The sequence below is a fragment of the Tasmannia lanceolata genome, unplaced genomic scaffold (assembly GCF_043159265.1).
Source record: "Tasmannia lanceolata isolate RefF3 unplaced genomic scaffold, GAP_Taslan_0.1 ptg000003l, whole genome shotgun sequence".
Lineage (NCBI taxonomy): Eukaryota > Viridiplantae > Streptophyta > Magnoliopsida > Canellales > Winteraceae > Tasmannia > Tasmannia lanceolata.
This window is the reverse complement of record NW_027518680.1, coordinates 15,185,381-15,240,853: the sequence shown is the minus strand read 5'-3', so window position 1 is coordinate 15,240,853 and position 55,473 is coordinate 15,185,381. Positions and strand designations below refer to the sequence as shown.

General features: G+C 40.8%; 2 protein-coding genes across 2 annotated transcripts; both read right to left on the bottom strand.

Moving 5' to 3' along the window:
- Nucleotides 1-9,686: 9,686 nt before the first annotated feature.
- On the bottom strand, nucleotides 9,687-31,152 carry LOC143861486 (uncharacterized). The gene is made up of 2 exons (XM_077372410.1): nucleotides 30,257-31,152; nucleotides 9,687-9,881 (listed from the first exon to the last, which is right to left on the bottom strand). The coding sequence occupies exons 1-2, from the start codon at nucleotides 31,043-31,045 to the stop codon at nucleotides 9,846-9,848; spliced, it is 825 nt and encodes a 274-aa protein (XP_077228525.1). The 5' UTR covers nucleotides 31,046-31,152; the 3' UTR covers nucleotides 9,687-9,845.
- A 9,588-nt stretch (nucleotides 31,153-40,740) lies between these two features.
- LOC143861477 (carotenoid 9,10(9',10')-cleavage dioxygenase 1-like) lies at nucleotides 40,741-42,272 on the bottom strand. The gene is made up of 5 exons (XM_077372406.1): nucleotides 42,144-42,272; nucleotides 41,688-42,009; nucleotides 41,538-41,602; nucleotides 40,992-41,153; nucleotides 40,741-40,906 (listed from the first exon to the last, which is right to left on the bottom strand). Exons 1-5 carry the CDS (start codon nucleotides 42,237-42,239, stop codon nucleotides 40,790-40,792), a joined length of 762 nt encoding a protein of 253 aa, XP_077228521.1. The 5' UTR covers nucleotides 42,240-42,272; the 3' UTR covers nucleotides 40,741-40,789.
- Nucleotides 42,273-55,473: the final 13,201 nt, after the last annotated feature.

Here is a 55,473-nt window from a genome sequence, read left to right as displayed (position 1 = left end):
TCCAAGGCTGAACGTAAATCCTACCCTCAAGCCCGTCCGACAAAAGAAGAGAAACTTCGCTGCAGAACGACAAACTCATATCAAAGCGGAAGTGAAAAAATTGCTACAAGCCGGATTTGTCAGGAAAATCCGGTACCCCGAGTGGCTGTCCAATGTGGTCATGGTCAAAAAGGCCAACGGAGGTTGGCGGGCCTGCATAGACTTTACAGATCTAAACCGAGCCTGCCCAAAAGACCCCTACCAACTCCCACACATAGACTAGCTCATCGATGCCACTTCCGGACATGAACTTCTCACCTTCCTTGACGCATTCTCCGGTTACAACAAGATAAAGATGCACGAGCCCAATATTCCAAAAACTGCGTTCATCACTGACCAAGGCGTCTACTGCTATACTGTCATGCCCTTCGGGTTGAAAAACGCAGGGGCCACGTACCAGCGGCTCGTGAACAAGCTATTCCAGAAGCATATAGGCAGAAACGTGGAAGTAAACATGGATGACATGCTAGTAAAAAGCCTGGAAGCCCACAAACACATCTCCGACCTCCAAGAAACCTTCGACACTCTACGGCAAGCCCGGATGAAGCTCAACCAGCAAAGTGCGCCTTTGGGGTGACCTCCGGGAAATTCTTAGGATTCATGGTTAGCCAAAGAGGCATTGAGGCTAACCCAGAAAAGATCCAAGCCATCCTAAATATGGAGCCTCTGACTACGGCAGTAGAGGTGCAGCGGCTTGCGGGACGGGTCGCCGCCCTCGGCCGTTTTATGTCCAGATCGGCGGAAAAATGCCAGCCATTCTTTAAGCAGCTAAAGAACATACGGGAGTTTGAGTGGACCCCGGCCTGTAAAGAAGCTTTCGACGCCTTAAAACAGTACCTCCAAACACTGCCAGTGCTGACCAAGCCCGTGCCCGGAGAAGAGCTGTTCTTGTATTTGGCTGTCAGTCCTACGGCGGTAAGCGCGGTACTGGTTAGGCAAAGAGACAAGCGGGAACATCCGGTGTACTACGTGAGCAGGATCCTTCATGGTGAGGAGGTTCGGTACCTGGATATAGAGAAGTTCGCCCTCACCGTAGTCACCGCCGCCCGGAAGCTCCGCCCTACTTCTAGGCTCGCCCCATAATACTCTTAACTGACCAACCCCTCAAAAAAATTCTACAAAAGCCAGAGACCTCGGGAAGAATGGTAAGCTGGGCCGTCGAGTTGGAAGAATTTGACATACAGGTCTAACCAAGGCCGGCCATCAAATCCCAGGTCCTCGCCGATTTTATAGTGGAATTCACCGCCCCTGCCCTGGAACCGACGATGATGGACGAAACTAGGGCCCCGCCGAGCAAACGATTCACGAAAGCAAACACGATGGGCCTAGATTACCCGAAGAGGACAACGAGGTCCATTGGACCCTGCACGTGGACGGTTCACCAAGTAAAGGAGGGTGCGAGGCAGGAGTGGTCCTCCAGGGCCCGGATGGATACATAACAGAGTACGCCCTCCGACTAGGCTTCAAAGCCTCCAATAACAAGGCTGAATATGAGGCCTTGTTAGCAGAGCTGAGACTAGCAACGGAACTAGGCACAAGGAAATTAAAAATCTATAGTGATTCACAACTGGTGGTCGAACAAGTAAGCGAGATGTACGAGGCCAAAGAGCTCAGGATGAAAAGATACCTCCAGAAGGTGAGGGAGAAGCTAAAAGGAATGGGAGAAGTCGAAATTCTCCACGTACCGCGAGGCATGAACGATCGCGTAGACGCCCTCTCCAAAATGGCCTCTAAAGAGACCCATGACTTTGGTTCCGTGTACACAGAGATACTGCTTCACCCCATCGATGAATGCAAGTCTTGGAAATCCCGACGGGGCCAAACTGGAAGGATCCCATAGTACGGTACCTGAAAGACGAGATACTACCCGAGGACAAACTGGAAGCTCGGCGACTAATCGCGAAGGCCGCCCACTACGTACTCCACGGATCCAAGTTGTACAAACGGTCGTACACATGGTCGTACCTCCAATGCCTAGTACTCTTCGAGTCAGAATACGCACTACGGGAGGTACACGAGGGGATTTACAGAGATCACGGAGGCGGAAGGACTCTAGCCCAGAAAATTATAAGACACAGCTATTTTTGGCCTACAATCCTCAGAGATGCCCAGGAATTCGTCAAAAGGTGTGGCCCATGCCAGAGATTCGCCACCATCCCCCGTCAGCCGGCCACCCCCTACACCTCAGTAGCGGGGCCGCTGCCCTTCGCCATGTGGGGCATGGACCTGGTCGGCCCATTCCCAAAAGCCCCAGGAGGGCATACAATGCTATATGTCGCCATCGATTATTTCACCAAATTGGTCGAGGTTAAAGTTGTGGCAAGACCAAACTCTAAGGCAACAGAAAAGTTTTTCTATCATGACGTGGTCTGCAGCTTCGGCATCCCAAAAGTGCTTGTAACGGACAACGGACCCCAGTTTGCGAGTGCTGAATTTTGCAAGTTCTATGATAATATGAGCATTGAACACTGGTTCGCCTCCGTAGCGCATCCTCAAGCCAACGGACAAGTGGAGGTAACCAACAGGATCCTACTCTAGAGTCTCAAAAAGCGGTTGGGAGAAACAGGGAAGTGCTAGGTAGAGGTGCTCCCCAACGTCCTTTGGGCCTACCAGACAACACCGCGGGCCGTGACAGGGGAATCTCCCTTCGGTTTAACCTTTGGGGTCGAAGCGGTCATCCCAGTAGAAATCGGCCTATCCACTTTCAGCACAGAAAACTACGACGAGCATGAAAATTCTGAGCTCCTCCGGAACACTCTCGACCTTGTCTTGGAAAAGAGAGAGCAGGCCCTTCTCCGGATCGCCTCCTACCAGTAAAAGGTGGCGCGATACTACAACTCCCGCGTGAAAAAATGTACGATAAAACCCGGGGATCTGGTATTACGGTGAGCAGAGGTATCCGACCTTCGAAACTCCGGAAAGCTCGCACCAAAATGTGAGGGACCCTACAAGGTCGCTCGAGCGCTCCGCCCCGGAGCCTACCAACTTGAACACCTCGACGGGACCCTAGTCCCTCAAAGTTGGAACATGGACAACCTCCGAAAGTTTTATCAATAAGAAGAAAGGATAAGAGCTGTGTTGTCTTTTAAGTTGTTATGAATGTTTTGTTTGTTTGTCTCTTTTTGTTATTTTCAGCACAAAGCTATGTATTTCCTTTCCTATCAATGAAATAGTCTTCCCTCCAAAAATCTACTCATCTCCACTTTCTGGCCCGTGACATATACGGGGCCGAAAGAACACAGGGAGTGAAACAGAGGTAACATCTGGGTTGATCCCCCCGAAAACACCCTAAAACGCTCCCCATGAGAAAAAGACATGTCCTTTGTAAGGAGCAGGCAGGGCCCATAAACTCCGAGCTGATTACTAGAGAAGAAGATAGCCCTTCCACAAACAAGATACCCAGGACCAACGCCCCGCGAGGGCTCACTAGAGGTATTCTTGCCGACGAAATTGAAAATCAACAACATCCCATCACAAAGAAAAACCTGCAAGAGGGCTCAGCCACCATATACAGTGTCACATAAAATACAGGAAGCAAGCGAGCCTTCCTATTGGGGGGGGGGAAGATGAAAAAGAAAGAGAGTTCAAAGAGTTATTACAAACCAAACACATCGACCTCAAACGAGGTCCTAAAGCAAAGTTCGGGAAAAGTCTAAAAGCATATGTATCTTACTGGCCTCCTGCGGGAGCCTCAGCGTCGGTAAAGGCATTTGGAGAGGCCACCAGATCCTCGACCGGCCCCCCAGCATCCACTACCCCCTGAGAGAGGTCCTCCAGAACGGCGTCCCTAGCATCATGCACCAACTTCTCCAAAGGACAAGAAGGGTCGACATCATGAACGCGCTGCCGTCATTCGATAAAAGCCTCTATCTCGACATCGACACTAAATGCGGTCGCACCTTAAAAAACTCCTCAGAACCTCATTATTCCTCTCGCACTTTCACCAGCTCCTCAGCATGCGCCAGTCGGGCCACCGACATGTTATTCTCCGCCCGGTCCCTCCCCTGCTCAGACATCTAGAGCTGCCCCTGAAGGTTCTTGACAGTGTCATCAAGCGCCGCCTTCTCGGCTTGGGCCTTCTCGAGATCCTCGCTCAGCTTATGGATGCATTCTTCGAAAGCACCCATCTCGGACTCATCCTCGACCATGTACTGCAGCATCTTCATAGCATAACTCTGGGCCTGCAGAGCCCCACCACAAGCGAACCATTAGCAGTTCGCCACATGCAATCTCAAGACAACAAAAGAAACGAAAGTCAACCACACAATACTTACACAAGATATAGAATGAAGGTAATGGGCCCCCAATGCCCTACGGGGGAGGTTTTCCAACTCGGCCTCATCACCAGGAAGGGGAGTCATCAACCCCAGCTCTACCCCAACCCGTGGGTTCGAAAGGATGCCATCCTCAACACTAATCTTCCACTCCGGCTTGAACACTTCTCCTTGCGCCTGGTAACAATGCACCGAGAACTCCATTCTATCCAAGAGCAGCTTGGTCATGACTGACCCCTCCAGTCGGCTGGGCATGTCCTCTACAAATGCGGTCGGAGCACGGGCTGTCTGACCGGTTTTCCCCTGAGTGGCGCGGGGAGGAATATCCCTCTTGGCAGGAGGCTCCAACTCCTTAAAAGAAGATCTTGTCGTATCTTTTACCCCAACCGATCGACCGGAGGAGCTAGATGGCGCGGGCTCGGGAAGCCTGGCCGCCGACCGGTCTTTCCTGGCCGCAGCCATGAAACCGGAAGGAATCTTCGGCCGACCAGATGGACCCCTCGTTGCCTCCACCATGACCCCCTTCCCTTTAGCGATGTCATCGGAAGAAGACATAGCTATCGCCAAACCAAAAAAAAACAGCTCAGGAAAGAACAACGAAGAAGGAAAAACCCAGAAAAATTATTCGCGAGTAAAGGGGCTCACCACGATGACTGTCGGAATTCTCCCCCACTTCCTCACCCACCCAACTGGCCCTCCTCTCCATAGCACCAAGCAGACCATACCTTCTCAAATTCCCCTCCCATATAAAGTAGGAAACATCAATAGCCTCCTTAGAGGCAAGCTTCTCCAGATCAAACTTGCTATAATGAGACTCGTTGGGGATGGATTTCCTTCGCCACTCAACAGAGTGCCTCCAAGACCTAGGAAAGCCCCAACCGGCATCCGACGGAGGGATTATGAACACACACTCTTTCCATTTCTTAATGGAAGAGGGCAAGTTCGTCATAATCTTCACCTGAGGACGCTGGGTCAAGTACAACCAGCTGTCCTCACCCTTCACCAAAGGGCTAAGGGCGACTCAACTCCTAAGCAGAGAGAGGGTAGGCTGAATCTTGTGAAGGCCAGCCTTGGCCACAGAGGCTAAGAGAGTGCGCCAACTGTTGGGCACCAGTTGGGAGGGGGCCACCCGGTAAAATTCGAGGGCCTGGACTATGATGCCCAAAAGCGGGAACCTAACCCCTGCCCTAAAAGCCTCCACGTAAAAAGCCACCACCTCCTGCGTGACACCCTCACACACCCCATCCCTAGAGGAAGGGACCCTAATCCCGTAATCATCAGGAATGTGATACTCCTTTCTGATCATCTCCGCCGCCCCTTTCTCCAAGAAGCTCTTGCACGACGCCACTTGACTAGGGCGGATGATAGCACCAGACCTGATATCCCTAATCTCTGCCTCGTGAGTAGAAGAAACTCGAGCGAGGGGTTCAGAGGGAGCGGCCCCCGATGACGAGCCAGAAGCCTCCGGACTATCTTCCAACTCCCTGGGCATCTGTTCATCTCGAGAACCTCCACCCCCGCCTTTTACCAACCACATCCTTTTTCTTGGCGGGGCCCTCTCCACTACTTCTACTGACTCGTTAGATGGACTTTGAGAACCGGTTGCATCAGACATTGTAAAATAATCAGAAATCAGTTAAAACAAAAGGCACGGAACTCACCGGAGCGAATAATGAAGAAGGAAAAGAACCAGAGAAGAGTTGACAAAGATCGGCCACCGGACAAAATCGCCGCAGAGAAAAGCCTACTTCACCTAAAGAAGACAAAAAAAATAAGGCAAAACAGTCCCTAAAAAGCCTCAAAAGCTAGGGTTTTGACACGTGTCGATCAACCTCCCTCCCTTTCCAATTAGATGGGACGTACACACGTGGCGCCGAATGGGGAATTCGAGGAAACCGCTGAAAATCGAAGCGCCATTTCTTGCGACTAAAAGACATTTCTACCCCCACCACTAACTTCCCTAGCAAGTTATCCCAACAACGTTCCCACCTAAAACAAGGTGAAACATCACTTGAAGCATCCCCCCCCGAACTTGGCCCCACCTGATGAAAAAGAGGGCTCGGATTTTAAATCGCCCGACCACACGCTCAGCAGAAAGGGTTCGGAACCCAGCACAAGGGTTCGTCATACAATTCCACCAGATGGAGAAAACCAAGTACAGTGGGAAAAGGCTCGGGAGAAAACACAAAGGTCCGGTAGGGCCACTACAACTCCACCAAATACGAAGTACGTAGGGTAAAGGGCTCGGACCCCAGCTCAAGGGTCTGGCATTCAACTCAACTTAGATGAAAAAATGGCTAGAGCAAACAAAAAAGGGTTTGGACCCCAGCACAAGGATTTGTCACTCAACTCCACTCAGATGGAAAAATGTCTAGAGCAAACAGAAAATGGCTCGGACCCCAGCACAAGGGTCCGGCATTCAACTCCACTCTGATGGAAAAGTGGGTAGAGTAGACAGAAAAAGCTCGGACCTCAGTGCAAGGGTGTGGCATTCAACTCCACAAGATGGGAAATACCAAGTATGGTGGGAGAAGGCTCGGAACCCCGCAAAAGGGTCCAGCCTTATCCCTATGATTCCATCAGATGGAAAATACCCAGTACAATAGAAAGGGCCCGGAACCCAGCAAAAAAGCCCGGCCTCAGTTCCACCAGAAGGAAAATACCAAGCACATTGGGAAGGGCTCGGGTCCAATAACAAGGGCCCAGCCTTACTACTGCCACTCCGCTCAAATAAACTTAACCACCACACAGATGGGAAAGGAAGCATAAGAAACACTCAGAAGCACAAAAAGAAACTATTCATGATTATTTTCTTCGGGCCCGCAGGCCTACAACAAAAGGGGGGGGGACACAGGGCACAGAGGCCCGGGCCCCTAGGACCCCCAATACAAAAAAGGAGGGGATGAAGAAAAGAACCCCTCCTAAGTTTCCCTCATCCCATTCCCTCCAGCCTCAAGAGACTGGCCGCTGAAAGAGTTTTTCGCATCAAAGAGCTTCTTATTGCTATGCTCCTCCTCCGAAGAGCTCTCCCAATCTGGATCCTTCCAGCCCGTCACTCTCTGGTCATTAAGCCACCTCACCCGGTTCCTCAACAAGTCGTTCTCCGCACGCAAGGCTGCAATCTCTCGATCCATGTCGATCATCCGGCTGCAAACCTCCATTGCCCTCCGAGAAACATAAGAGAAGAGCGAGCGGTTGCGATGAACAAAGGCTTCATGGGACTCCCTCTCGAAAAGAGGAGGATGAGAGCGTGGGGGAAACCCCTGAGGCAGGCTCCTCTCTGGAGTTGGTTGTTGAGACCCCACCTAGTCAGGGGTTATTTTAGGGCTGCTGGGAGGACTCTCCTCGGCAGCACCCTTCCCCTCATCACTTATGGAGAGACCCTCGAGAGACAATGGCATCTCTGGCAAGCCCGAAGAGAGGCAGAAAGAAAGCAAAGAAAGAGAAAGGAGCGGAAAAGCGATCTGTGTAAAAGGTGAAAGAAGATCCTCCTTTATAAACCCAAAGAAAAACCCTTGGGTCAGGAAACGAAGCGACTTACCCTACGCGTGTCCCCCTCTTATTGGAGGACCATCTAATACTACATAATGGCACTACGATTCCTCGGGAAGGAACCGCCAAACGGAACATCACGTCTCCTCGAATTCCAAGGCTCCCATAAATGCCCTCATCACGACATTCTTTGACCAAATATTACTCCCTTGGTCCATTCAATGGACCATTATGATGGGATATAAATATGGCGGGACCCTTGAATCTCACCACGTGTCGCCCATGTGGCGGAGGAATCTAATCATGATTAGGAAAGACATTAATACATGATAAGACCATGTGATTGTGCCACGTGTCACCTACTCGCCTCTAAAAGCTTCGTCATCACGATTATGGGCAAGATTACACAACAAAACCACGCGCGCCGTCGAACCAGAGGAGTAGCCCAATCCAACGAAAAAGGTTTTCTCTCTGAAATGATAAGAAAGTCCACGTGGCGCCCCTTAAAGAAGATTTGCATGTGAGATCAAAGTATAAATACACCATTAAGTCCCTAAGAATAGAGGCTGAAAAAAAAGGACACCGGAGGAAAAGAAAAGGGGACTAGATCCCATCCTATCCCTCCTCAAGGCCGGCCAAAGGAAGGAAGCTACCCTAAAAAAATGAGGCAACATCAAAGGAAGTTCGAGGTTTGTTACTAAGGTTTGTTGAGCCTAAGTAAGAGAGGGGAGAGAGGCACGGGACACCTAAATCCCCCCCTTCTCTTCCTGCTCGTTGCCTCCAACCCGCCCACTTCCAACCCCCCACCCTGTTACCAAAGAAAGAACCCGCATATTGGTCTCGGTAAACCTGTCATCACACTTGTACATGGTTGATCTACTTGCTTGTACACCTAAAGTCCCTGTGTTTGTACCTACGCACCGACTTGAGTTCCATGTGTTTGCAATAAACCCAAGCACTCTGTGAGAGCGAGTAATGCACACCTACTTGAGTTGGACTGGAGTATTTTTCTCTAAGGTTCACCAACAATATGGGAAGGAACATTTGAGAAGGGACTTTACTATTACTGTTGAAATCCTTTGCATCTACAGTTGATCCCTTCCCTTGCAAGAGATACTACATCACAATGTTGTCGAAATTGATAAAAAAATTTATGAAACATTGGTCTCCATAGCAAGCAAGTTATATTTGGTCTCCATAGAAAGCAAGTTATATCTACTCTCAGTTGTATTTAGAAAATTCAAATGCAGCCATAGAAGGTACACGGCACCAACTTGATTTGTGTGTTGTTCCTTGACACTAGTTCACTGATGATGAAGCCCAAATGATAGAATGCTCAAAGCTATCACGTGCTTTTCATCATAGAACAAACATGCATGAGCATTCTTAATTTGGTTAGAATCATCTCTGAGCAAGGATTAAGGGATCTTATGCCAATAAACAGAGATGTTTATCAATACAAATTCAAATGTGAGCTGAAGGGAATTTGTAAAGGCAGATTTAATTTTGAAGCCCTGCACTTAACCACATTCCATTGAAGTTCACCACCAACCTCAGTGGGTTCGTCTTGTGTCAGGTGTTACCAAAATCTGAGAATTTATTTCCTTCTTGGAACGCAAAGTAGAAAATTCAAAATTAAACCATAACACAATCATGGAACCTCCTTGAAAATATATCATAGGAAGAAGGGACTCCACTCATCGCGTGAAATAACATTTAGTATAGAAATGACTCTGTCATGCCCCAAACCACCACCACCAACAGTGGCTCGAAACATGACAGCACCACATACCTGTAAAGAGTAACTCTACAAGCATGCAAGGCTAGTAATAAACAGAAACTTGCTCAAAAGAGATTCAATAACTAAAATCCAATCCATCCATTAATAATAAACTTTAAATGGCTACACAAAGAGTGTCAATCTCTCACTCTCCCCCAACAGTAATAATAAATAAATAACGAAAAAAATCAGTCCATCACTTTCTCACCTAACAACTAGATAGAATAAAAAAAAATTGCTCTACTTGTGGAATCTCCTCGCTACTCCAACTTTAGACTGGAGTCAATCCGCTTGATCTGAAAATATAAACCACGGGTGAGCTAAAGCTCAATGTGAATAATATAGGCTACGCTATCAGATAATAAAGCAAGTGACGGAAGCAATGATCAAAGATGTGGGTCAATACAAACAATTAAGGGTTCCACAGAACAAACACATTCAATCAATAATTCTTAAGACTCGATAATCAAACTGGATATCAAAATTTAAATGTGATTTCAACAAAAAGCTCGATACATCTTGGGTAACAAGAAGCTTAGTTTATTGGTTCAATAGTTCAGATGTCGACAATTTCAGTGTATTATGCATTCCCCACTGAGGGTCCAGAATTTGGCCAAATAGTATCAAGCTGCTAACGTATTATGCATTCCCCAAAGGCAATAAGGGTCCAGAAATAAACTAAAGCATCCCAAGAGGTCAAAAATCAATAGTTCGATAATCACTGACTTAATAGTTCAATGATTCTATAATTCAGGGATTCAAAAGAATCAAGATTTCAAGATCGAATAAGATTCGATGGTTCAACACTAGTGTCGGCAAGACTTACTTTGATACCTTCCTAAACTACGGGCATTAAAACTGAGCAATCTGAAGGGGGTATTAACCATGACAGAAATACCGATGGAGGAAATTAGAGCCTCTTAACATGGTCTTCGAGATTACTCTAAGAGATGCTAGCCTTACCATAAAAATAATAACACATCAGATCTAAGGGTGAATCAAAAGTGAGTCCAGTCCCTTGAATAGACTGAATCTTGTTTGATCGAGTCCTTGAAAGTTTGTTCCTCATTCTTATCCGTTTTTCTTTCAAGGTCCAAAGTTGTCTCGCATTGGAAAGAATGGGAGTACACCTTCCAAAATGGGAAGAAAATTCAAAGTAAATTTTGGTTTAGGAATCAAAGAAGAGTAAGATACATATTGTTCAGACATGCCGGAGACATCACAACTTCAAGCCATCAACGATGATTAGCAAAGAGGGAAAGAATTCTCATTTTAAGCCATCAGGGTGATTGTCCTATTCATGCCAAGGAAAAGAACTTGCATAACCTTAAGCCTTCACAGAAAGAAACACCTTTTCTCTAAACACCATTGTTCTTTTTCCTTGAGACTCTTGTCATGGAAGCACAATACACTAGGGGCATCTTTTATAACTTGCGTCATAAAAGATGTCAAGCACACAAAGGCAATTAGGGCTAATGTCTCCAGCAAGTTGAGATAGGAGAGATACGAGCACATCTCGAGCCAAATCTCTAAAATCCTTAAATGAGTTAACTCTCCAGAAGAGTCAACCTCCAAAGAAATCAACTTCCCAGTGGAGTCTAGAATTTGCTCCCACAACCTTCAAACCTTACCAGAATTTTGTTCTCTTGACAAAGAGGGCCAATATCCAAATCCCAGCAAGTCACCTAAGTCTGGTCCTCAGCAAGGAACTCATACTCCTAATTTTCTCAGTGAGAGACAATCAATCCTAAAAGAATCATTCAAAATCAATTAATCTTCAACATCATTCAAAATCAATCAATCTTCAGGAAAACCTGATGGCTTCTAAGAAAAAGCAAACAAAAAAATTGATTCTCAAATCAGCAAATAAGTGCCATGTGTAAGTCTTGTTCATTCTAGGCTCTTCGTGGTTTGCCAATTAGGCACACCATGGACCCTTGCTTTCTATGTGGCTATTCATGATTTGTCCTTTGGGCTATATCATGGACCCACTATCCTTGTTCATTCTTGGCTCTTCGTGGTATGCCAGTCGGGCGCACTACGAACCCTTGTCTCTTATGTGGCTCTTCATGACATGTCCTTTAGGCTGTATCATGGACCCACTATTCTTGTGTATTGTTGGCTCTTCATGGTCTGCCATTCAGGTACACCATAGACCCTTGCATTTTGTATGGCTCTTCGTGATCTGTCCTTTAGGCTATATCGTGAACCCACTATTCATTCATTTTCTTTACTTGTCATTATTCCTTCTAGGCTCTTCGTGGCTTATTGCTACGGACCCTTGATTCATTGCATGGATCTTCATGGTTTATCATTGTGGACCCTTGATTTCTACTGGGCTCTTCGTAGCTTATTGCTACGGACCCTAGATTCCTTCTTACGTGGCTCTTCACGGTTTGTCGCCGTGTGTAGACACCCCATTTTGACCGGGCCCTGAATCTCTTCGTGTAAATGATAAACCCCATTAAATCTATGAATTGAAACCCCAAATTCTAACCTAAGCTTGGTTAGGGTCACACCAAGATCCCCATAAAATTTCGTCAAAATCCGAGCTCATTTACCTAGTGAACGAATCAAGCAATGTCGTAGTGCAAATACGTATAAGGGGGGTGATTTATCCTGGAAGGCACAGACCCAGTTTTGAATAGGACACGATTTTTTTTGCGCCTTATCAAAAGTTTGCGCATCCGCGCGCCCATCAGGTAGTGCAAATATCAGTGTCCCCAATTTTCTATAAATACCAACCTAATCTTTCATTTTCAAAAAAAAAAGGAGAATTTTCTAAACCTAATTAGAGAGAACGAGAGAGAGGGAAAGGGAAAATTGATCGGAACCCTAACCTGCGATCTCCATTTTCTGATCAAGAAATCATCTTCTCCGGCAGATTCTGCCAGATCCGGCAAGTTTTCCTGCCAAGTTCTTCTATTACTACATTCCTTTGACTGATTTTTGCCTCTTTTGGTTAACATCCTTTCACTTCTACTCTAGCAGATCTTGATTTTCTTGAAACCTTAGTCCAAACCGTAGCCTCTAGTCATTTTCCAATTGAAACCCTAGCTCCTTTTCCTTCTTCTTCTCCAGTCAAATCGCTAGATTCCTATCAAATTCCGATGGCTTATTCTCTTTCAAGTGAAATTGGCGAGATCAGAAGGTTTTAAGCTCGAGTTATACCTTGTTCAATTAAAGCAGCAGTTCAGATCATCGGATTTCAGCCCATCTTCAGCTACCTCAAGCAAATCTCATCATTCAATAGCTTGAATTCAATCATCTTTAAGCAATTTCGAGTTGAAGCTTGAAGATTCTTCTTTTGCTCTGAAATTTTGACAAAGGCTTAAGGAGGACATAAGGAGGGATATAGAAGGTAATTCATCGAGAGGTAAGCATTTTCGTTTTTTTACAAGATCTGTTTTTATGAACCTTCATCATATGATTTTGTTTATCCTTTAAAAATTAGAAGATATGCTCTTTTAAAAAGCTGATTATGTGCCTTATATTGTCAATATCCTAAAAAAATGATAATGAAGAATGCTTGTGAAAGTTTATGAACTGGTTGTATGCTCTATAAATTTTGCATGATCTTGTGCTTTAATATTTTGTGGCATATTTAATTTTTAAGTTGTAATAAGAAACTTATCTGTTCGGATGATTATGATTTTTTTAAGGCATTCAATATCTAATTTTCTATGTTTTGGACAACTCATTGTCTTCGCTTATCCGACAAATGTCTGATTAGGCAATATTTCACAAGCTCGGGAATGGAACATACATACAATGAGTGTTGTATTTTTCTGATCTCATGTAGTTCAATCTCCTGTACATGTAATGAGTATTTTATTTTCTGTAGTTCAGTTCTATGCACGATTAGATTAGATTTTGCCATGCTATGTATTTAGAGGCTATTGGGTCTCACATTCTTGGAGTTTTGCTTATACAGGTATGCTTGTGGTCATTATATGTCACTCGCATGTTGATCGTTTGATATATATATATATATATATATATATATATATATATATATGCTAAGTTCTGCTAATGATATGGGTCCATGGTCGGCTGTAAGCCTGTAACAAACTTGAACTAGCAAGTTTATGGTAAGAAGGTATGGTAGGGGGTTAAGTTGATTTTAAGGTGTGTCAATACTCAGGATGTTTAACATATCAAGTGTTGTAAGGCTAGCTATTAGGGACATTGAGTAATGAAAATCTATTATGATTGGATTATCTAATAAAGTGAGTCCATTAGTTTGATCAGGGGAGCTTACCCTATTGGATAATATGTTTCTATCGTGTGCTGGGCTTTATGTTTATGGTCATTTTTTTTGGGAAACATGGATAACATAATCGATTTGTTTGAAGTCATTTGGTTCTTAGATGATCATAATGCTTGTCATGCTTATCAGGGCTAAAATTTGTAATCGAAGAAAAAATGAGCTGAAATAAAATGGAAGAATTTGTATGTAATGGTGTTGAGAACATATGAGAATAATAATAAAAAACTATTGTTATGCAAGGATGAGATTTATATTTGTCTTGTAGTGTTCTATGACATGAACAATGATTATTATGCTAAGATACTACAGATAATTTGAGCTACGTGCTATGTATTGTAATGATTGAATTTACTAAAAAATAAAATGAACAATTGGGTGGTTGGAGAATTAAATGTATGCAGACACATGGTAAATTGTGAAAATCATAGTCTGTTTTCCATGTCTGTTGAGTTAAAAGGAGTCTAGGGATATAAGAGAAATTAATGTTTTATATCATTTTGTTTCACACTAGTCGATTGAACTGTGAGTGAACCCCCCCCCTCCAAAATCTGTTGGGTTACTTCCCCTTGATAATGATCTTGGCAGCCCCACACATCCTTTGATGATAGCAGCCCTCATGCCTTTGATGATTCAGCCCCCATGTCTTTGATGATGGTCCAGCTCCCCCCTGCATTTCCCTTGAGTTCTTACAAGTCTTGGTTTAGATATTGAGAAGAAAACATAAGCTTTTTACTTCTTTTGAGGACCAATAATAAAAAAATGGGTAAGCATGCTTGATCATCCAATTTAGAGTTGTAAGATTTCACAGTTGATGTTATGTTCAGTCATGTATACTTTCTTTGTGTCTTTATCAGCCCATCCTAGTTGCTATTCAGTCCTGTGGTACCCAGATCCCGCGAGAGGGGTGTGGGGCGCGAGCCGCCGCGCTCTCTCTCTCTTGGTCTCTCGTTCCCACGCGATTGGCGTGTGCATTTTAATTATTGATTTGAATTCGTCTTTCCTGTGAACTTAGGATCACTAAGGCAATCCGAATTCCACACGAAAGAGATTGACAGAGTCGCCACCTAGATGTGGGATCTAGGACCCGTAATTAACCAGAAATCTAGACTCGCTACCTGGTTACGAGAATGGAAGGTATGGGGAGTTATCCACCACATGCACCATTCTTGCCCGATAATCGGTCTTCGATTCCAAAAGCTAACTCTTTTAAATTTATTTTAAATGGCTCATTCAACTCTATGTTATTGTGCGAACTAAGTGACATGCATCCTATGATCTAATTTCAATGTGAATCCTAAATGTGTATCTTGATTTCTTAATTTGTCTGGATTCAATCTAGGTGAAAGTTCTCCTAAAATTCTAATTTCATGAAAAAAACCTAAGTGATTTGATTAAGCATTTACAAGAAAATTAATATACAAAACACCACAATTTGTTGTGGTGCCGACTCGCGGGTGGTATGCCATCAGACATCCAAGCTGCCTACGTACCCAAGCCTCACTGGGATCAGAGTCGACGTAGTTCGGTGCACCTAAGCTAAGCTACATATGCCTAACTCAACTAGGACACCGATCTAGACGGGATTGACTGTTTCAACAGTTTTAAGAGAAGTTATTTAATTCAAGTTGAGGATTTTATTATCTTAGGATTTCATCGAAGATGCTATATGATCATATCTAAATGCAAGTTGTCCCTTAGACTAATGCAGGTTAGCCTACATCCTAGTTTACTAGGCTTGTCCTAGGGAAAAACTGGATGACTAGTGTAACTTGACCTATGGCACGGTTGGTATACATAGCAAGCGTCCGTGATGAGGCTGGACTCCTAACTCTAGGACTCCCTAAAACTTAGGACACAACACGACACGACACCATTGTTCCTAAATTGGGCTCTAAGGGTTCTTACGACGGAAACCATAATCCAATGGTTCCGAGAGACACGAGATGAATCGAGATGATGAATAGTGTGAGGGAATGGGAAAGATAGAGAAAGGTGCGACTGAACTTGGGAGTGCCAAATTGCCTACGTACCCCGTGATGGGGATCAAGCCACACGTAGTTCCACTGGCGAGGTTGCTTGGATTTTGGAAAACAGGTTTGGTATTTGGATCAGGAATCGGGTTTGTATTTGAGCATTGGACTTGAGATTCAAAAACATTGATATAGCAATGGGATTTTGGAATTGGGAATTTGCATCAAAGAATTGAGCATATTGGAATCATCAAGGGTTTGAATTTTCGGAATTCAAAGTGGGCGGGCTTATGAGATTCGGCCAAATGGATTCAGACATGCGACTCGGATTGTGTTGGGATATGACTTGGTTGGATTGGGTTAATGGTTAGGGTCAAGTGAGTCGGGTCTAAGTTAGGAGCAAACCCGAGACTAGCCATGGTCTAACTAGGAGGAAGCAGGGTACAAACCAGGGTGCGGACCAGGGTGCACCAGGGTGCGAACCAGCAGGGAACCAGGGTGCGAACCAGCAGGGGAACCAGGGTGCAACCAGCAGGGAACCTGGGTGCAACTAGCAGCGAACCTGGGTGCAACCAGGGTCTAACCAGAGTGCGAACCAGCAGGGAACCAGGGTGCGAACCAATATCGAACCAGGGTGCGAACCAGTAGGGAACCAGGGTGCAACCAGCAGGGAAGCAGGGTGCGAACCAGTAGGGAACCAGGGTGCGAACCAGTAGGGAACCAGGGTGCAACCAGCAGGGAACCAGGGTGCGAATCAGTAGGGAACCAGGGTGCAACCAGCATCGAACCTGGGTGCAACCAGCAGCGAACCTGGGTGCAACCAGGGTCTAACCAGAGGCTAACCAGGGGGAAAACAGACCCTACATGCTTCCTAACATGGTTTTTCTTTTAAAGTAAAAGATATGCATGAAAACAGACCCTACATAGAATTGAAATAAATGCCTACCTCTTTGGAAACCCACTTTGTGTTTGATTTTTCTTTGATGGTAATTCCTTGAAGATGATTCCTTGCTTGATAATGACTGCTTTTGATATATATCACCCAACGTATAAAATCACCCGATCCGGCAAGGATGGCCGAACCCTTGAAGAGATGAGGGAGAGGGATGAATTTTCTAAGAGAGGGGTTCTTTTTCTTCTTTTTCTTGGATGGTGGGATGAGAGGGTATTTATAGGAGAATGGGATAGGAGGTTAGGTGAGGTTAGGTGAGGTTAGGTAAGGTTAGGTGAGGTTAGGTGGTTAGGTGAGGTTAGGTGAGGTTAGGTGAGGTTTGGATGGTTAGGATGAGAGGAGAGGTTAGGTGAGGTTAGGTGAGGTTTGGATGGTTAGGATGAGAGGAGAGGTTAGGTGGTTTTGGATGGTTAGACCCAGGTCAAGATCTGCCATTGATCTAACGATTTACGGAAATCGGGTCTCGGAATGGAATCAGGGTTCGGGCTATGAAGTGACCCTATCTTATTTTGTCCCGATTGATGATCCGTAAAGTCAGATCAAGATATTAATGACCTAAAACATATATTAGGTTATTGTTGGTTAAAGTAAAGCAAAATGTGGGTGTCTACAGATGCCCCTCTTTGGTAGAGACGACGTAGTCATCGAATACCAAAGTTAAAATGACAGAACCATTTTGCGTAACTTTAATCGACAAAGGAACCCCCTAAACACAATGCAACCTAATATAATGCAAGACCTTAGATGAAATCCTAGAATTGGAATGCAATAAAACAAACCCGCTGCGGTGCCGCTGGCAACGAGAGAAATGGGATACCATTTTCAAATGGATTTTCGGAGGGAAAGGAATATCGCTTTTGAACAGCTTCAGAGGAAATGAGACGTCATTTTCAAATGGTCTCAGAGAGAATAATGGATGACTTTTGAAAGATTCTTAATGAAAATGCAGCATCATTTTTGAATGGGCTTAGGCAAGATAAAATACCGTATTTATACGGATTCCAAGGAAATGAGACATCATAGTTGTATGATGTTCAAAGGGTATAAGAGATCATTGTTGTATGGACTTGAAGAGAATGAAATACCGTATTTGTACGGATTCCAAGGAAATGAGACATCATAGTTGTATGATGTTCAAAGGGGATAAGAGACCATAGTTGTATGGACTCGAAGAGAATGAAATACCGTATTTGTACGGATTCCAAGGAAATGAGACATCATAGTTGTATGATGTTCAAAGGGTATAAGAGACCATAGTTGTATGGACTCGAAGAGAATGAAATACCGTATTTGTACGGATTCCAAGGAAATGAGACATCATAGTTGTATGATGTTCAAAGGGTATAAGAGACCATAGTTGTATGGACTCGAAGAGAATGAAATACCGTATTTGTAAGGATTCCAAGGAAATGAGACATCATAGTTGTATGATGTTCAAAGGGGATAAGAGATCAAAGTTGTATGGACTCGAAGAGAATGAAATACCGTATTTGTACGGATTCCAAGGAAATGAGACATCATAGTTGTATGATGTTCAAAGAGGATAAGAGACCATAGTTGTATGGACTTGAAGAGAATGAAATACCGTATTTGTACGGATTCCAAGGAAATGAGACATCATAGTTGTATGATGTTCAAAGGGGATAAGAGACCATAGTTGTATGGACTCGAAGAGAATGAAATACCGTATTTGTACGGATTCCAAGGAAATGAGACATCATAGTTGTATGATGTTCAAAGGGTATAAGAGACCATAGTTGTATGGACTCGAAGAGAATGAAATACCGTATTTGTAAGGATTCCAAGGAAATGAGACATCATAGTTGTATGATGTTCAAAGGGGATAAGAGACCATAGTTGTATGGACTCGAAGAGAATGAAATACCGTATTTGTACGGATTCCAAGGAAATGAGACATCATAGATGTATGATGTTCAAAGAGGATAAGAGACCATAGTTGTATGGACTCGAAGAAAAGAGGCACCGTTCACAAACGGGCTCAAGGAGAAGACAAGACCATTCACAAATGGACTCGAGAAATGAGGCACCATTCACAAACGGGCTCAAGGAGGACGATACCATTCACAAATGGATTCGAGAAAAGAGGCGCCATTCACAAATGGGCTCAAGGATAAGACAAGACCATTCACAAATGGACTCGAGAAATGAGGCACCATTCACAAACGGGCTCAAGGAGAAGACGAGACCATTCACAAATGGATTCGAGAAATGAGGCACCGTTCACAAACGGGCTCAAGGAGAAGACAAGACCATTCACAAATGGACTCGAGAAATGAGGCACCGTTCACAAACGGGCTCAAAGAGGACACGAGACCATTCACAAATGGACTCAGAAAATGAGGCACCGTTCACAAACGGGCTCAAGGAGAAGATGAGACCATTCACAAATGGACTCAGAGAATGAGACACCGTTCACAAACGGGTTCAAGGAGAAGACGAGACCATTCACAAATGGACTTGAGAAATGAGGCCCCGTTCACAAACGGGCTCGAAGAATTTAGAGATTTTTTATGAACTTGAATTTGACGTAGGATTGGATTTTTTTTATTTTTTTTTTTTAATTAAGGATTTGGATTTGATAAATTTTTTATTTTTGGAAAATGAGGTACCGTCCGCAAACGGGCTCAAGGAGAAGATGAGACCATTCACAAATGGCCTCGAGAACAGAGGCACCGTTCACAAACGGGCTCAAAGAGGACATTAGAGCATTCACAAATGGACTCAGAGAATGAGAAACCTGTTCACAAACGGGTTCAAGGAGAAGACGAGACCATTCACAAATGGACTTGAGAAATGAGGCCCCGTTCACAAACGGGCTCGAAGAATTTAGAGATTTTTTTATGAACTTGAATTTGACGTAGGATTGGATTTTTTTTATTTTTTTATTTTTAATTAAGGATTTGGATTTGATAAATTTTTTTATTTTTGGAAAATGAGGTACCGTCCGCAAACGGGCTCAAGGAGAAGATGAGACCATTCACAAATGGCCTCGAGAACAGAGGCACCGTTCACAAACGGGCTCAAAGAGGACATTAGAGCATTCACAAATGGACTCAGAGAATGAGAAACCTGTTCACAAACGGGTTCAAGGAGAAGACGAGACCATTCACAAATGGACTCGAGAAATGAGGCACCTTTCACAAAAGGGCTCAAAGAGGACATGAGATTTTTCATGAACTTGAATTTGACGTAAGATTGGATTTGTTTGAATCGGGGATTGGATTTGATGAATTTTGGATTTTTTTTTTTTTTTTTTTTGAACTCAATGAAATCGGGGACATTATAGATCGTGCCCAGTAAAGATATTGGAAACCAAGACTTTGACGAATGATGAGACGACCAACCTTATGAACGAAGAACCATTAGTAACAAGAATGGATTAGGAACACTTTTATGAAACTTCAACAAGATTTTTCTCAATGAGACTGTTGGTCTTGTCTTCTGGGGATTTTGATAACTGAAACCTTGAACAAGATACTTGAAATTGGTAATTTAGAACAACGGCTCTCTAACATGGAAAAGCGGGATCTGTTTTTTGACAGGTGCTTAGATGAACATTTCTTGACCAGGATAGTATTTAACTAACCGGAAGGAAATTCTGAATTTTAATGGTTCATCTTTCTGAGAAATTGGCTCAACCACCATTGCATCTGGGGCTCTTCCAAGCTTAAGGTGCCTTCCTGGGGTATGATCTTTTTACGGAAGCTGGGCTTTCTGATGTTTCTACTTCTGAACTCTTCTGAGTTGATCTTCTTTGAAATGTAGCTGTTTGACTAGATTCTCGAACCCTTTCAGGTATAATTGCAGGGAGCTGCCTAGGCCGGGCCTCCTTCACCAAGACAGTTACATCATTTGGACATAGGAACGACGATTGACTCTTTCTAAAGAGAAAACTTAGATGAAAGGCACTACTCAAAGGATTGAGCAGCCCTGAAGGAGTGAACTTAGAATAACAAAGATTGACTGACTATACTGACAAACACAGTGATGCTTCTGACTTAGTTAATATTTTGTTTGGTAAGTCTATCCTTTCGAGGAATAGTTTTTCAATTGGTAAACACTAGACTTCTTCCTTAAAACAGTAATGCCTCAAGGATTTAATTACGCCCCCTAAGATTGCTTAGCTTCAATGCCCCCAGTTTTGAGGATATCACTTGAATTTGCTTGAACTTCAGTTGATCTTCAGTCTTGATACCGGCTGTTGCCTTCTTATACTGATTCTCTTACCGTGACCAAGTCACCTCTTCGGGGTTTTTAACTTGGCGGACCGCGCTAGCCTTAACTTTTGCCTGAACCACCATTCTAGGTTTTCGATCCAGCAGGCTATCCCCTTAGCTTTTGCCTAAGCCGCCCTTTCGGGTTTTCAACTTAGCAGGGGAATGATCTTAAATTTTGCCTAGACCGCCCTTTCAGGTTTTCAGTCTAGCAGATCTTCAAACTCCGTTCGTTTTCTTATTCATCATTTTTTTTTATTGTGTCTCGGGACCTAGCTCATTAGTTCTGAACACCAGAAGGACTTTATAGGTAGGATAGGGCTTTTCAAAGAATGGCTTAAGGTTCAACAAAGATTTCGACCGAACCTGTGAACAGGTTGCCTACATATCCCAAGGTAGGAATCAGGTCGTGTGTAGGTCAAGGCGAATGCCCCTAGTTTGAAGATCAATTGTTTGAAGGTTAATTGATTTTTTTCCTTTTTTCTTTTCTTTCTGGAACAATTAGCTTCTCTTCTTTTGGAACTTGTCCATCTTTTTTTTTCTGGAACGATTGATTTTTCTTTTTCTTTTTTTTTTGAATCGACCGAACTCGGTTTAACCGAGCTGCCTACGTACCCCAGTGTAGGGATCAGGTCTCGCGTAGTTCGGGGCGGATGCCCCTAGTTTGATGGGTTTTCAAGAAAATTTGATTCAGGCTCGAAGGGTTTGCAAACCGGTATTCTTTTGACGTTGGGTTCTGATTTTGGGATTTATTCGGCCAAAGGAGGCCTTCCGATGTTCAAATTGGGAATCGATCTAGGTTACTAGGGTCCCTCTGGTACTGATTATTTATTTATTTTTTCTTTTCTTTTTTTTCACAGAATTTGACGGCATTTCCAGGTAAGAGATAATGGATCTTCTTCTTCCAAGATTCTAATACGTGCTTTTGATTTTCATAGAGTGAAACTTGTTCTTTGACATCCTCCATCTATGGATTCGTACTCTCGATATCTGATGATCACTTTTCATTGTTTGCTCTTGAACTTTTCATCTTGAATTTGTTGGCTTTATGTTATGAATTTGAGAACCAAGGTCATTGATTGGAAATATGAAAGTTGTTTCCATTCTATGCCCCTTGTATAGCATATATCTTCTCACTTTCTTCATTTTCTTTGAGCTTTCCATCTATGTCTTGCCCCTGGTATCGGTTGTAGCTTTTCTAGACAATCTTCTTATTCTTGAAATAATTTTATCAATTCTTCACACTCTTTAGAGGGTAATGTATTTTCAATCGGCATTCACTGAATCAAAGTTTCAGTGCCAGTGTTTATCATTTCAATTTCATCTTTGAAAGGTTGGGATTGGCGCTCCTCCTCTCGTTCAAGTAATTGCTGTGACTCAAGTGGAGTTTCGTCAATTTTGTCCTCATTTGAAGAGGGAGTCTTATTTTAAGATCAGAAGCACACTTAAGAACAGACACAAGTGAACTTTTTGGAACTGACTGAAATTTTATTTAAAGAAAAGCTATTACATCAGACGACCTATCCTGAACATGCTCAGGATTCACAACTCTAAATAAGAAAGGGAAACAGAAGATAACTTGCCTGGACTAGGCATTGACCTTTAACTGTAAGACCGGACTCAACAATTATACTGACCATGATGACTGACTCAACATAAAATAGTAAGTGACTAAAACTTTAACTGCTGCAACTGTTTGGCGTTGAAGGCTCGGCGAAGGCTGGTTCGTTTTGAACATCATCATGGCTGATACTTTCAATTTTGGACAATGATGACTGATTCGCATAGGGAAATGCCCCTAGCTCAAGGATTCTGAGAGTGAACTCTGAAGGACTTAGCAAAATAATCTTGAAAAAGGTAGCCCCTAGAGGAGGAACAGACCAGGGGTACAAGCAAGATTGGATTATCTGGACCAGGCATGATCAGATCATGAGAACGCATAATCGAAAGATTGTGAGATTCTGCATCTGCCAGTTAGGGGATGGCATGAAGATACGATCGAATCGTATGACAGAAGAACGAAAGGCGCACGATCAAAAGATTAGATGAGATAGCATAAGATTGCTTTCAACGGATAGATCATGAATGACTAATCCTATGAGATCTTTGGAAATGATGGGATTTATATCCTAACCCAAAGGGAATTTTTTTTTTTTCACATTTTATCAGTGTTACCTGAAGGCATCAACCTTAATCCTAATCTATCGGAGTGGAGAGAGAATCTCGACTCATGACTTTGTTCGTGTATATAAGGACCGATCGTGACCATTGAAAGATGGACCACGGCCTAATCTAGACACCAATGGGTAGGATATCCTAAACTAGGCTCACACACGTGATGCACATGTGTTTGTATACTACATGCATGTGTAGGTTAATCTAGGGGTAAGGCCAAGAGTTCCCTTAGCGCGAATCCATGTTCGATATACTGTACCAGTGTCCGGCGTATCAGTACGTGAACAATAGATCCGTTTACGCACCATAAAGGTACTAGGCTAAGGGTGGAATGCTTCTCTAGCACAGAGGCACCAGGTGATGAAATCCCAGTCAACCATGCTAGATAACACTCCGGGTTCCTAAAATAGGACGTGTGTGAATGTGAGATGCAAGGGTTTAGATGCAAGTGATGTAAGTGTGTGCAATAAGTTCGCGCAATCTATGATGCCTTCAGGTTTTGTTAAATTAAGTTCGAGTAAAATGTGATGAGAGAAAATAAAACAAGACAAACTAATCTAACAAGTATAGAGTTTTTATGAGCCAGTTAAATTAAATTCAAATGAATTATCTTTTGAAATTTTAATGAAGTTAGGTGGTCCCCAGCAGAGTCGCCAGACTGTGGGACCCGATCCCGCGAGAGGGGTGGGGCGCGAGCCGCCGCGCTCTCTCTCTTGGTCTCTCGTACCCACGCGATTGGCGTGTGCATTTTAATGTTGATTTGAATTAATCTTTCCTGTGAACTTGGGATCACTAAGGCAATCCGAATTCCACACGAAAGAGACTGACAGAGTCGCCACCTCTCGCGGGATCGGGTCCCCAGCAGAGTCGCCAGACTGTGGTACCCAGATCCCGCGAGAGGGGTGTGGGGCGCGAGCCGCCGCGCTCTCTCTCTCTTGGTCTCTCGTTCCCACGCGATTGGCGTGTGCATTTTAATTATTGATTTGAATTCGTCTTTCCTGTGAACTTAGGATCACTAAGGCAATCCGAATTCCACACGAAAGAGATTGACAGAGTCGCCACCTAGATGTGGGATCTAGGACCCGTAATTAACCAGAAATCTAGACTCGCTACCTGGTTACGAGAATGGAAGGTATGGGGAGTTATCCACCACATGCACCATTCTTGCCCGATAATCGGTCTTCGATTCCAAAAGCTAACTCTTTTAAATTTATTTTAAATGGCTCATTCAACTCTATGTTATTGTGCGAACTAAGTGACATGCATCCTATGATCTAATTTCAATGTGAATCCTAAATGTGTATCTTGATTTCTTAATTTGTGTTGGGATATGACTTGGTTGGATTGGGTTAATGGTTAGGGTCAAGTGAGTCGGGTCTAAGTTAGGAGCAAACCCGAGACTAGCCATGGTCTAACTAGGAGGAAGCAGGGTACAAACCAGGGTGCGGACCAGGGTGCACCAGGGTGCGAACCAGCAGGGAACCAGGGTGCGAACCAGCAGGGGAACCAGGGTGCAACCAGCAGGGAACCTGGGTGCAACCAGCAGCGAACCTGGGTGCAACCAGGGTCTAACCAGAGTGCGAACCAGCAGGGAACCAGGGTGCGAACCAATATCGAACCAGGGTGCGAACCAGTAGGGAACCAGGGTGCAACCAGCAGGGAAGCAGGGTGCGAACCAGTAGGGAACCAGGGTGCAACCAGTATCGAACCTGGGTGCAACCAGCAGCGAACCTGGGTGCAACCAGGAGCTAACCAGAGGCTAACCAGGGTGTGAACCATTAGGGAAAAATAAAAATGAAGATCAGATGGGTTAAGAGAAGAGGGAAACATGTATAACTTCAAAGTCTACCATCAAGAAGAATATGAGTAAAGATTGATCCTAGATGCTTCCTAACATGGTTTTTCTTTTAAAGTAAAAGATATGCATGAAAACAGACCCTACATAGAATTGAAATAAATGCCTACCTCTTTGGAAACCCACTTTGTGTTTGATTTTTCTTTGATGGTAATTCCTTGAAGATGATTCCTTGCTTGATAATGACTGCTTTTGATATATATCACCCAACGTATAAAATCACCCGATCCGGCAAGGATGGCCGAACCCTTGAAGAGATGAGGGAGAGGGATGAATTTTCTAAGAGAGGGGTTCTTTTTCTTCTTTTTCTTGGATGGTGGGATGAGAGGGTATTTATAGGAGAATGGGATAGGAGGTTAGGTGAGGTTAGGTGAGGTTAGGTAAGGTTAGGTGAGGTTAGGTGGTTAGGTGAGGTTAGGTGAGGTTAGGTGAGGTTTGGATGGTTAGGATGAGAGGAGAGGTTAGGTGAGGTTAGGTGAGGTTTGGATGGTTAGGATGAGAGGAGAGGTTAGGTGGTTTTGGATGGTTAGACCCAGGTCAAGATCTGCCATTGATCTAACGATTTACGGAAATCGGGTCTCGGAATGGAATCAGGGTTCGGGCTATGAAGTGACCCTATCTTATTTTGTCCCGATTGATGATCCGTAAAGTCAGATCAAGATATTAATGACCTAAAACATATATTAGGTTATTGTTGGTTAAAGTAAAGCAAAATGTGGGTGTCTACAAGTCCATGTTATGTGTTAGCAGTATAGCCCTCATTTCAACCCTGTTTGATAGCCCTTATTTCAGCCCCTGTTTTGGGAAGTTAACACAATACACGTCTCAATACTTGTGCAGATTAAATGGTCATTTTATATGATTAGCAAGGGCTGTAAGGTTGATTCATCCCATTTTATTTCAGAATATTTAAGGGCTCGTTGGTAACATAAGATATAAATGAATAGTTGCTTTACTGACATTGCTTGGATGCACAGTTCTTATCATTAGTGTTGCTTGGAAATGATTTAAAATAAATGCGTATGTTTGTTGTAGTTGATTTTTTTTTTTTAGAATGTTTAAACATGAGAAACTTCATGTCAGTACTCTAAAGTATCTAAATAATGGGTATTGATTATGGTCATTAGTGATATGAACTAGTTTAGGCTCATAGCGTTTGAAATTAGAAGCAAGACATGTCGTAATTTCTGAGAAAGTATGATTAGGATGATATCATGTGGATTTTATAGAGAATGTTAGTCTTTTGTCATGTATGTACAGATCTTATATTTCAAGGAAAGGAGGCACATTTTGGTTCAAATACCTAAGTAGTCGTAGGCTGCCTCTCTTTTGTTTCATGACGGAGCCTTCATTTTCAAATATTTTTGTGGAGATCAATGACCTAGCAACCATCTTCAATGTCCAGAGGTTTTTTTCGATACCTTCCCCTTTTATGAATAACTTTGTCTGTCTTTTGAGTAATTATCCATGCTTCCTCATTCAGGGTTCTTTCCATTTGATTATTTTACCATCATTGCAAGGGCGATGAAGGCGTTAGCCCAAGCCCATCATTAGGGGACTTGCTTAGTCCAAGTAGCACTCCCCTCTTTTATTTAAAAGACTTGCCCAGCCTTTTAGATGTGTACCCTTGAATATTATAAGCCCATTCATTGCAAGGACGATGAAAGAGTCATCTAGAGCCCTCTTTTAGGAGACAAGCTATGTCTCGTGCAGAAAAGTCAAACCCTTTAGGGAGACATGCTATGTCTCAGTAAAGTAGTTTATTCATAAGAGACTACTCAAGTCTCACAAGTAGTTGTGCCCCTTTTTAGTTGAAGACCAACATGGTCTGATAGTTGCTATATTCCTATTTTATCATTGCAAGGGCAATGATAAGGTTACTTGGAGCCCACCTCTGTGTCTAGAAGACTTGCTCAGTCTCACTAGCACCCTTCTTTATCTCCTCTTCTTCTAGAGACATGCCTTGTCTCATTAACTCCCCTCTTAGGGTTGTGCACTAGGAGTCAGTCCTTTCATATATGAGCCTGTCCTTAGTTAGAGAGTCAGTCTTTAGTTAGAAAGTCAGTCTTTCAGGAGTTTGTCCTATCATCATAGGGGTTAGGATTCTGTCCAACCTCTCATCAAGTCATGTGTTTTTTATCCACTCCTCCGAGGTATAGGATGTTGTCCAACCCTTGCAGAGTCGTGATTCTATCCAATTCCCCTGCAAAGCATATAATTCTGTCCAATCTTTACGGGATATCAGGAGTCTGTCCTACCCTTATGATGATAGGATTTTGTCCTCTTGTGTCAAAAATAACAAAAACACTTGAAAAACATCTGAAAAACCAAAAATCTCAAAAGTCTTGAATCATCAGGAGAGTAGTTAGGAAATTTTTTTTCGAACTACGTTGGCTTGATCCCTTTCCATGAGGTACGTAGGCAGCTTGGGATTTTTATCCCGAGTTCAGTCAAACCTTTCAAAATAAACATTTTAAACCTTCAAAAAATACAAAAATTCTTCAAAATATTTTTAAAAAGATCTTCCCGTAGAGTTAGGAATTTGTCCTAGATATTTGGGGTGTCTTAGAGTTAGGAGTCTGTCCTGATTATGTTGATATGCTGTGTCTTGTCGTATGAGTGTCCCTAGAGTTAGGAGGCCTCGAGTCGTGGTTGGTTAGACACTTAGTCGTGCTGATGGCTAGACTAGGAAACACTTAGTTAGCCCATGATTTTCCTTAGGACACACAACCTAGGTATATATAGGATATAAGAACCACCTGCATTAGCTTAAGGCTAACCAACTTGCATTAGTTAGGGCATATAGGGAGTCCTAAAAATTACCATTCACTTGAACTTAAGCAATCGTACAAGAAGCTTTAAAAATTAGTCGGGTCTAGTTAATGGAATCTAGGATACCGGTCTTAGATGGTTAGGCATCGTAGTTTAGAATAGGTCACCGAACTACGTCGACTCTAATTCTTCCCGAGGCCGGGATACGTAGAGCAGCCGGGATGGATGGCCATCTTGGTCCGAGTCAAGTATCACATTAGAGTCTAGGGCGAGTCGTGTGTGGAGTCTGAAATTCCAAGGGTGGTCCCGAGATGGCAACAAATGAGGACGTAAAATTTAGGTTGCTAACAAGTTTTAACCTTTTGAAAACTTCAAACCCAAATTTGAAGATCAAGAGATCAAAGATGAAATTTAAGCACACAAGTTAAATCCTAAGTGCAATGCAAAATAAAGAGCATGAGACAAGAGAGAGTGCACCCGAGATTTAAAGTGGTTCGGTCCTCCAACGCGAGGCCTACTCCACTCCACCAACTAAACCCGTTGATGGCTTCACTATTTGATATTCTTAACTTCTGCGAAGATCGGTGCCGATTACAATTCCGAATGCCTTTAACCTTGGTGGCAATCCTCACCACGGAGAGTGGGTTCCGCTTCTCCGAACACTTGCCCGAATATAATCTTGATAAAGAAAGAAAGAACTAAAACAATCCCTCACAAGGGTTTACTAGATTTGTAGAAGATGTACAAATTTGAGCCTATTGATCTAAATCCTAATCTTAGAGGATGAGAGGCATAAACAAGCTTGAATCACTCTTAGGATGTTCAAATAGAGTTTTAGAGTGTTAGGATTGATGATTGGGAAGGTGGGAATACCCATATATATAGAAAAACCAAAAATGACCGTTTGAGGGGCATAGTGGTAAATCTGGCAAAGTTCCCAACGTCTATAAAATTCTTACCGTTATAGTGGTCTCGGAGTTCCGAGAATTTCTCTCAGAGTTTCGGGAATACAAACAGAAGTTGGAAAAAAGGTACTAGACCAAATCTCGGAGCTCCGAGGATTTCTCGGAGTTCCGGGCTCGGAGCTCCGAGAATTATCTCGGAGTTCCGAGAAGCAGTTCCGAGAAGCCTATTTCCAAGCAGATTTTCAATTCTGTTTCTTATTTGATTTTGGCTTCCAACTTTACACCAAGTTGGGATTGTTATGAGGGTTCCAAAGTGTTGGAACACCACAAGGACAATCACTTAAACATTTAGGGTGTATGTTTATTTACTTAATTTATGCCTCTTAAAATCTAAACTAAGATTGGATCTTATACATTCTAATACAACTTCGATCTTCAATTTGATTCTTCAAGTCTTCATTCGTCTTGGATCTCCGATGTCTTTGGCCTTCATAAGCGGTCCAATGAGAGCTTCTTGGCCTCAATCCAAGCAATCTTGTCTTAACACCATTATGATCTACAACTTAGACATACAAACACATTAGTGATCTTAAATCACTTGTGTATTGGAATCATCAAAATAAGATGGGAATGCCAAGGTGGGAACCATTAGGCTTACAATCTCCCCCTTTTTGATGATGACAAGCATAAGAGATTTTCCAATAAAAGCATGCATATATTTCCTTACACTAGATTTCTCTCCCCCTTTGGCATCAATCAAAAAGATTGGGGTAAAAGAAAATCAAAGGGATGAAATTTACAATTTTAAGCTCCCCTTTTTTCTAGGAAAAAGACAAACATAAAACTCCCCCTATTTAGAATTTTTATTCAACACAAGAGGGGATAATTAAATAACCATAAAAAGATATTCAATTTTAATTTCAAGCCCCTAATCTAAAACACATATGAATAGAATCATATGGGGGCTTTGGGAACCCAAGTTTTCTTGGTTCCACCACAATCCCTAATTTTAGATGTACATTGGAATTGGTAATGACCATTAATTCCACAATAATGACATCTAACATGAGGGTTAGATAGACTAGTCCTATCATAAAATGCATGATTAGGTCTATGACTAGTCTCCTTCAAGATTATGTCAATAATTTTGTCACCATTTAGGAATCCATAGAGACATAATCTTAACCTTTCATTTTCATTATGAAGATGTGTTATTTGATTTAAAGAATTAATAAATTCATCTTCATAAGATTTGGAAGAGCTTGCCATATTTTGAAATTGTGCTAATTGGCAAGTTTTCTCATCCAAAATACCCTTAAGGGTTTCAATCTCAAGTTTAAAATTTTCAAGTTGTGCATGAGATTTGGAAGAAGAAGATTCATTTCTCAAAATATTAAGTTCATTTTCTAATTTTGAAATAGATTTCTTTTGAACTTTATTTTTTGAAATTTGAGAATGCAAGGTTAAGCACAATTCATCATAAGATATTTTTTTCACTATCACTACTTGATGAACTACAAGAGGGGTTAGAATTTACCTCATCTTCATGGGTGAATGCCATGAAGCAAAGATCGTCCTTTTTAGCTTCCCCTTCACTTGAGCTCTTTTCCGAGGTGCTAGAAGCATCCCAAGCGGCTACAAGACCCTTATGCTTCTTCCAATCTTTCTTTCCCTTGTACTTTGAGGAAGATGACTTGAGAAGTGGACACTCCGGTCTCTTGTGTCCCGTCTTCTTGCAATTATAATACATTAATCCTCCTTCTTCTACATTTTCTTCTTTCTTCTTCTTTTTATCATTTTTATGCTTCTTTCTCCATAAGCTTTTAAATTTTCTTAACACTTCTTCCTCATCGCTATCCGCATCACTTGATGATGAGTCCGTCTTGGAGGCCTTTAGAGCTAGAGATCGACTTTCTCTTTCTTTCTCTTTCGGCTTCTTCTCTTCTTGACTGCTAGTGAGGAGCATCTCATGAGTGATAAGAGATCCTACAAGCTCCTCCATGGTTAGCGCCTTGAGATCTTTAGATTCTTGGATGGCGGTGACCTTTGGATCCCAATAAGGAGGAAGTGACCTAAACAACTTACTCACAAGCTCATCAGTAGGATAAGATTTACCAAAATTAGCTAATTCATTAGAAATTTTAGAAAATCGGGTATACATATCGGAAATACTTTCATTTTGACCAATTCTAAACATTTCATATTTTCTCTTTAACAAGTTTATTTTGGAATCCTTGACTTGTGATGTTCCCTCATGGGTAACGGCAAGTGTATCCCAAATAACCTTGGCGGAATCAAAAAGAGCTACTCTATTAAACTCCTCCATAGATAAGGCGCAAAACAAAGAGTTTATAGCTTTGTAATTTAAATTTGCATGCCTTTTCTCTACAACATTCCATTCTTCAAATGGTTTGGAAGGCAAAGTGTAACCATTTTCCACAATATGCCAAAGTTCCACATCTATCGAAAGAAGATAGATGCGCATCCTTGTCTTCCAATGTCCATAATTGGACCCATCAAAGAAAGGAGGTCTAGTTGTGGAATGGCCTTCCGGAAGTCCGGTTCCATTTATGTTTGTCATTTTACAATTAGAAAGTTGCCAAAGATCTTATGATCTTTCCCTTGTTAAATTTTTTTTTTACAAAATTTACCAAAGATTTTAAGAAAAGAAATCTTTTAAGAGCCAAGGCTTTGATACCAAGTGAAATTCCAAGGGTGGTCCCGAGATGGCAACAAATGAGGAGGTGAAATTTAGGTTGCTAACAAGTTTTAACCTTTTGAAAACTTCAAACCCAAATTTGAAGATCAAGAGATCAAAGATGAAATTTAAGCACACAAGTTAAATCCTAAGTGCAATGCAAAATATAGAGCATGAGACAAGAGAGAGTGCACCCGAGATTTAAAGTGGTTCGATCCTCCAACGCGAGGCCTACTCCACTCCACCAACCAAACCGGTTGATGGCTTCACTATTTGATCTTCTTAACTTCGGCGAAGATCGGTGCCGATTACAATTCCGAATGCCTTTAACCTTGGTGGCAATCCTCACCACGGAGAGTGGGCTCCGCTTCTCCGAACACTCTCCCGAATACAATCTTGATAAAGAAAGAAAGAACTAAAACAATCCCTCACAAGGGTTTACTAGATTTGTAGAAGATGTACAAATTTGAGCCTATTGATCCAAATCCTAATCTTAGAGGATGAGAGGCATAAACAAGCTTGTATCACTCTTAGGATGTTCAAATAGAGTCTTAGAGTGTTAGGATTGATGATTGGGAAGGTGGGAATACCCATATATATAGAAAAACCAAATATGACCGTTTGAGGGGCATAGTGGTAAATCTAGCAAAGTTCCCAACGGCTATAAAATTCTTACCGTTATAGTGGTCTCGGAGTTCCGAGAAATTCTTCGGAGTTCCGAGAATTTCTCTCGGAGTTCCGGGAATATAAACAGAAGTTGGAAAAAAGCTACTGGACCAAATCTCGGAGCTCCGAGGATTTCTCGGAGTTCCGAGCTCGGAGCTCCAAGAATTATCTCGGAGTTCCGAGAAGCCTATTTCCAGGCAGATTTTCAATTCTGTTTCTTATTTGATTTTGGCTTCCAACTTTACACCAAGTTGGGATTGTTATGAGGGTTCCAAAGTGTTGGAACACCACAAGGACAATCACTTAAACATTTAGGGTGTGTGTTTATTTACTTAATTTATGCCTCTTAAAATCTAAACTAAGATTGGATCTTATACATTCTAATACAACTTCGATCTTGAATTGGATTCTTTAAGTCTTCATTCGTCTTGGATCTCCGATGTCTTTGGCCTTCATAAGCGGTCCAATGAGAGCTTCTTGGCCTCAATCCAAGCAATCTTGTCTTAACACCATTATGATCTACAACTTAGACATACAAACACATTAGTGATCTTAAATCACTTGTGTATTGGAATCATCAAAATAAGATGGGAATGCCAAGGTGGGAACTATTGGGCTTACAGAGTCAAGTTATGTTGTGTGTTTTGTAGTATTTTCTTACTTTCATGTACCGCCCTTATACCTTTAGTTGTAGCATGCATGTGTTTGTCCATCAAAACTTAGACACCAATTAGGCATGACACTCAAAACCTAGCTATTCTTAGGTGACATTTTCTTCATTTCTTTTGTGTATGATTATTATCCATCTCCGAGACATGCATGATTAGATAGACGTCTTCTCGGAGCTATATGTTCCCATTTCACATGATTTTCACCCAAAACACTTCAAAATCAATAAATAAATGGCATAAGAGACCAGTTGCTTGCACTTGGGTGGATGAGGTGCTCTTCAGACCTTCCAAATTCGTAACCAGGCACGAACCTTTTGTATCTCTCGTTATCCATTGCAACAGAGCATAGTATGGGATCCAGGGCCGACTTCCTTGGATTGCGACTCTTCTTTATTTAAGGTACGTCTCGAATCCGGGCTAGTCCCCGAATAGAGAGGTATCTCACTTTACATCGCCACTCATGCTGTGAGAGGCACTTCTTTCGAGAGTTCCTTGTTAAGAACCTGGACAGCATTGTATGCATGTCTCAGATCATGTCATCTTTCTTGAAAATGCACACTTTTATTCCATACACCAATGGCCATCTACACCTATCTCACACCTACCTTCTTTGTTGAGAATGACATTTTAACCAATATTGATATTGAAACTAATAATCACTTATCAAAAGACATGGAAGAAAGACAACTGGTAGCAAGCTCAGATGTTTGACCCCTCATAGGTACTACTTCCTTCTTTAGAACCTACTCCCTTGTATAAATGTCCATTACGGCACTCAAATGTCAGGCTCATTATCCTTATTGTCTTGGTTTACCGTGGGCACTCTAAATGCTAGACTCACTCTCCTTCTTGTCTTGGTTTACCATCAAAAATTCTCTGACAACCTTGATCAACATGTCCCCTCCACCTATAAGTAAGCACCAAAACAGGATTGTTGGAAACGGGCTACGGAAGAGGAGCTTTGTGCTATCCATGAAAGTAAAAATTGGGATTTAGTTCCATGCCCTCCTCATGCATCTATTATTAGAAGCAAGTGGGCCTACTCCGTAAAACTCAATTCTGATGAGAGCCTGGATTGACATAGAGCTCATATAGCAGCTCAATCTTGCAAGCAATAATAAGGGATGAACAGTGAAGAAACATTTGCTGCATTTGTTAAAATGACCAAAGTTCGTACATTGATTGCCATTGCATCTAAACAACAATGGGGTTTCCCCTATTTTAAAAAATAACTTTAAAAAAATCTACGTTTTATCCCTTTAAACAGCCACCCAAATTACAACCTCTATGTCCTCTTAAGTATGGGAAAACCCAAAGAACCCTTCGAATTTACCAAAGGGTGCCATCCAACACTGAAAAACGAGATTTTCCACTTTCCGTGTGCGTTTTCTTCCCCAATATAAATGCAACCCCTAAACATGAATGGAATCCTTCCTTCTATAGTCAAATCCGCTCAAAATCATAAAGCTTCCCTTTAGATTCCCATTTCTACAAAAAAAACCCAATTTCCCCTCTTAATAACCTTCCCAAATGGCCCAAATCGGTTTAAAATCCTTTATCTCCACCCAAACCTTCCATCACCACACAAAATATCTCTTAATTAGCTTCTTCTCATGCCCATTATTTCCAAAAAACTGACCAAATCGGATTTTAACAAACCCTAATTGATTTACCCAAAATAGAAAAATTTCCCCCTTTTTCACCTATAAATAGGCTCCCCAAGATTCTCCTTGGACACGAAAAACTACAAAGCAAAAGCCACTTACAAGCTATGTTTCTCCCTCTCTCAAGCCTTCTGGGTCCACACCGTGGACCCTTGAATACTTCTTGGCTCTTCGTAGCTTATTGCTACGGACCCTCGATCTCCAATTTCCTAATAAATCAATCCCCCAATATCTTCTCTGCAAGGCTCTTCATGGCTTATCACCATGGACCCTCGATTCCTGCTTGCTGGGCTCTTCGTGGCTATTCTATTGCTGTGAACCCTAGATTCTTTCCGCGTGGCTCTTCACAGTTTGTCATCGTGGACCCTCGATTTCTTTTTGGCTCTTCGTAGTTTATGGCTATGGACCCTCGATTTTCAGTTTCTTAACAAACCAATCATCTAACATTTTTCCTACGAGGCTCTTCGTGGCATATCGCCATGGACCCTCAATTCCTGCTTGCTTGGCTCTTCGTGGCTTACTATCACGGACCCTAGAGTCTTTCCTGCTTGGGTCTTCATGGTTTATTACCGTGGACCCTTGATCCCTGCTAGGCTCTTCGTGGCTCATCGTCACGGACCCTTGATCAAATTTTCCATTCAACTGTTGTTCCTTCTTATCTAGTTTGGTGAAAAGCCGGATCGCAACTCTATCTGGTTATTCTGTTGTTAGTAATGAGAAGTTAAGTCATGATCTGTCGTTCTGCAGTGTACCGCTACCCAAGTAGGGAGTCAGGTATACCTATATTATCGATGTTGTTGCTAAGTTATGTCTCTGGTGAAAGGCGGTTTCATTAATATGTTCTGAATGCTGAGTTATGTGTCCAACGTTTCACCAAATTACCCATGAGTCATGTTGTATGTCGGAATTTTAAAACCAAAAACCAAAATTTAATTTTCTTCAATCTTAGGTCGGCCAAAATGTGTTGTCTCGTCAGCTTTGGCACTCGTGTGACAAGCACACTCTGCCAAAGAGGGGCATCTGTAGACATCCCATTTTGATCGAACCTTAAACCATCATTTGTGAATAAAAATTCCTCAAATGAGTGAATTAGTGCCCCAAAATTTACCCTAGAGTAGGTTAGAATCCCAAGTAGGTCTCTTTAAAATTTCGTCGAAATCGGGTAAAATTACCTAATAGGACAAGCCGAGTTTGCAATATAGTGTAAAAGGAGGGTGATTTAGCCAGGAATGGAGTTGCCCAGAGGAAAAAAGTGAATCTTTAAAATGCTTCTTTTGAAGGCAGAAGAGGGGTGAATCCGAGTGCCAAGGGGTTGTTCAATAGAGGTACAAAGATACAAATATGTCACTTCTTTTTTTCCTTTTGTAATTTACTTAAACCACCCCCTTTAAAAGAAAGGTAGTTATGAATACACTTGGAGGGGTGCTCAAAGAAAGTTTAAAGGGGACAAATATACTAATTCTCTGCCTATAAATAGACAATCGATGGAATCAAAAGGGGCTTTTCATCTTTAGTAAGAGGGTGAGAGGGAGAGAAATGTAGAGAGGGAGAAATCCATTTTTCTTTTTTGTGCCTTCTTCTCAAGCAAGTTTATGATCTCCAGCCATTTTTCTGTTCAAAGCTCCGGTCAGCTCCGATTAACCATGGCCAGTATACTACCTAAGCTTATTTCCTCGCTATCATCATTCTCTGTCTTTATCAACCTTAGATCTGTCATTAGAAACCCTAATCTCAGCCTTTTGTCATCTGATCTATCATTTATCTGTAGAAATTTTGGATCTATGATTCTCTTAACTTCTAAGCCATAGATCGAAGCTCCAAAACCCTACATCTAACCTTCTTAGTATAGATTCGATTAGTCTGAGCTTTCGTCTGTATAACCTCACCTAAATCCATCTCATTTCAGCTCAAGCCCTAGTTTAGAAACCAGATCTGATAATCTTTGTTGTTATTTCACTATTTCTTCTCTTCACTAATCTCATTCCAGCAGGATTTTGAAAGATCAAAAAGAAGAAGAACGGCGATCCTCATAACTTCGGCCTCTAACTCCAATCGAGCTCCAATTATTATTTCCTTCTTCAACAAACATCTTGCCAGGAATTCAGGTTCCGTTTGATTTAAAAGAGAAAATTTCATAATTGTTACATTCTTAATGGATCTGTGATCAAGAGCTTCCAACTCCTTCGTTTTCGGTAAGTGTCCTTCTTCTAAAATATTTCATTCTCTTTGAAAATTTGCTTAAAATCTATTAGTATAGATTATGCGAGGATGAATTTGCTTAAAGTGTGCTTAAACATATGTTAGTATGGATCTTGTTTTTAGATCTTGCCTTTGTTATATCCTGAGAGAATGCATGGAACTTGACCTGTTTTGATTCATATTAGTTTAGTGGTGTACATTAAAATTTAAATGTATTTCAAGTAAGCAGATTCTAAGGTATATAGGTAAAGTATTGATCAAGGAATTTTTTTACTTTGTCTAATTTATAGATGATTTTCTTCTAGGAAACTAAGTGATAATAAGAATAGAAGTGTTGGAAATTGTACACCTGATGTACAGGTTATGTTCTTGTCTTGTTAAGTGTTCAAACTTCTAAACTAATTGTTTGAGTTAGAGTTCTATGAGCTAGATTTAAATTAAACTCCTTGAGCTAAATTTTTGTACTCCGAGCTCATTCAGTTCAGTAGTTTGGATCCCTTGCAATCTTTGACTTAAAAAGGAAAAAATAAGCATCATTAGCTATCATAACTCTTATGTTGATTGTGTAGTTAGAGTTCTATGAGCTAGATTTAAATTAAACTCCTTGAGCTAAATTTTTGTACTCCAAGCTCATTCAGTTCAGTAGTTTGGATCCCTTTCAATTTTTGACCTAAAAAGGAAAAAATAAATACGCATCATTAGCTATCATAACTCTTATGTTGATTGTGTATTGTAGCTTACTTTTGGAGCTGATTTGATTAACTTGGACTCAAGCTGAATCTGTTTTGTCAACTTATTGAAAATTAAGCACTTGGTACTTAATGTAAATATACCATGGCATAAAAAAAGGGAATAAGAGCATCATTTTCTAATAAAATTTTGTATAGAGGCTATTGTTTAAGGGTATTGCATCCTTTTCCATTGCTATCTGTAATGAAATAAGACAAACTCATGTTCTGTCATTCGTATGATTTAAATTTATTCTTCTATCAGAGCTATTGTATGGGAATCATGTTCTGTCTTTCAGAAATTTACATATCACAATTCTTCGGGACTTCTTAGATTATCCTTACTCCTGTACATGTTAGAAATGTACTTCATCAAGAGGATAGATAGAATTTTAATGGTGCTAATCATAACAGAGGATGTAAATCAAACTAAGTTAGTGTATTGAGCAAATATGGTGGTAAAAATATTGGTCCTCCTTTCTTCCTTGTTGTATAACATAGATTAAATAGAAAAGCAAAGTTAGCTTGTTTGTTCGATTTAAAACCACCTTTGTTTGAAATCGGTTTGGACTTTTTTGCAAAAATCATATTCTAGTTGAATGTGACTGTCGAATGTTTTTTTTTTTTAGTTAATTTATACATCTTAATTCTCTGTGTCCTTTTAATGCCTTGTTATAAGAATATAACCTTACTAAAGTGGAATAAGTTGAGTTGGTAGCATCAATATAGTTAGCTGTTGAGATAGGATTGCTTCTTGGACATATTCTTTTCATTGTCATTGTAGCCTTGTTTGAAAATTGAATTGCTTAGCTCATCTTGCTTTTATCCCTTTCAATTGATCCTCTTGTTAATTTATTTGTGGGACTCTATAACTATTCTTATTTTCGTATTAGTATATGGTTGTTGACTTCTTTCATTTAGATTCCTTTACATATGTGATAGTCTTAAGGGTTACTTAACAATATATTTATTTTTTAGGACAATTACAAGGGAATGATCTTTACACTATTGTTTTAGTAATGAGATTTAGTCATCCTTTCCCCATTATGATTTATCCATTAATGACCATTCCAAATTTAGCCAACAATGGAGTGAGGGCAGTGCTGAGTTGGTAATGCTATTGCTAAAGCATTGAAGTACAAGTCTCAGTCATCAAGTATTGATGCTAATGATATTCTAATTTAATAATTACACTGAATCAATTTATACCTTTTTATAAATCTCAATGAATTCTGGTAGATGTTTTCTTGATAGCAAGGGATAAAATGACATTTCAATTACTCCCTGCATAGGTTATTCCCTAATTAGTGGTTATCTCAATCTTTTAGGACAATTCTCCTTACTTATCATTGCAAGGCCAATGAAAGCGTCATCTAGAGCCGATCCTTTAGGGGGACTTGCTTAGTCCTTATAGCATCCCCTCTTCCTTTTTGTCTTCTGTGAAGACTGACCAAGTTTTTTAGATTAGTTCTCCTTATTACAATGGTTATGATGGAGCTACCCGGAGCCTCCCCTTTTAGGAGACATGCTTTGTCTCATTAGGTAGTTACCGCCTTAGCAGACCATCTTGGTCTCATGAGAGAGTCACATAGAAGACTATCCAAGTCTCATTGTTAGACACCCTTACTAAGTTAAAGACTAACTCAGTTTTTTAGATTCCCTATTCCTATTTATCATTGCAAGGGCAATGATAAGGTTACTTGTAGCCTTTTTATAGGAGACATGCTTTGTCTCATTAGCATCAGTTGTCTCTTCACCTTTTGGCAGACTAGCTCAGTCTCACTAGTACCTTTTCCCCCTTTCTTGAGCTACTAGTTAGGAGTCTATTCACTAGCTTTAGGAGTCTGTCCTCTAGTTTTAGGAGTCAGTCCTTTAGTATTAGGAGTCTATCCTATAGCATAGATATCTTTCTTCTTTCATAGAGACTAGCTCAGGGTGAAAATATTAAAACAACAGAAACATGAAAACACTTTAAAAACAACAAAAACATAAGAAAAGCAAAAATCACAAAAATTTAAAAGACACTAAGAACAATTTGGAAAAGCAGTTTTCAAACTACGTTGGTTTGATCCTCTACCACAGGGTACGTAGGCAACTTGAGACCGTCATCCCAAGTCCAATCAAACCTTTTAAACAAAAACTTTGCAAAACTTTTTCAAAAATATTGTCAAACCTTTCAAAAAGCACAAACTTCTTCTTATGCAGTAGGAACCCGTCTTAGATAGATCGGAGAATCCTAGAGTTAGGAGTGCCTCAGTCAGATCAGTTGAACATACCATCAACTGATATCTAGAATAGGGTTCACTAGATAGCCCATCTTTTTCTTAGGCAAAGCCTAGTCACATATAGGATGTAGGTTCCCATTACATGATTTCTGCCCAAATTTCTTCAAAAATAATAAAAAATGACATAAGAGATCGAGTTCGCTCGAGCGAGTGGGGTGCCTAACACCTTCCCCACTCGTAACCTGGCACAAACCTTTTCTTCTCTGGTTATCCGTTGCACAGAGCAATTTATGGATTCTAGGCGAACTTCCTGGATGACGACTCTTCTTTATATTTAGGTACGTCTTGGTCCCGAGTTTCTACTCCGAATCAAGACGTATCGCACCCGCCATGATTCATGCTGTGAGGGCACTATACTTTGAGAGAGCCGCAGTGGAGCTCTCCAACTGGTGTGGAGATAGTGAAGCCGCGGGGTCTCATCCAACTCCAAATCAAGATGTATCGTACACACCATGACTCATGCTGTGAGGGCACTACTCTGAGAGAGCCGCAGCGGAGCTCTCCATTCACTGTGGAAGATCGAGAGGCCGAGGGGCTCATCCCGCCGTCCAACGCCTTGAGATCGGGGTCCCACACAAGGGAGAGGATCATTGAATGGTTTAAAAGGGTAGAAGAGGGAATAAAGAGAAGAGAGATTTTGAATCTTGATCAACTATGCTCTAATTATCATAATCAAAGAAAAAAAAGCCCATGATAGATCACCCAATTCATATGGAAGATGGTAGAAGAAGATAGAAAAGACTAGAGAAGAAGCAAAAATGAAAGAAAGGTAATGGAATTCTTGGATATTGAAGTTCAACTCCACAACCTACGTCTTAAATATATATATATATATATATATATATATATATATATATATATATTTAACACGATGTTAATATGATAAAGCTCACAACTAGAGCTATTCATGATGGCCTCAACCTTCTAAAATAAAAACAGGGCATTCTATGATGGATACAATCCTAATAAACTAAATAACATAAATTCATTACATCAAAATAGTAATGTAAAAAATCTAAACTATCTTAACACCTAATAAGGCTATATAACTGAAATAGTCTCCCAACATCCACTGGTAGCTGATCATGAATTCCTTCAAGTTTTCCTGAAGTTTAATCCTTCCGTTCAAGACGGCCAACAACCTGGATGGTAATATTTGCTAGCATTGAGCAGGCTTCAAGATAAAAGTGCTGTGAAATCCATATGGCACCCTCTGGGGCATCGCAATTTTGGCAGTTGTGTGACCATCAAAATTCTTCGTATCAATTATGTGAACCTGCAAGGAGCAAAGGTTCGATATTCATAACTAATAATAACATAACTAAGGTTTTGGGATGATTTGGAATGGGCCTTTAACTTACTTGAGATATGTCATCATCTTCGTTATGAACAAATGATATTACCCATCCATCATCTTCCTCGAGAGCTCCATTCCTGGGTACAAATGCAGCTCCAGAACAGAACTGGTTTTCCTCAAATGTATGGTAGTCCATCTTGATCAGTGCTATAGAATCTTTCTCCCTCTGAATCAAGAGTTATAGTTATTAGTACACAAGATGTGATGAAAACTTTTTCTTCTCTGCTAAATATGTAATAGATTTTAATGGCCAGTCAATCTCATCCATGAGCATAATGCATATGAATAAATGATTTTAAAAGTTAAAGAAGTGATGATTTGTGTTAAGTTCGAATTACAAGAGGATATGGACAAAACTTCCTGCTTTGGAATACAACATAATTTTTATGGTAAATAAATATGCTTTTCAGTATAATATAGCTTGACACTCTCCAAAGTAATGACTCTAATTATTACACTTAATTGCTTTTAAACCTAAATTCCTACAAAAACAATGAAATAAATAGAGAAAAATTGCGACCTTAAATTCATGCATAAAAGTTTTCGTTACCTTAGAAATCTTATTGTCTTGTTCGTCGAAGTGTAGCTTGGCTAGCCCCCCATACTTAGACATCCCTACAATTAAGAAGTAAATAAACACTTCTTGTTCAACTAAATAATCACTGAAAAGTAAGAACAAGAAATTTGAAATAATTCTCACCACAACTAGAGCTTGCAATGGAATCTACAAGTTGAGTGTATCCATACTTGTTATGTAAACCAGTGAAGTTATTATTGATCATAGGGAAATCCATTGAGAACTCAGTCCCCGTGAGATTTCTTTCCCTAGCTACCCCAGTTTTCATGTTTAACCTCCATTCGTACAAGCGAGAGAAAAGAAATCCATCCTCTGTGAAATTATCAGAATTTTTCTCACTTGTAGCAATAGGCTTATATCCTTTAGAGAACCATTCAAATTTGTCCTGACCCAGATCTGGGCCTGGTACGACCGACCCATGAGCTCGGCAACCCCTCACTACAACCTGTTTCGGGTTAATAATTTAGCATCCATTAAATTTCTACTACAATATTCATGTGTTCTACTTTCTCTTTCTAATAATACAAAGGTATTTTGTAATAATATTACATTAACCAAAGGTTTTTTATATTTAATTACCTCATCTCCATCCTCAAAGCAATTCAGCATGTGAAAAGTGCAATGTGGTTCTACATCGAACCATTTAACTGAATATGAATCTCCATAGCGAGGCATCACCCCTATTCGTGAGTAACCTTCTTTCTCAAACTTTACCAATCTATAATAAGAAAATCGAGTTCTTTAGAAAATTTCTAAATTTGATCATTTAGCTAAGTTACATAAAAATAATAATTAAACAAAAAAATACTCACGAGCCTCCTTTCATGACCCTACCCATGTCTATAATAAGTGGAAAATCCAATATTATGTTGTACCTGAGAAGCAAAGAAGAAATGCATCAGTCCTTTGTTACATCTTTTCAGACAATTATAGATGCAATCCTTTGGATCCATGGATAGAATTATTGAATTCGAAATATTAACCGCAAGAGTAGTTTGCCAGTTTTGAAGAAGGCTTCCATTGTGCTCCAACTAATAAATGATTTTTTTATATTTTCCCACAAAAATTGCCACTTGAATATACAATTGGATTATCTACGCCCAGTGGGAAAACTGTTCCTGCACTCGAGCGCAGATAAGCATCAAAAATAGTGTAGGCCCACATTTATGGGGTGATCCGAAGCATTCATTTGAAAGGCCCTTACATAGATAGGGTGTCCCAAAAAAATGAGGTTGATAGGATCATCCTAACCCAACAATTTGTGGAGGGAAAAATGAACAAATAAGTGCAGATAAGCTTATCTCTTATCTGCGCTCGAGCGTCAAAAACAGTGTGGGCCCACAATTTTGGGGTGATCCAAAGCATTCATTTGAAAGGCCCTTTCATAGATAGGGTTTCCCCTAAAAATTATGTCCATAGGATCATCCTAACCCTTCCATATGTGGAGGAAAAAACTGGGCAGATTTGTTGGCAAACAGTATCTGTGCATTTTTTCCTCCACTTTTGGATGGGTTAGGATAATCCTATGGACCTGACTTTTTGTACAGTCCTTATCTATGTAAGAGCCTTTCAAATGAATGCTTTGGATCACCCAAAAAAATGTGGGCCCACATGAGTTTTTGATGCTCGAGAGCAGATAATTTGCGCTCGAGCGCAGGAACAATTTTCCATATATATATATATATATATATATATATATATATATATATATATATATATATATATATATATATATATATGTATGCGGTTTGTGAGCTAGAGCTCAGCTTGAGCTAGAGTTCACAAACCATATCTCCCGTAGTTGATTTGTGGAGGTTTAAAATGGATGGCTAGAAAATAGGCTTCTATAGGTCGAGTGGTTAGGATTATGGTATGGAGATGGTTTCTTAGGAACACACTATCTGTGGGAGGTGCTATAGAATGAATGGGTAGGATGAGTCAATGAACATGGAGATGGTGTATTTGTGAACTCTAGCTCAGGCTGAGCTCTAGCTCAGGCTGAGCTCTAGCTCAGGCTGAGCTCTAGCTCAGGCTGAGCTCTAGCTCAGGAATCGCGCCTCCATAAATATATATGGAGGCGCGGTTCCTGAGCTAGAGTTCACAAATACACCATCTCCATGTTCTTTGACTCATCTACCCATTCCTTCTATAGCACCTCCCACAGATAGTGTGTTCCGAAGAAACCATCTCCATACCATAATCCTAACCACTCGATCTATAGAAGCCTATTTTCTAGCCATCCATTTTAAACCTCCACAAATCATAACCCTAACCATAAACCTCCACAAATCATAACCCTACCCAATCATTCTATAGCACCTCCCACAGATAGGGTGTTCTTAACAAACCATCTCCATACCATAATCCTAACCATTCGATCTATAGGCGCCTAATTTCTAGCCATCCATTTTAAACCTCCACAAATCATAAGCATAACCCATAACCACAATCCTAACTATAACCTATGGAATGAATGGGTTGGATGAGTCAAACAACTAAGGGAGATGGTGTATTTAGAGGGCTGCTCAGGCTGCGAGATACCTCAGAAATCTTTTCCTAATATAATATATATATATATATATATATATATATATATATATATATGAGAAAACGGTTCCTACACATATGTGTAGAGAGTTCTCTACACACTAGCTTAAAATACAGTGAGGGCCCACATTGTTTGGGTGATCCAAGCCATCCATTTTAAAGGCCCTCACATAGATAGGGTGTCTACAAAAAATCAGATCCATAGGATCATCCCAACCCTACGATTTGTGGAGATAAAATGGATGTCTTTAAACCTTCACAAATTAGTCCATTTTTTGCCTCCACAGTTCGAATGGTTAGGATGATCCTATGGATCTGATTTTTTATGGACACCCTATCTATGTGAGGGCCTTAAAAATGAATGGTTTGGATCACCCAAATAATGTGGCCCCCACTGTATTTTAAGCTAGTGTGTAGATAACTTATCTACACATATGTAGGAACCGTTCTCTCTCTCTCTCTCTCTCTCTCTCTCTCTCTCTCTCTATATATATATATATATATATATATATATATATATATATATATATACACACATATAGCTTGTGAGCTAGAGCTCAGCTTGAGCTAGAGTTCACAAACCATGTCTCCCATAGTTGTTTGACTCATCCAATCTAGTCATTTTATAGGTTATGGTTATGGTTAGGGTTGTGATTTGTGGAGGTTTAAAATGGATGGCTAGAAAATAGGCTTCTATAGATTGAGTGGTTAGGATTATGGTATGGAGATGGTTTCTTAGGAATGCACTATCTATGTGAGGTGCTATAGAATGAATGGGTTGGATGAGTCATAGAACATGGAGATGGTGTATTAGTGATCTCTAGCTCAGGCTGAGCGCGCCCGATCACCCACTGCTTGTTCACGGACGACACCATAATCTTTTCAAATGGGAGTAAAAATAGCCTCAAGCAAGTCATGTCCTTCCTCGGTAGATACGAGCAAGCATCAAGCCAACTAGTTAACAAATCAAAGAGTTGCTTTGCTATTTCTGAGAAGACCTCCCATCTAGAAGAAAAATTATTGCAAGCACAACTGGATTCACTAATAAAATTCCACCAATCAATTACTTGGGAGTACCTCTCTCTGTAGGGCGTGTGAAATCCAGCTTCTTCGATGATTTAATTCAAAAGATAAGAAGAAAGATAGAGGGCTGGAAAGGTAAACTACTTTCCCAAGCTGGGAGATTAGTTCTCATCAATCATGTCCTGTCAAGCACTCCTATTCACACATTATCAGCAATGTGTCCTCCCAAAGCGGTCCTAAAGAGAATAGAGAACTTGTTGTCCAATTTTTGGTGTGGCAGCACTGATCAAGGAGCCAAAATGCACTAGGTATCATGGAGTCGTATATCTAAGCCCAAAGTTGAGGGCGGCTTGGCTACTAAATCCCTTTCGGAACTAAACTCAGCATTCAGATTAAAGTCTCTTCACCACCTTCACTCTAACAACTCGTTATGGAGCTCCCTTATCAGATCAATATACTGCAGAAAACATCACTTGAATTTAATTCAACCAACTCGTGGTTGTTCAAAAATGTGGAAATAAATCTTATCTGTTCGAGCTACTTGGATTCAAAATTTGAGATGGATTGTTGGAAATGGATCCATCTCTTTTTGGGCTGATCTCTGGATGGGTAGCACCCCATTATTTTTCTTGGCTGAAAATAGAGAAGACATAAACATCACTGCTACCATCAAAGACATGCTTCTTCTATCAGGGGGCTTGAACATGGAGATCATTTAACCACACCTCTCAACAGTCTGGATTGAGGTGTTGTTCAACACCAAGCTCCAATTGAATGAATCTCCAGATATTCTGATTTGGTGTCCCACCCCATCAGGCACCTTTAGTACCAATTCAGCATGGATCGTCAACAGGACTAGAAATAGTAATGTGAACTGGGCCGCACCAACCTGGGGATCTATTCCTCCAAAAATCAGTTGTTTCCTCAGGAAAGTTTTCTAGGAAGCCATTGCCACAAATGAAAGGATAAAATTCAAGCACATTCAGGCGCCATCCGGATGTGTTTGTTGCTCGATCCACAAAGAGGAAACCATGAACCACCTATTCATAGAAGCAGAGTTAGCTCGATCTATTTGGTCAGAGTTTACCAACCTTTGGAAATTCAATCTGATCCAATTTCAGTCTATCAAGACTAGAATTATAAGTTGGGGGAAAGCAGGAACTAAAAGAAAAACTCAAGCAGCCCATCTATACAGCCACACAGCGCCCATCATAGCTTGGGAAATTTGGAAAGAGCGGTGTAGCAGACGAATGGAAGGAAAATCTAATTCCACCAATACAATCATCAACACCATTTCAGAGGGTATCAGAAACCTGGATTGTAGCCATTCTCCTCTCAAGGAACCAAACTTGTTAGAGGTTCTTTCTCTGTCCCAGCTTGGCATTTGTCCTTGCCGTCCAAGGATTCAAAAGGATTGCTAGATTCTATGGAAGTGACCCCCTAAAGGAACTCTTAAGCTCAACATAGATGGAGCTTCGAAGGGGAACCCTGGAGAATCAGGTGGAGGAGGAGTTATTCGAAATGAAAAATCAACGGTTATCTTAGCTTTCTCTCTTTACTACGAGAAAGGCACTAACATGGTTGCGGAAACTCGTGTGCTCTTGGACGGGCCCCGCTGTTACAAGGCCTTTAATATGAGCAAGATGATCGTGGAATCATATAGCAAAGTTCTAATCGATCTCATCGACGGGAAAGGGCAAATCCCTTGGGCAATCCAATATCTCTGGAAGGAGATTCAACCACTCCTTTGCATTTTGTCTCCCACTTGCAATCACCAATTCAGAGAGAGAAACTCAATTGCAGATGCCCTTGCAAACTTCGGCTGCTCATCAAGATCCAATTTGTTCTATCCCTCCTGCGCCTCCATGCCTCGCCTAGCAAGAGGGGCAGCAAGATGTGATGCACTTGGCCTTCCCAACATCAGAAGCAAGATCAACTAAGGGCACTCTCCCTTATAAGCATTGATTGTTGTCTTTTTCCTATGGCTTTTGCTTGCTATTTTGTTGAGTTAGAGGCTTCCCCTCCTCCTTACTCTCTTTCTAGGGCTACGGCTTCCTGTATTGATGGCTAGGAGGTTTCCCCTCCTCTTGTATGGTCCCAACTTTTTATATATAAATTTGCTGATCCGCCCCGGGGTCGTTATCTTTCCGGGTTAAAAAAAAAAAAAAATATATATATATATATATATATATATATATATCCTTTCTCCCCTAGGGATCTTCGAATCCTTCTTGAAGACTTGTGCGGCCCGATGCAACACCATTTCACCATCAAAGACCACAGAACTTTTCTTGCATCTAGGGCAATTTGCACTTTCATTCACATACTTTGGCTCTGCCTCTACCACATGAAATTCAGAACACCAGTAACAAACCGTCCAAAAACGAGAAAGCAGAGGAGGAGGAGCACTATGGAATACAAAACCCTTCGAGTGTGGTTTAGGAATCATTGAAGAAGGAGCTTCCAATCATGGCCGATATCGAGAAGTAGCTGTACTTTCATCATCTGATTCGTCCATTTCACAGTGGCATGTTGTGTGGCCTTGCAAGACTATTTCATTGCCATTAATCCTTGTTGCTCTAACGTTAGCAGCTAGCTTAGCTGCTAACGTTAGCATTAAACAAGGGTGGGGGGAATAATTTCATCCCGGAATGCCCACGTATGGTTAGATTTAAAGAGAGAAATCAATGCAAACTTGTTCTAAGTCAACCATCCTTTGAAAATAAGAGTTTCATTGCATCAAACAGGACTAAACGGGAAATAAAACTGAAAAATCTATTACAAAACAACTTGATGTCCAAAATTTTAAATGCTTAAAACCAGGGCCCACAAACATCATCCAAGGGTCAAAGACATCCTAAAACACTAACAAAGCGTTAGGGTTCAAACCTACCATAAAAAATGGGTAAAGGATAAGAAAATAAAGGTTTTAGGGTTTCAAAATACCTTCCGGAAAACACAGCAGTACGTTAGCCCAAAAAATACTCGCAACGGGTCCCAAAAGAAGATGGTGGAGAAGCCTGGAGCGTGAACCTTGTGCGGACTGCAGCGACCTCCAAGAGACTCTTCGGAAAAGGGAAAGAAAATAGTAAAGAGGTTGAAGGATGGAAGAAAGAACAGTGGGATGGTGATCCACAAGTAGAAAAGAAGATTAAAGGGTTGAAAATGGTGGGGAAGAGGAGAAGAAGAAGTAAGAAGAAGAGAGACAAAATATTAGGGTAGAAGAAGGTGTTTGGATAAGAAGAGATGAAAAGAGAAGGTTGGGGATGGAAGAAATGAGAAGGGAAGAAAAAAGAGGGAGAAAACTCACTTTGGGTGTGAGTTTTAAGGGGGAGAAAACGCCCATGGACGAGTGAAAAAGAGGAGGGAGGAGGGAGGAGGCGAATGGCCGTCGGCCTCTCTTAGGTGCCTTGCGCGATTTTTCCAAAATCCAAAGTAAGGGTTTTTTTTTTCTCCCTCAAGGCCCTTGAAGGTAAAAGGGTGGGCCCAAATCTCTACTTAACTCCCCCATGTGCATTAAAAGAAAGTAAGTGAAACCCAATGTCTATTCTGTTGGGATTTATGGCATGTTGTGTGGCCTTGCAAGACTATTTCATTGCAATTAATCTGATTTTCTCCTATTGTACTCTAATGTACATCAAGTGATTTAGTTAGCGTTAGCAGCTAAGCTAGACATCCATTTTAAACCACTACAAATCATAGCCATAACCCATAACCCTAACCCTAACCCTAACCCTAACCCTAACCATAATCCTAACTATAACCTATGGAATGAATGGGTTGGATGAGTCAAACAACTATGGGAGATGGTGTATTTAGAGGGCTGCTCAAGCTGCGCGATACCTCAGAAACCTAGTGGGGGCCACATTGTTTGGGTAATCCAAAGCACTCATTTGATGGACCCTCACATAGATAGGGTGTGCTAAAAAAAACAGCTCCATAGGATCATCCAAAACCTTCGAATTATGGAGGCAAAAAATGGACACATTTGTGAAGGTTTATACACGTCCATTGTTACCTCCACAAATCGTAGGGTTGGGATGATCCTATGGAGCTGATTTTTTGGGCATACCCTATCTATATCAAGGCCCATCAAATGAATGATTTGGATCACCCAAAAAATGTGGCCCCCATTGTATTTCAAGACAGGGTGTAGATAAGTTATCTACACTAGGGTGTAGAAACTTTTTTCTCATATATCCATAATATATGGAGTAGTGGTTCGTGAGCTTGAGCTCCCTGTGAGCTAGAGTTGACAAACCACTTCTCCCATAGTTGTTTGACTCATCCAACCCATTCAATTTATAGGACCTCACATAGATAGGATGTTCCTATGAAACCACCTCCATACCATAACGCTAACCATCCGATCTATAGAAGCCCATTTTCTAACCATCCCTTTTAAACCTCCACAGATCATAACCATAACCATAAACCATTACCATAACTATAACCTATAAAACTATGGAAAATTTTATATATATATATATATATATATATATATATATATATATATATATATATATATATATATGAAGTATGTGCAGTTGCACAGATAAGCTATCCTTGCATGGCTGTACAAACCATAGTGGGGGCCACATTTTTTGGGGGATCCAAAGCATTAATTTGGAAGGCCCTTCCGTGGATAGGGTGTGTACCAAAAATCAGTCCTTTAGGATCATCCTAACCCTGCCATTTGTGGAGGCAAAAAATGGGCAGAAACAATGTCTGTTGATTTTCCCCTCAAACTTTGATTGGGTTAGGATGATCCTATAGGGCTGATTTTTGGTACACACCCTATCCGTGGAAGGGCCTTCCAAATGAATGCTTTGGATCCCCCAAGAAATGTTGCCCCCACTATGGTTTGTGCAGCCATGCACAAATAGCTTATCTATGCAGCTGCACATACTTCATTTCCTCTCTCTATATATATGGTGTGTGTATATATATATATATATATATATATATATATATATATATATATATATCAAAACATAAATTTACCCAAATAAAGAGCCAGATTGGTATTTATCTATGTACTTTGTTATAGAGCTTTCAAGCGTAAGAAACTCAAAAAACTACATGAAATTCAATCTTACCTTTCTGTAACACCTATGTCATGTACAAAGCTGTTTCTCTTGAACTTAAGGTCCACTTTATGTACTAGTTTCTTTCCGTCAGCTGAAAATAGAATAGCTAATCAAAACCATGAATGGAAAATTATGTTTCGATTTTCCCTTAAAATGTCTAGCATAAGCTAGTGAAAATGATGTGGCTACCTGAGACAACTCCTACAACAAAGTAAGGTTCCATTCCATCTACCCCTTGAGTAACAAGCTCCCCTGATCCAGGAGCTCTCTGTTCAATTTAAATTGATTAATTAACAAAGTTAGAACTTTAAGTACACATCATTTTACGTTCAAATATCGAAGTTTCAGATGCAATCAAACTGCTAGGGCAAATAAAAGACCTTGGGGTGGCTAGAGAAAGGGCGATCCCAAGCCCCATTGATATCCCAGCTATCCAATGTTTCAAGACTGAAGAGGTCTATTTCGATTGGTATATGATTCTCTGTAACTGCATAGGATTTTCCTCCATGTTCGAAAACGGTCGTGTTCCCTAGATCCTTGTTTACTTTGCCATATCTTAGCTGTTTATATAGAAAAAGATTATAAAAAGTAAGTATAACTATGTCGAAACTATGTAAATAGTAATTTCAATAATCTTTCTAACTAGTCTAATTGAGTAGTAATCACCTCTTACCTGGTTTAGAAAATAAGCTGCCAATATAGCTGGAGAATCCCCTTCTAAAGCTGGAAGAAAAGTGGGTCGATTTCTTTTTTTCTCGATATTAAGTGTATCAGATTCAACATATCTGTTCTTGTAGGAGATATTCCAATTTCCTTGAGCATCCTTTTTAAAATATAATGCATGAAGCATTCCTTCACCTTCAATCCATGTGTGACTTGATCTTCCAAACACTGACGCTGTCGATTGGAGGGCGCCAAAGAGAGGATTTGGACCTGCAATTTGTAGTATAGTTTAAGATCACATTTGCAGAAGTATTCAAAGAACTTAATCATTGGGTTATTTACGATAGTAGGATTCTTCAAAGTGGAGCAATTGAAATCCCAGCACTAGTTTGGAGATGAACCAAGTCCCAGAGTTCAAGGTTTAGCTATCCATTGTTGAGATATAAATGATTAAATAACACCCACTCAAAGTTTAAGCTTTTTGAGTAATTGGTAGTTTCACATGGTATCAGAGCTATTCACGGCAGGTCCTGGGTTCAAAACCCAACAACTCCTTGATATTAAAAAAATCCATGTTTACAACTAACCCAACATAGGGGCGGCACAGGAAGGGGAGTGTTGGTATAAATGATTAAATAACACCAACTCTAACAGCTTAAGCATTTGGAGTAATTGGTTGTTTCACATCCACACAAAAATTAGATCTATAAAATGAATAAGGCAAAAAAAAAAATTCAAAAAAAAATTAAAGCATTAATGATGTAGACTGATTAATAAACAAGCATGAAGAGTGTCCTACGTGTTAGAGAATATGCCTTGAAAAGCCAGTATAATGACATTTTCTAATCAATAAAGATTTATTTCATGACATGAATGGGTATTTACATTTATGAATGTGTGTGATGTGCTTATTTTATTGACACATATTTGTCCTTAGGTAGTGTAGTAGAAATACCATGCTCAAAGGATTCACAGATCCAAGGGAGCAAGGAGATATGGCATCTCGGTTCTATGCAAGCCTTATAGTTCCTAGTTGGGAAAGAGACTAGACATATATTTCTGTATACAAGTAGCACCAGTCTTGCCTACATGCATGTGTCGTGAGGTGACTTATCTCGGTCATCTGGGTAGTGGACCCTGAGCAAGAAGAGTGGGTGCGACGATTGGATCGCGCAACTAAACCGAATCAAATAAAGAACAACTTGTGGACAAGAAAGTATAAAGTTGTTCTTCCAGACAGGGCCCTTCACAAATCTTTAGACCTGAGGGATCTTATTAGTCTGTCGGCCCGTTCTATGGTTTTAGTCTAACTTATAGTGATTCTATTTTAGAGTCACATTCAGATAGAGTTATATCCCAGAGCAAACTCTCAAGACCAATATTGATACTCAGCAAGGGATTCTTCGCCCTAAAATTGAGGGATTGGCATCTACAATTTTGTCAGAGCAGTAGGCCTATTAAATAGCCTAGCCAGGCGGATTTGATAAAATGTTTATTGAAAAGTTTTACGAAACATTGAATTGTTTTCAAAGGATTTTACAAATGCATTTAGAGGCCAAACACCGCTTGACCAAAATGGTATACCAAGAGTGGGCCAAGGGGAAAAATGGTGTCCACCTCCCATTTGACTCAACTCAGTAGATGTAGTTACGAAGAGATGACTTGCACGTACATGATGTGATTAGGGGTAAGATGATCTGACAGTCATCTTTAGGGTTACGTCTCGATGGAGGCCACTGACCTAATGCGAGTGTAGTTTAACTACAGAGCGAGATCGCAGTGGGGCCCACATAGGGTTCTACAGGATCGACCGTCGGATCCCTGCGACCATCCCACTCATAACTCGAATGACCCGGTAAGACCCAGACGGATCAGAGTTCCGCATTTTATGTAATTGCACGGACGAATATGATCCATTAGAGTAATGTGGATATTAATTAAGTATATATATATATATATATATATATATATATATATGTATATATACATGTCTTTGTTAAGTAAGTATGTTAGCCCAAGGGTTCAACAAGTACTCCTAGTTAAGTGTTTTGATGATTAACAAACTCAATTTGTCAAATAATGGTTATTTGAACTAATGCTCTTCTATGTCTAAGTGAATATGTTCCAAGCTCCAGTACTCTGAAGATTTCACATCAAAGGACAATTCAATCAAGTACAAAGTGAACTCAAAGGCATGAAGAAGGCAACAACAAATCAAAGGCAAAGCAACAAGACAAGACAAAAACATTCAAAGGCAAGATCAAATGCAAGCCCAAAATGATGGAAATCAACTCAAAGACCAAAGCTATGCTCAAGCAAATCAATGGAGTTGATAGAAGACAAGTCAAAGCATCATCAAAGTGCCAACAAGATTGAAGAACAAACTCTACTTAGATTGTATTAGGTCTTTCATGTATATCTTAGTTGAAGGCACAAAAGAGAGCTTAAAATAAACCTAAAATGAACCTAATTGGACAAGTGAATGATCATGGTGGTGTCCTCACATATTTGGACCCATATGGCATTCCATTCATCAAGATAAAAGTGAATTCCGAAGGCCCAAAACAATCAGCAAGCAAAAGAAGGAAAATCTGCTGAAAATGGCCTTCACAGAATTCCGTGGAATCCCACGGAATTTCATGCTCAGAATTCCATGTGGAATTCTGTGAAATGTTCTGTTGGAAAAAATATAGTGGCAACGGCCACTATGGAATTCCGTGCGACAATTCTGTAATGACCATTGGGGAGTCTAAAAAGGCCATATTTCATACTCCACTATATATATGAGTTGCTTGGGCCTTAATGGACACTCTTAATGACTCACCAAACATTCCTTGAGCATTTGTAAGGGTTTTTATCACATTCTAACAAGGAAATCACTCTCTTAATCTCTCTTGTGCCTTTAACCTTAGATTACTCTTGAGAGACCTTAGGATTTACTTGTTCATCTTTTTCTTCAGTGAGAGTGAGTGGTTCTTACATTGTATTCAGCCTTCTAAGAGGCAAATGAGCTACATGCTTCATTCCTACTTTGTATTTGGCGAAAGGGGCGCCGTAGTTAAATCCCTTGGAGCATTCAAGCTCGGACTGTACTTGGCGGAAGGAACGCCGTATTTAAGTTCCTTAGAAGAAGATTTTTAGTGGATTCCTCAAGAGATCAACTTGAGAAGAGTTGAGTAGGTTTTGGGTTTAAGACCGAACCACTATAAAAATCTTGTGTCAAGCTTCATTGTCTCTTCTCTTCATCTCTTGTGGTAAGCTCTTTAACTCTTGACTCTAAAATTAATTCTAATTCTTAATCACCTTAAAACTAGAGAAAGAAAGTTTTTCAAAATTCTTAAATTTTAAAAAGACACCCAATTCCCCCTGCCTCTTGGGTTGCTAAGTGGAATTTCAAAGTAACAAGAGACAGTAGGAGAATTTTTCAAAGACAAATTGGAGCTGAAATAACTCCCATTGGATGTGAGTTGTTAATTAATTAAATTGTTAATTAATTATTTAATTATTATACATTATTATGTATTATTAGTTTGATTAACAATAAGCATAATAATGTGTAATCCAAATTAGGATAGTTATCCCCAAACCGGTTTTGCAAAAGTTGCAAAATTGGAGCAAAATTGGGAATTAGGATAGGACTACACATTTGGATAAGGTTTGTGGGGCCCACAACACTCCTAAATCAGTTGCAGAGCTGGGGAAAAGAGTCCCAATTGCTCAAGGAGTTTGAGTTTCCCTCAAACTCCTTGTTAGATTAGAATTGCTAAATTGTAGGATCTACAAAGCAAGCAATTTGTTTCCAACACCAACTCTTATGAGATAAGGCCATAAGGGCTGGAGATAAGCATCCATACATGTTCTCCCATGTATCTTGACTGTCCCCACATAGCCTTGGAGGTTTGGGAAATTCCCATTCACTCGAGGAGTCTCAATTCAAGTTGGTTTCTTAATTGGATAGAAATTGGGAGAGAGAAACAAGGATTTATGAAACCAAAACTCTATTTTCTATAAATGGGAGAGGGATGAACGAAATTTAGTTTGTACTCAAAAATTTATTCTCCCTTACTTCCCCCTTTGGAAAAATTATTTTCCAATCTTTCTCTCTCTCTCTATCTCTCTTCCAATTAAAATAGTTTCAAAGAGAAAGACTTTCAATCGATTTCTCTATTATCAACAACAAAGGTACTGATTAGATCAGACCTTAAATAGGTGAATAAGAGTTATTCACATACACAATAGTCCTAGCAAAGAAAAATAATCCATCGGGTCAACTTGCGGGGTTCGCGGCATTCAGGACGATCGCAACCGTTCGAAGAGTAGATCAAGCAGTGTGATTCCTTGATTTATTCTTTAAAGTATGTTTGATTGGCATAATTAACTAATCTAGACTCTAGGATCTTGGGCGATTGCAAGATTGAAAAGAAAATTTTAAAGTTCTATGCATTTTTTATTCCGCTGCGCATAGCGATCTTGCCGAAAGGGGATAACCTTCCTTCACTATGTACTCTGTTGAAGCGGAAGTATGTGTGTTTGTGTTTATTCCTTTTTCTTTTTATATTTGTGGCTTCTGATCAAATCATTTAAAA

Bases quoted from the DNA above. Each gene is read 5' to 3' on its own strand.
- LOC143861486 (XM_077372410.1), bottom strand. From the start codon at position 31,045: ATGGAGGAGTTTAATAGAGTAGCTCTTTTTGATTCCGCCAAGGTTATT. The intron at 9,882-30,256 runs GTAAATTCTAAC...TTATATTTTCAG, and splicing joins CATTCACCCATGAAGATGAG to ATCAAGCGGATTGACTCCAG.
- LOC143861477 (XM_077372406.1), bottom strand. From the start codon at position 42,239: ATGCCTCGCTATGGAGATTCATATTCAGTTAAATGGTTCGATGTAGAA. The intron at 41,154-41,537 runs GTAACGAAAACT...CTCTTGATTCAG, and splicing joins AAGACAATAAGATTTCTAAG to AGGGAGAAAGATTCTATAGC. The intron at 40,907-40,991 runs GTAAGTTAAAGG...TGCTCCTTGCAG, and splicing joins AAGATGATGACATATCTCAA to GTTCACATAATTGATACGAA.